Source organism: Peromyscus eremicus, chromosome 4, assembly GCF_949786415.1.
Source record: "Peromyscus eremicus chromosome 4, PerEre_H2_v1, whole genome shotgun sequence".
Classification (NCBI taxonomy): domain Eukaryota; kingdom Metazoa; phylum Chordata; class Mammalia; order Rodentia; family Cricetidae; genus Peromyscus; species Peromyscus eremicus.
In genome coordinates, this window is record NC_081419.1 from 130,940,674 (window position 1) to 131,011,337 (window position 70,664).

The window sequence follows — 70,664 nt, forward strand, 5'->3', positions numbered from 1 at the left end:
AAAACAAAACAAAAAACGAAAAACTAAAGTAACAGGAGTAAAGGTCACCAATGTCTCACAGGAGATGGTTCTGGAAATGGTAAAGACTTCTTCCTTAACTAGTAAATAAACGGGGCACCAGGCCTCAAGGAACATGAACAGTGAAGAACAAGGTCACACGCCAAGTGGTGAGGAATCAAGCCCTGGGCCCTACAATCTTCTGTGTCTCCCTGTCTTTTTTTGGAAGGCTGTCACCACGAGCATGGGACAGGGGAATGGCAGCATGGGCAAGCTGTCCAAGTATGTGCTCTCTACAACTGCCCAGGGCAAGTGAGAGGCCAGAACTACCCAGAGATTTGTCTTTAGGAGGGTCTTGTTCAAGCAGATCCGACAAGGCACCCTCACACATGCCCCTGTACTGGCTGCTCTGAGGAGACAGAGCCTAGTCAGAGACACGGAGTGCCCTCCCACTGACAGAGGGAGTGCCATTGGAGACTACCCTGAGGCTGATGCTAATGGCCTTCACTTTAAGGGGAGGAAACTAAGGCTGGGGGTGGGGGATGTGGACAGGTGCAAGTAACAAAGGCGAGCATAAGACCCAGGGCTCCTTGACTCCTCCTAGCAGGGTTTTTAGTCTTCTAGTCCACTCCTGGCCCTAGTATTTGAGTCCCTTTCTAGATTCCCCAAAGAGACAGGCTGCTATGGACCCTCCAGCTATGTGGCTTGGCCAGACCCAGATGGACAATGCTGACTTCAACATACCCCGTTCACCCAGTACTGCCACGCTGAACTCACCACTGCCACTTGGGAGCCCTTTCTCCTCACTCCCAGTGAGCTACACACCCGACGGGACGAGGCCCACCTCACATACTGCTTACTGTGACAGCTCCTCGTCAGCTGGCAACTGGAGCCCTCAGGACGGTTGGGGGCTTGCTAGCAGCAACTCAGCTTTAAAACCCTCCCTTAGTGCCCCCCAACTGTCAGTGTTCTAGGTTAAAACAGACTGACCTTTTTCCCCAGGAGCTTTCTGGGGTCTGTTTCTAAGGCAGCCAGATACTAGTGGTCCTTCATTTTACTTTGCAGTTCAGTCTCTATCTGTTGGCAAGATGCTAAATAGATGGTGACAAGCAACATCTCATGCATTACTTCACTGCTCAAACAGTCACACTTGATCTCCAGGTCTGAAAGCCAGTCCTCCTAGTCTGCATCAGCTCCTTCCTGAGACCCTTAGAACCCTGCCACAGTGCCTAGCCATAGATCTCTAGGATGACTTGACCAGTAAATACTCTCCCCTTTTTCTTTAGTCCGGAGGACACTGTGACAGTGGAAACTGTCCACTGTGGTCCCAGGGTCTCACCACACGAGACTCTGACAAAAACTGGAGAATAATAGGGCAGGTCTCCTGAGCAGGACTCATGGGCCATGCCCTCCAGGGATTCAGCTGCTAAAGGAACTCTGCCATAGCTCAGCAACAGTATGCATGACAGCTGAATGATGGATGGGCTGTAGACAAGCTCTCAGCACAGAGAAGGAAGAAATGAAGTTCCCCGCCACAGGTAGAGTCTGGGCACACATGGCACACTGATCAAGGCACATGCAGGCAGCTCCCAAGTACTCTGTCGCCAACTCAGTCCAGCCACCTTCCTTGGCTGGGCTCTCCCATCAGCCTAGGATTCGAACAGAAAAGACTCCCAGATCACCAGGGCTGGGGAACTGTATTTGTTCCAAAGATCACATTTTTCTGATCAGGAACTGACAGCAGAAGTGGGACACCTTCTCAAAGAGTCCCAGTGGCAACAGAAGTGCGGTGTGAGGCCCTCGAAGGCCTGGGGGCCTTCTGCACAGGAAGTGTCTTCTTTTTGTTTTCCTGGAAGATAGTTCAGGAAGAGGGATAGCATCCTAGCTGTACAGGTAGGGAACCCTGTGGGCAGACAGAACCCCCAGGTGGCAAGCACCCTGAGAAGGATGGGCTATCAGCACCCTACTGAAAGGACCACCAATCTCTTGGAGGGAAGCCTCTATGGGACTCTTGAGCACATGATCTAAGACAGAAAGCTGCTTTCCAAGGGAGAGCAGAATAAGCAATGATCTTGGCTTCACTTCTGATCCAGGTGCCTCCACAGGAGAGGGACACAAAAGCCTCTGTCTGTTTGTTTTGTTTTTGGAATCTGCAGTTGTCTGTTTTGCTAAGTCTCCCCACTAGGCTGGAATCATGAGGTCCTGGAGTGTCAGGCCTGCTTGTCCTCAAATCCCCAGCAAGCCTTGTACAGGGTCTCTGTGCTTGTTGAACAAACTGGCCTTTCCCTACGCCCAGCTCCTCAGCCTGTCGAGCTCTGCAGAACCCCAAACAGCTACACACAGTAAAGACCTCAAGAGGTAAGAGCAACACCGAAGCAGACAGACATCCCAAGAATGATCACTGCCAATTTTCAAAGAAAACCCTTCTAAAATAGACACATCTTTGGTCATTTTATTTTGTTTTGTATTAGATAGGTTCCCACTCTGTAGCCTAGGCTGGCAATCCTCCTGCCTCAGCTTCCTAAGTGCTAGGATTATAGGTGTGAACCACTACACCTGGCTCTTTGGAAAGTTATAATCAAGAAGAGGAAAGCATGGGCCAGCAATATCAGGAATGCAAAACAAACAAACAAACAAACAAACAAAGGCAGAAGAGCAGAGGTAAATCCAGTTTTCCCACAATAAAGGAGAAGTCTAGGTAGGTCACCGTGAACTTGCCTAACGTCACCAGACCATCCTCAAACACTATCTTAGCAACCCTCACGACAGCTCCCACTTCTCAGGCAGTGCTCCTTCCTATTCTGCTTTGTGAGAGGGAGGAGACTTGGAGGTGAGGCCCAGCACAGGGTCGTGACATGCTGCCACAACTGAGTGTCCCAGGTCACAGCCACAGTTAACACATGTCTACAGCAGAGGACTGTATGCCCTCGTGCTTCTAGCTATCACCTAAGATATGGTGGGTGGATGGCAAGCCTTATTTATTTTTCCAGTTGAAATGCCATGAGGGGTTTCACTTATTTTTACTTCAAAAGCAGCACCATACAAATCCTTGATTAGAGCCCCAGCTGTCTTAAGTTGTTTATCAAGGGATCCATTACTAAAGTCTTCTATGAAGCCAACAGTTTCAGGCGGGAAGCCATGGGAGCTGAGAAGTGCAAATGTCTCATCTCTGAAAACTTTCAGACTCCCTCCTGTTCACCGCCTGGATTGCCCCTTGCCCCTCCCCCAACACCACCATCTGCTCTCCACAGAACAGATCAAATTCTCTAGCTAAGGTGCTCTGGCGCCAAGGACTCAGCCGAGTATTTTACCCTGCCCCCCACCAACTCAGAAATCCAACACCATGACCCAAATGGACTGCAGCCACATAAAATCACGAAGTAAAGTTTATAAAGCTTTATTAAACATTTCAAACAGCTGTAGAACGAACACACCAGGAAAAAAAAAAGCTTTACAACAGCAGTCCAAGTGTTTCCCAAGTGTGGCCTCGAAGTCCCACTCCCCAGATGCTTGCTTCCAGTTCTGTGCCTGGCCCATCACCCTCACTCGTACACAAGAGGACATTTCCGACTGGAAGAACAACCATGCTGATCCCCAGTGGGCAGGGGCCAGGAGAAAGTCTCATTTGCCAACACTTGTTACTGAAGCGCAGAGAAAACAGAACAAGTACCAAGTCACCAAGTCTTCCTGTGTATTCTTCATAGTGTACAGTCTACGTGCACAAACGAAGGAGCTCCTGGCGGGAGGATGATGGCCACTGCTCCCCGAGTCTTGTCTGAACCACCGTGGAGTCCACTGTGCTGGTCACTCTGCAATCCCCATGCTAAATAAAAACTGCAGTGGACCTACTACAGCTAGCTACTACTACTAAACCTCAAAACCAGAACACATTCAGTAAAGCTTCTTCACAAGGAATATACACATGTATTTGTACGTGTACACACACACACACACACACACACATTCTCACACGCATGCGTGCACACATACACAGAGCACATCAAAAAATACCCAAACACCTATCAAGGGAATCATGGCTGCTATGAAACACATAATACTTTCCCGTTCACTCAGCTGGGGACCACTGGGTCTACAACAACACTGCACACCTCTCCCCTGAAAAGCATGCACTGGAGCCCAGAGGCGGCTCCCTTAGGACGGCTGAGAGAGGCAGGAGGAAGAGCAAAGGGAGAGAGGCTGGGTTGGAAAGCCAGAGCCCAGACACCCAAGCCAAAGAACAATGTCTCTCCATTGCTTCTCTCTTAAAAATGAGGCAGAGAAAATACTGGAGGTTTGTGGACAACAAGCAATTGAGACATGATTCCGTCTCACCTGCTCGACAGGGAAAGGATGAAAAAGCGAGGCTCTCGGGCATCAGCAATCTCTTCAAATTTGAGATAAGTGCAAAAACAAGCCCTGTCTTGGACAGGTGTTCCCCTAAAAGGAAAGGGGTGGGAGAGAACCAAGGGGAAATCAGGGAAAGGGACTGAAGAGGGAGGAGGAAGATTCTGATGAGGAAGATCCTGATGAGGAAGGGTCATGGAGGTGACAATGAAACTAGCATTGTCTCTGCCCAGGTCATACCAAGGGCGGTTGACCAGGATGGGTGTAGACTCCCCACAACGATGAGCAAGGGGGTGGGCCAGTCCGTCATCCAGGACCCAGATGGTGACAGAACACACAACCATAAGACCACCCACGACTACAAGACGCTACAACAGAAGCACTGGTCAGTGCCATTATTCACATTGTAAGGATAAAACATCACAGGCCAAAAGGCTCCATCAGGAATGTGGCACCCGCAGGGTTGCGGGATTTGAAACTCCAAATGCTTTATGACCTATGTCAGTACCTCCCCTCCCGTCTTCTGCTTCCTCGGAAAGCTATTTCGGCAGCTGTTAGGTGCCCACAACACCAGGATCATGGGCGGATTCCGGAAGTGGGGAATCGGAGCAGTGGTACAGGAAACAATTTCCCCAGCAGCTATAGCAGATAAGGAAGAGGGCTGCCAGGAAAACCAAGGCACATATTGTGCAAGGTTTCCGTTCCAGAAGGAAGCTGAGCAGGTAGAAGCCCATGAACATGGAGTGGCTGAACCACAGAGCGGGGTTGAGGGGCTTGGGGATGAGGAGGACGGGCAGCAGCCACTGGAGGCAATACATGATCTCTGCCGGGCAGGGCCTTCACCAAGGCTGCCAGGCACCGCTGCAGGAACCGACCTAATGGGAGCCAGCAGGCACAGGTGGCTGCCCTCCGTTTTCTTCGACTCTCTCTCCAGGAGCTGAGCCGCTGTGCTCTCTGGCTGTCAGCCTGGGATCACCAAGGCAGCAAGGATCCTGAAGAGAAAAGTCAACACAACAAACAAAGAACAGACAGACAGACAGACAAAAAACAAAAACAAAAACAAACAAACAAACAAAAAAACAGGAACAAAATGTATACTTATTTGGGAAAATGGATCATGGTTAACAACAGCAAATGTGAATGCCCTTTCCTCCCACCCACCCATGAATGTCTACTCCTATCCAAATTACTAGTTTAAGATAGCCTCCTGGGGTGTGTCTTCCCTGGGCTTCTACTGGAGGCTCCCAGGAGGGCACGGTCCCCACAGTGGACTGGCTTTGCCTGGGCCCTGCCCAGCAGAGATCATGTATCGCCTCCTGGGGCTGCGGCCCGTCCTCAAAGGTCCCAGACCTCACAATACCGCCCTGTGGTTGCCACAGGACACCATGGACTGAGTGTTGTGCCCCCATGTGGTAAGAAATGGTTCTGTATCTAGTCTCACATCTGCAGTTCCAGAGAGAATGTCAAGTTACAGCAGTTATCTGTGAACTGCTAACCTGGAGATGCCAGACAGTAGATCCTCAGATCCTGGCAAGATATGGGAAGACACAGTAAAGTGGTGCCAAATATTTTAAGATGGCAGCCTGGGCCATGCTTGCTTTTTTCAAATAGTCCCAAACCAGCCAACTTCTTTGAAAGTCAATGTTAAAAACAAAACAAAACAAAAAAAACAAAACACCAACCCCCCCCCCCAAAAAAAAAAACAAAACAAAAAAACCCAACACTTGGAACACTGAACCTTCATCTGCTACTGACATTGAACAGAACCGGGTCTCTATAAGTTTTCAATCAAAATTAATATCCTGTCCACATAGGGGCAAATACATTTGGCTTCTGTGCCAAGTAGCTTGGTGGCAATTTGGTCTTTCCACCCAAGCCGCGCTCCACTAGAGATCTGTAAGATCACACTAAGCTAGGGACACTCGCTTTACTTTGAAACTAGGCGATAGTAGCCATATTAAGACATAACCCTTGGCGGCTATAGCAAAATCCTGTTCTGTGCTCCAGCCGAGAAGCAAACTGGTACAAAGAACCACCGTGGCTCAGGCAGACCTACTAGAGATTGGGGGAGGGGAGCACAAGGCAGAGATTGATATCATCTGTCCCACAGAAAACTAGTCCCAAATACATCTGGACCACTTCTTCATAAATCTTGCTCCTTTGGCGCACACAAAGGGCATCACTCCTTCCTACATCCCTCCCAGAGTAGATACAATCGCTTTAGCTACTAAGAGCAGAGCGCTGTTCCAGCTCGGGACCGTAGCCACCACCGCCTGCTGGGCAGAGCGGGGAAGCAACAGCTAGGAAAGAGTACAAGATCAAGGACTCTCACAAAACAGCTGGCATGAGTTTAAAATTCACTGAATATTAGGAGTACTGAGAAAGGGGTATACTTTTTGCCGAGATAGCCAGCCTTCCGTAATTCCGGTTTCCCAACCGCATAGGAGGTATATTTTGGCGCGGCACTGGTTACGCGGCTCGAATTTGCAGACCTGGGTGTGTCATACCAAAAGGCTTGCGCCCCTACCCTCACCCTACACTCTAGAGCCATGACTCCCCTCCATTTTACACCGAATTTCAAAAGCAGGCAGAGCAGAATCTTCTGGAAGGGTGTTACGAGCGGACTCGGGAGGTGGGGGTCGGTGTGGAAAGAACAGACGGATTTTTTTTTCCTCTCCTGGCGAATGAGGAGCGCCCCCCGCCACCCCTCCTCATCAACAGCCCCCTCCAAGTGCGCATGCGCACTTAGGTGGCAGGAGGGTACTTAAGGCACGGCCACCGGGGCTGCGGCAGTGCGCCCAACAGCGGACTCCGAGACCCGCAGACCTCGGCGAACCCTCGCTCGACTCGACCACCCACTCTCGGAACCATGGCCGCAGTGGCAGCAGCTTCGGCAGAACTGCTCATCATTGGCTGGTACATCTTCCGCGTGCTGCTGCAGGTGAGTATATGCCCGGGCTTTGGGTGGGAGAGGGCCCCTGAAGCGCGCCCCGGACCCCTAACCCCCGTCGCGATTGCCGCCTTCCCAACCCATCCTATCCCAATTGCCGCGATTCCTGCCTACCAAAGTGCCGCGGTGGTACTATTTGTCCCTGCCCGTTCCCGTGCCCACATCCTCGCACAGACCCTGTCCCCAGTGCGCCCGCGCCCGGCCGGGAACAAAGACTCAGGGGTGCGGCGGTCGCCCGCTGCGGACGATCCCGACCAACGCGGTAAGAAACACCCGCTACACTCGACCCCAGGAGGGAGGCGGGGCACTTGCGTGCTGTAAGACTTTACAGTTCGCACACGGAAAATTTTTGCCTTAAAAAATTGCGCATTGCGGGAAATTTTCTTTAAAAAAATACACTATATACACATACACTTGTGGGGTGGGATGAAAAATAAGTCAGAAAATGCCACTTTTCAGGAAAAAAAAAAACATCCAACAAAAAGAATCTCAATAAATCAGGAAAAAAGGTAAAGAGGAGGAAATAGACAAAACGTGCATTGCAGGAAAAATAAACCAGACAAAGGCACTTGGAAGGAAAAAAATTCATTTAGATAAAGAGCATTGGAAGAGAGACAAAGGGACAGAAAAAAAGAACTGGATACACACATTTAATAAAACAATTAGAGGAAAATACCCTTCGCAGGAAAAAATAGAAAGAGAGCTTCCAAAAAAAAAAAAAAAAAAAAAAAGGACAAATCATTTTATGGAAAAAGAGCGCGCGCAAAAGTGCTTTTCTTAAAGCCAAATTGGAAGGAGGCGCTTTGTGCATAAAACCATCTACCCCGAGAGCTCCCTTTGCAGGAAGAGTTCCCTGCTAAAGGAATCCTTTGCCAAAGGAATCGCATATTTCCTTCAAGGTGTTCCTGGAATGCTGCATTTACTGGGTAGGATTCGCTTTTCGAAATCCTCCAGGGACACAGCCCATTGCGAGAAGTGAGGTATACCTAAGTTGTGGGTCCAATCAGCTTGCAGCCATGCAGCTCTCAGCACAGTTGGAAAAGCTCCAGCTGCCCTGACTCGTGGACAAGCTGGGCCACGCCCGTCACTCCAGGCTACACTGGACAGACGGGCGGGGCCGGGGGCGGGGCTGGGCGGGCACACAGCAGGATCAGCAAGCAGCAGTAGCAGCAGTACTACACTGAGTCATGGGTGCTTCTCTAAGGGTGGGTCCTGGATCTCTCACCGCAGGTGTTCAGGTACTCCCTGCAGAAGCTGGCGCACACGGTGTCCCGGACCGGGCGGCAGGTGATGGGGGAGCGCAGGCGAGCCCCCAACTGAGGCCCCAAATCCCAGCCCTGGGCGGCCGTGTCATCAGGTGCTCCTGTGCTTCTCGACCCGCACGGGAGCCAGTGCCGCGCAGGAATGGGGGGTCTCCTGTGCTCCCTCGTCAACGGAGCACCTGCCAAGGTCAGTGAGGGGCCGGTAGGCCCCCGGAGAAGCAGCACCGGCAATGATGAAAATATCAGTTCCCTTCCCAGCCCCTTTGCCCCCGTCCCACTACTGGCGGGTGGGAGAGGAGGGGGAAGAGGGGAGCAAACCCTCAAGATCTGGGCGTAGGCACCACATTCTGATCTGGACTAAGTCGGAACAGCACCATCTCAGCCACAGAAGAGATCTGACCACAGAGATCCAACACCCCACCAACCAGCAGAATGGACATTCTGACATCACCAGCTGAAGCCCTGAATCTCGGTGCAGAAGAGAAAACATCAACTGCGTGCCCCATGGCGGGACTGGAGGGCGTGGGTGAGGGAGGAAGAGGGTTAAGAAATTCAGAGGGGCCCTCTCACTGTCCCTTGCCTATGGCACGCACATTTCTGCCTTGCTCCCTCATTCCCCTTCCTTCCAAACACCTCCCCAAAATGTGTCACTTGATTCGGACCCATTTAAACAGTAACTGAATCCCACCTTCACCAAAACGCCTTCTCCGACCCCCGGGCCTTCACTGATCTTGCTATCCCTGATCTCACGCAGCAGTTGTGATTAATATTGTGGTAGTCGCTAATTGTACTGGTTTAAGTGTGCATTAGTTGTGTCTCCCCAGCTAGACTGTAAGCTCCTGGAGATCAGGGACCACCCTCCCCAAAAAATAAAAAATGGACTTCTCCTGTCTTGTACAGTCCTAGGACCGTGCAGGGCAGTGGGGGTGCACCAAAAAGTTCCTTTGTGGCTTCTTTTGCGACATCGTCACATGTCTCTAAAGCCTGGCAATGTACCCTTTGGGGAGGGGCACACCACTTGGGAAAGGGGGGAGGGGGACAAGAAGACAAGAATGAACGAAGACTCTCATGCATACCTGCCTCATTTCAATACCGTCCTGAGATAAAGGACTATTTCTCATTCCCAATCAAAAAAGTGTTATTCATTTGTCCCAGAATAAGGGACATTTCCCCTTCTCCAGGATGATGGTTGCATTTACTTGGTGGTCCTGAGATAAGGCACCATGGCAGGATATCAATTTGGGAAAGATGAGAAAGTAAATGGGAATGGCCCTCTAAATGAGAGCTGATTTGAGAATATAAAGCTATACCCCAGAACTCCACCCAGGAGCCTCAAGAAATAATTGCTGGGCAGGAAGAGGGGGGCTTGGACAAAGATGTGGCTTGGCAACTCCTCCACCCAGCTCAATGCTCCAGGCCCCAGGATCACCCCGAGGTCATCTTGCCTGGCTTTTCCAACCCTCCAGCTGGACCCCCCCACCCCCCCAATTTTCTCGGTACATCTTTAATGGCCTTATCAGGTCACTAGCCTGCACTTTCCCCTCCCATTGATTGCACCAGGGAGGGTGGGCTGGCCGATTAGTTCTCCTCCTTAGTTAGCCATGGCTCTTCTCCCAAGTGTCAGCTGACTGCTTCACTAAATAGTCCTGCCACCTGTTAAGCTGCAGCTTGATTTTATTCATCCCTGTCACTACATACCTGTTCCTATGCTAATACTAAGGGAATGAGTTGGAAGGCCATCAACCTCTCCTGCTACTTCCTTAAATCCCTTAGTCATGGTTGTCACATCACAAATACTCAGGCACACAAAGCACCTTGACCCCCTTGAACCTTGATCATGTCTCTATCCCGAGAAAGCCTGATGTTCAAGCCAATCATTGGCACTTTTGAAGATACTTGTAATTTCATACAGCACCAGGGAATTATAGGGGCAAGTAGTGTAGAACTTGGTGTGGTCTTGGCTTTACCATCAAATCAGCTTAGGCTACCCAGCCAGGTTGCTTTTTGTTCCCTACCAAGATCCAGATGAACCCATGCACATCAGAGGCAGTTGGAATCCACAGGATTTGGATGTGGCATGCATTCTAAGACTCCATCTTCCTCAGCAGGGTGAATACAACTACTGTCAAGGCTTGAAGTTAGGTCAAGTCCTTTGCCTCAGGGTTACTCATCTGCAGTCAGTGCCTACCTCCTTATTGATTGGAAATTTCTGTGGTTTGCCCTACTAAACCCATTGAGCCAGGAGTACATATTAACACAGGTTCCCAATGAAGGCTGACTCTCCCCTTGGAGACTTGGAGGGAGGGAGGGGGACTGTCACTCTACTACTCCATGTGTTCTAATCTCAGCCCAAGTTGGATGCCAGCTGAGTTCACAAAGGCAGGCCAAAGCAGGGAGAAAAAAGTCTGGCTACTCTGGATATAGCACATTTTGTCCCCTCATCCCCAAGACAGGAGGTAATCCCAGAGCTTTCCAGATGATCTTGGCAAAACTTTTTTCCTCCATCTACCCTCCAGTGGTGCTGAGTGTGGTGTAGTTCGGTGGATTTCCAGGCAAGGGTTGCTCTGGTGGCTTTTAGATGGGAAATGTCCACTATCCACTTTTTTCTCCCACCCCACACCCTGCTGTCCTGACAGCAAACTAAACCCACCAGAGAAGACAGAAAGAACGAGTTCATGCCCCATTCTTGTGTTATATCTGCAAGCCTGATCCAAATTTACCTTATTTATAAAATGTTTCCACAAGCTATATACTATTAAAACATTTTATTCTCACATAAAACAATGGGGTGTGTTTTTTTATTGCAAAGCCCTTAGTACACAGAGCTACACATCCCTTTTTCGTAAAGAGGTTGCCACCTCCAAGCAGGGGCAAAAGCAGAGTGGATGAGTAGTGAGGGAAGTGGAACAGCTTTATGGGAATCTAGCAACACATGAAGGTTCCAGGGACTCATAACAAAGAAGGTTATTTTTTGGACTGACCAGTTCAAGTTCAGTAGGGTGGAGATCACTAAGTACCCAAACTATTAGAGATGTGGGTTCTAGGTGACTCTTACCTCTATCTGTATCGTAACTGAATTGTGATTGAAAGAAGGGATTTGTCTGAGGGACAGAACAGGGATTAAGCTTTTTGGCTTGGGTTACGGGGTCAGCCAAAGATAGCCTAATTACACTAGGGCTTTGAGGGAAGCAGGCTTGCTGTTGGTCACTTCCTAGGTATCTACTTTCAAACTTGGATCTCTTTAAGAAGCCAACATTCCAAAGGGAGAGTCTCAGCTGGCAGTTAATCTCCCCCAGGAGATTTAAATGTGTAAATGTGTACACATACATAACACTAGTCTATCAAAGTCTCTTACTCCAGGTGACCAATGACTTCTTCCACATGCCAATTAGACACGTTTGCCAAAATCTTCTCTGGAAATGATCCTGTTCCCCTTCCACAGGGATCATACCGTGGCAGGATACCGATTCCTGACCATTCCCAGGGCAGAGCCGGACAGAGAGGAAGGCACTAATACATGGCTCTTGGTAGACCAGACAGTGACAAGCTTGCAATGGAATGTGTGTGTTTCAAAGATAGAGAACAAGAACAGAGGGCAGCCTAACTCTGGTTCCCCTGAGAAACAACAGGTAAGAAGTTAAACTGTTTTGGCAACAACTTGAAGATGCCCATTTTCAGATACAGAACTGATCCAGTCCCTGGAAACTGACCAAGGTTCCAGAAACCCAATCTTTGAACAGGAATTCTTGACATTAATGAATCGTGATTTAAAAGAAACAAGTAAGCTCGCTCTAACACTCAACATGAACACATAAAATGGAACTTTTTTGGGTCCTGGCTTTGGTGTTGAAGTCCAGAAGGCTGACAGGATGGTTGGACCATGTCAGGCAGGGCAGAGAAGCCGTCCCCAATACATCAGTTCCCTGAAAGGGACAAAAGAGGATCCGAACATATAAACAGAAAGAACCTATAAACCAGAACAGGTCCCAGTTTCCCAACTAAAAAGGGACATGAGACCTAGAAGGAAACTAAAGGTGGTTTGGAAGGAGGAAGGAAAAATCAATTGTCCCCATCCCCCATTCTTCCTTTCCAGGCCAAGGCGAGTGTGACAGGCATTCCATTCCTTCTGCTGCCCTTGAGGGCCACTCCCCACACACTGGAGGAGAGGGAACGGGTGTCCAGAATCCATGAAAAGTTGGTGGGAGAAGGACCCGGGACCTGAAGCAGATGGTCACCCTATTACTCCAGACACCAAAGAGAGGGTTCGGGGCCTGCTTCTCCCTTCTCCCCATACTTCTTCGGATGGAGAGAGAGAGAAAAAAAAAAAAAAAGAAAGAAAAAACAGAGACTGAAGTGGCGAGGAAAAAAGTGGCGGCTTCTTAGAAGCTGAGCCCCTTGCCAAGGGCCGGAGCAGAGGAGGTGGTGGTCGCACCCCGCGCTCCCAGCTCCATCCCGGGAGCTCGCTGACCTTGGAGGCCAGAGCCCTAGCCAGGAGTCCCCGAACCCCCCACCGGGACGGGAAGGGGACCCCGCGCCCCCCAGGCCCAGGTTGGGGCAAAGCGGGGCGGTCGCCTGAAGCCAGACAAGGGTGCGCCCGCCCCCGGCCGCGCGGAAGGAAAGCCCCGGCGAGAGGCCAAGCGGCGCCTAAGGTGACCCTGGAGGGCCAACATGGCGCCGCGGCCGCGCCGAGGACCTCTCACCCCGCCCAGGCGGGCGACGCCACGATACCTGCGAGCCCCTCCATGGTGCTGCCGCCGCTGTCGCCGTCGCTGCCGCAGCCTTCCTCCACCTTAGCTCGCCACCGACGCCGCAGAAGATGGGGAGACGCCCCCTTCGTCTTCTAGTCGAGCGGCCCAAGGACCCCCGTCCGGAGTCAGGCTGTCCGCCGCAGACGCCTGACACACAAGCCCAAAGTGGGGCTACTCTAGGGCACTCTTCCCCTAGTATCCACCACAAAAGATAGTTTATAAACTTTATATGGACTTGAATAAAATTGCGGGGCTCTGAGGTCCTCAAGCCCGAAGAATTTTTAGTCAGGCGCAGCTTGGGCAGCTCCGAACCTCCGGTCTATGGTCCCCCTTATGCATATGCAAGCAGATTGTGATCCTTACTCTTTAAGAGTCGGGCGGGCCCGCGTCGTTTAGTTGCGCTGATTCCCAAGTTCTTGTAGCTTGTTGTTTGTGCACTCCGGGAAGACTTCTCGCGGCCCAGATTTGGCCCTTTCAACCATGGGCAAAGACCTAGGCCCAGAACGTGGTTCCTTCTGAATGATGAAATGGCTTGCCCCAGGCTTGTTAAAGTTTGGATGAGTCAGTGTGTTCACTTACTAGCTAATTAGGCACGTTCCTGGGCGCATACTATGCGCAGGCGCAATGCTAGGGGCTAAGTAGGTAGTATTAGGCTCCTGACCCCAATTTTCTCAATCAAGAGGTGAGAGTGAGTGTTGGAGGACAGGAGGGACTGTCACCCAGTAATCACTATATCTTAATACCTTTAATCATATCAGTACGTAATTAGGCATCGTGGGAAGCACCGTGAGGCTAAGTAAAGAGAGTTATGAGAAATTAATAGGATCCTGGTGTTTGCAGAGGAGTGAGGAGGGTTGGAGCCTTCTTGGGCAGATTGAGTTTGTGCATTGTGAAAGTGAAGGGGTCTTGTTCCAGAAGGGTGTGGGGGTGAACAAGGGATATGACAGGTACCTTGGTCGTAAGTTTGGATTTTTGTCTTGAGAGGCATGGGAAGCTATTTTCTTCGGGGAAATGAAAAGGAATTTGGGTCTCTCCAAGGCCACTGGCTTTCAGGATTAGAAGATGTGGAGGCTCAACTCGGGATGAGAGACCAGCTAAGCAACCTGAACAGCTTTCCAGACACAAAGTTACCGTGACTCAGACAGGGAGCTAGAAGAGATCCTATCAGACTGGATGTGGGTCAACAGTGAGGCACAGGCATTGGTCCTAACTACGAAGGGGTGAGGAGCCCTTGGCCAAGGTAGAAAAGCCTGAAGAAAGACAGACTGCAGGGGACAATCAGGAGTGTGACTGAGAAGTTGTAGCTGAAATACCTGGGTACCCTGTCGGTGGGGAGAACGGAGCTAGACAGACGGGCTGCTGGGGCTTCCTCGGCATGTGGGTCATGGTGTTGATGAGAAGTCAGGGGATGGAAGGAAGAAAGGAAAGTGGGCAATGATGGTCTAGGGAGGAGCCAGGAAAAGAGCTGGAGAAATGGGGATGCAGTGAGCAGACTTTATTGTCTCGACTGCCACAGTCTGGTCTCTAGAGCAGGGATTCAGTTAGGAAGAAATACTCTGTGGGGCTGGCTGCTGCTGACCCCTGTGGGAGACAAAGGACACCTTGGATTTGGGAATGAGATGGGTTTGTAGCCTGTGTTTTTTATGTTGCAAGTTAATATATATATATAGTAAATTACTGTCTTCAAAAGGGAATGGGTGGCAGATGGAGCAGCTCAGCAGTGTCACCGAGGACATGGGTTCATTCCGTCTCTCTGTTGTCCTTCAGGTGGTTTCATGCTCATAAGATGGCTATCGTAGTTCCAAGTGTCACATCGGAGCTAAGACAAAGTTCATTCTTCCCTTAGTTGAGACCACAGCAGGCCTATGACCCTCTTGTTCAGTTGCTTGTGAGCCCATAATGATCAGTGTACCTGTCCCTGGTACTCCTGTCATCAACAGAAGGAAACAGCAAGCCAGGGAGCTCTTGATTGAATGAAGAGAGGACTGCCAGGGGCAGGGCAACTAACATTCTTGTGCACAGCTGGTGGTGGTGCCACCCCTCGAGAAAACTCAGCATCTCCTTGTTCTCATCACACCCCTGTGCTGTGCCAAGATTCTCCACTCCTGTGGCCTGTGCAGTGTCCATCCACAGGAGAATGGACTAATCCATGGTGTGGTGCTCAGTCTGTGGGATACATTTGGCACTTGGTAGCCATAGCTTCTGCATGGGAGGTTCAAAATGTTTCTAAAACATTTGCTATATTCTAACGTATATCCGAAAGCATGGTTATGGAAGGCCTTCTTCAGACCACCCCGGGCACAATGAAAGACTAAATTCCACTCTTTCTTTTTTGTTGGTTGTTTTTCCTGGGTTGTTTGAGACTGGCTTGGAAGTCACTGGATAGCCCAGGTTAGCCTCATACTCATGATCCTCCTGCCTCAGCCTCCTGAGGGCTACCCTACTTAGCTGGTAACTAGAGTCATAGAAATCAGTTAGGGTTGTGTTGCAGGTTTGGGGCCCAGGGACTAATCCTCAGGGAACTTATGTCACAGGTGGGAGACCAGTGTGTAAAATCAGGATGCCCGCCTTCCCATACCAACCCTGCACTGCATCCTTCCTCCCTGGGGCCTGTACTGCCTCTCTCTTCTGACTCCTGTCAAACCCAGCACAGTCCTTGGGACGGCTAGCTTTGTCCACGTGACCTAGAATCGCCTGGAGAGAACCCCAGTGAGGGACTATTTAGATCAGGTTGGCCTATAGTCAGGTCTGTGGAAGATGGTCTCAAACGCCTTAATGAATATGGGAAGACCCGTCTGGGAAGACCCGGCAGCACCATTCCCTGGTTTGGGAGCCTGGACCGTCTAAGTGGAGAAAGCTAGGTAAACACTAGACTTGTGTACATTCATTTCTCTCTGCCTGTGACCGTGGATGTGGTGTGACCCGTTGCTTCAAGCTCTTGTTGCCTTGACTTCCCTGAAACAACAAACCATGACCTGGAATTGTAAGGCACATCTCCTCTGAGTTGCTCTCTGTCGGTTTTTTTTTTTTTTTTTTTTTTTTTGTTATTGTTTTGGTTTGTTTGTTTTAATCACAGCAACAGAAGTGAGATGTGACAGGCGTCCTAAACCCAGCAGCCAGGGGAGTCTTGCTAAGATGACCCTGTCACTTGTCCTCTGGAGGTGGTGTCCCCTAGCGGTCAAAACCCCAAGGCCATTGGTACCTCCCCCGACCAAGCCTTTGCATTCCTTCAGTCAGCTAGTGCTGACCCATTGGGCTCCTACAGGACTCCAAGTACCATAGAGAGAGCAGTGGGGAGGACAGCGCCCCTTGTGGCCCGTTGAGATGTGCCGTAGTGCAAGGCCAAGGCAGACTCACTTCCTATCCCTGGTCACCCCAGTAGTGCATGACCAACAGCAACTTTTAGGAAGAGTTTATTTTGGCTTATAGTTCGGGGGTTGGGGGTTGGCAGGAGATGGTGGTGGTGGCTAGAGTCCATAATGTTGGGGAAGGCATGGTAGCAGGGACAGGAAGCTGAGAGATCACATCTCAACCACACATGGTAACAGAGAGCAAACTGGAAGTGTGGACAGGCTGTAAACTGTCAGCATCCATCCACCCTCAGTGATGCATTTCCTCCAGCAAGGCTCCATGTCCTAAAAGGTCCAAAACTTTCCCCAAACAGTGCCAAGTGTTTAACTACACGAGCCTATGGAGTTCTCTCTCATTAAAATCCAGCAGCAGGGCAGTTTGGAGCTTGCAGAAGGCAGTAGGTGGCGGATGGTGTGTAATATACATTATACTGGTAGACTGTCACATGCTAAGAAGCTGGCTCTGAAAGTGGGTGCCCCCTCCTCGAATTTGGACCCAAGTATGTTTCTGTTGTGTGTCTTCCAAGAGTCCTCGTCTGGAGACGGCCAGGTCCCTCTAACTGACAGAACAGCCGAGCAGCCGGAGTCAAAACACTGTTCTGAGAACCGCTACAAGAGTAACTATTCCCCACAGATGTTACTATGTTTACCCCGTGATGAAGAAAGTTCAGCTCACCAGAGAAATCACAGTTGGAACCCCGGCAGACTGCTTCAGCCTCCAGTCGCTTTCCGCTGGATGTTTTGATGTCTAGCTGGATCTACTGTTTTGTTTTCTTTCTTTTCCTTTTGCTATATTCTAACGTATATCCGAAAGCATGGTTATGGAAGGCCTTCGTCAGACCACCCTGGGCACAATGAAAGACTAAATTCCACTCTTTCTTTTTTGTTGGTTGTTTTTCCTGGGTTGTTTGAGACTGGCTTGGAAGTCACTGGATAGCCCAGGTTAGCCTCATACTCATGATCCTCCTGCCTCAGCCTCCTGAGGGCTACCCTACTTAGCTGGTAACTAGAGTCATAGAAATCAGTTAGGGTTGTGTTGCAGGTTTGGGGCCCAGGGACTAATCCTCAGGGAACTTATGTCGCAGGTGGGAGACCAGTATGTAAAATCAGGATGCCTGCCTTCCCATACCAACCCTGCACTGCACAATTCTGGTTTCTGAAAGTTAGCATGGCTTTCTTCTCAAGAACTAGATCCAGGAAATTGTACCTGTAGTGGAACAATAACATTAAAGGCACCAAAGAAGCTATGAGACATCAACTGATTTAAAATGTAGCTGGAAATTTTACCAAAGTGTTTAAAGAAATACCTAAGTTCCGGAAAGAAAGACTGCCACTCAAATGCTATAGCTTACTTGTGTGGTGTGCTGACCAGCTGTGCACCCTCAAACACACTCATAACACCCGTGTGACTTAATTTCCCGCCTGTAAAGTGGGGAAGGAAACATTAGCCTTAGCTGATACAGCTTTGGTGGGGACTCTGAGTTCATATTACAAAAGTTCTTAGAATAGTGCCTGTCGCTAAGGATCATGGGGCTCGTCCCTACAGTTGGCTGCCCTGTGGAAGCCCAGCAGAGAAGGCCTGTTTTAAGTCTGCTCTCTGCTGCTGTCACTGAGTACCTGGGACTCTGTGACTTATAAAAGAGGTTTATCTGACCCGTGGATCTGGAGGCTGGCAAGTTCCAGAGCATGGTGCTGGCTTCTCTTGGCATGTGGGAAGAGCCTTCTTCCTGGATAATAATGAAGGGGGAAGGCATTATTGGGGGTAAGGGGGAACTTAGTTAGACAGGGTTTCTTTTCCTGTTCTTAGCCAGAAATGGCACAATGAGGGACTTCCTCTTGTAATCTCCTTTGAGTTTAGTGACTTCCCCAAAGCTTGGTCCCATGAATTCACCAGATAACTTTTGAGCATGGCGATTAGGTTTTGTCCACAAGTGACCTTTAGGGACACATATTCAAATGGAGTTGCCCCTCCCAGAGCTGGCCTCTGCTTTCCGGCAGAGAGGCCTCCTTTGCTCAATCTTATGGCTCTCTGCTTGGGAAGCAAGAAAAGTTATTTTAGCCAAGTCTGTGGTGACACCTAGTGGTATAGTGCAGAACTGCCCGACTTTTTAAAACTTCCACCCCCTTTAGCTGTTACTGTGTCCCAGACACATGAAATTTGTAGCTAACTTTCAGCATAACCCTGTAACATATAGACTATTATTATTTATATTACACATGATGAAATGGACTCATGAAGGGGAATCCATTGGCTGGGTCTGCACAGCTACAGGTGATGGTTAGATTTGAATTCAGGCCATATGGGCTTGAAGTCTAAGTCCCCAGACTCTAGTTCCTCTATGCCAGACCCTTTGGAGAACATGGAAGTTCATATTCTTGTAACACAAATTTCAAAAAGTCTTATTAATAGAAAACACTCAGAGCCAGATATTGGGGGTAAATTCTGAAAGACCAGAGAGACAGAACAAGCCACAGCCAACCTCACCTCACCTTGTGGTATTGTATTCCCCCAAATATTGTGCATGCTAATAAACTTATCTGGGGTCAGAGACAGAGCAACCACAATATTAAACGTAAAGGATAGGCAGTGGTAGCACATGCCTTTAATCCTAGCATTCCAGAGGCAAAAATCCATGTGTTCAAGGATACAGCCAAGCATGGTGACTCACCCCTTTAATCCCAGAAAACAAGCCTTTAATCCCAGGGAGTGGTGGTAGAAAGCAGAAAGGTATATAAGGCGTGAGGACCAGAAACTAGAAGCATTTTGGCTGGTTAAGCTTTTAGCTGGTTAAGTTTCAGGCTTTTGAGCAGCAATTCAGCTGAGACCCATTCTGGATGAGGATTCAGAGGCCTCCAGTCTGAGGAAGTAAGAATAGCTGAGGACCCGGCGAGGTGAGGTAGCTGTGGCTTGTTCTGGCTCTCTGATCTTCCAGTGTTCACCCCAATAACTGGCCTCGGGTTTGATTTTATTAATAAGAACTTTTAAGATTCATGCTACAAATCCTGATCTTGTTTCCTCAGACTGAAAACCTCTGAGTCCTCACTGGAATGGATCTCAGCTGAACTGCTGCTAAAAAGCCTCTAGTTCCTGGTCCTCACACCTTATATACCTTTCTGCTTCCTGCCATCACTTCCTGGGATTAAAGGCATGTGTGCTTCCCAAGCAAAGACGTGAGATCTCAAGTGCTGGGATTAAAGGTATGTGCCACCACTGTCTGGCCTCTATGTCTAATCTAGTGGCTGGCTGTCTCTGATCCCCAGATAAGTTTATTAGGGTGCACAATATATTGGGGGACACAATATATCACTACATACCCCTGCCCTCAGGCAGAACATAAATATACAATCTGTGGAAGGAATAGGGAGGTGGGGGAGGAGAGAGCTAAGGACTAATGACCTGCCATGAGCTTGCAAAGATTGTGTTGAGGTGGGAATGCCCGCCCACTGTGAGCGGCACCAGTCTCTGGCTGGGATCCTGGACTGAGTAAACGAAGAAAGGGAGGGGTTGGGGATTTAGTTCAGTGGTAGAGCGCTTGCCTAGCAAGTGCAAGGCCCTGGGTTCGGTCCTCAGCTCCGGGGAGAAAAAAAAGACAAAATGAAGAAAGGGAGCTAGCTGGAGACAGCCTGTGTTCACTCTCATGTGTCCTGATTGTGATGTGATGTGACCTGGTCCTTGCTGCCTTGATTTCCCCATCAGATGGACCTGTGCCCTTAAACTTGAGCCAAAATAAACCTTTCTCCCTTCTGTTGCTTTCGTCAGAGTATTTTGTTCTTTTACAAATATATTACTTGTGTTTGTGTGTGTCGGGGGGGGGGGGGGCGGCGGACATGTTTGTGGGGGATGGACGTGTGTGTGAGTGTGCAAGCTTGTGCACACACTCAGACTGGGGAGAGGGCACCAGATGTCTTCTCTCACTCTCCACCTAGTCTGCTGGTCCCAGGGTTCCCCAGTGGGAACAGACGGGCTTCCTAGGTGTGTCAGGAAGGTGGTCTTAGAAGAAGGGAAGGTGAGAGCCAAGTCTCTGGTGGTCTCTTTTTGTCATTAGTGTCCCTTCAGGGCCCCCACCATAGCCCAGGCTGGCCTCATGCTTACCGTAGCCAAAGATGACCTTGACCTTCTGATTCTCCTACCCATCCCTCCTGAGAACAGGTACGTGCCACCATGGCTGGCACAGTATCATTTCGATTAAGGAATTGATTCTCAGTGTCCTCAGCTATCAGAGAAGAGGGTGCCGGTCTCTCCACAGCTTCAGACTCATGATGACTGTCTTGCGCCTTCCCTTGGTGTCTGCTGGTCTCTCAAAGTTAACAGAGCCGAAGCCAAGAGCAGACCCTTCCCAACCGCCTCACCTAGGCGCCTGCACCGCTCTCCCTCCCTGGTGTCTAGGCCCGTTCAGTCTCTCTATTGGCGTAGGTGACCTTTAGTTGCCCTCGTCCCGCCCCACCCCACCTCCACGTCTTGTCAATGTCTGTGGAAGCCCGCAGCCCACCGCCGACACTCAGCCGAGGAGCCCGTGCAGAGACCTCTCACTGTCTCCGTGTTCCCAGCAGCAGCACCAAGACGTAGAAGCTAGGGTAGTTTGTTAAAAATAAGATCATTGAAATCTTCAGTGTCCCTCTCTTCCAGAGTTCAGTCCTGCATCTTATAAAATAGCCTACAAGCTGGCTCCCAGCCACCGCCACCCCACTTCCGGTACCACCCGGTTCTGTTACTTGCTGGATTCCAGACATGCTTCTCATAGCATTGTGCAGTGGCTGTTCCTTCTGTGGGAATGCTCTTCCCACGGACACGGACACGCCCCCCTACACAGTCTGTGGGGTTTGCTCAAGTATGATCTGTTGAATAAAGTTGACCTTGACCCTCCTTTCTGGCCTCCCCTGACATACACACCCTCTCCCCTTTCTTTATTTCAGCCTGGTAACACTTTATGTAATTAGTTTATTTGTTCTGCTGTTAATCATCTGTCCCCACCCTGGATAAGTTCCGAGTTAGCAGGGACATTTTCCTGTTGTAATCATGGATGTAACTCCTGTTCCTAGCAGAGTGTCTTGTGAAATAACAGGTACTCAGAAAATATTGAATGAATGAATGAATGAATGAATGAATAAAGCAAGGGTCTTGAGTGGATCTACACATGAGGAGCATTTCTCCTTGCTGAAGATTACTTTTTATTTACTGATCTCCTAGGCTTTATTTATTTTTATTTCATGTGTATGGGTGTTTTGCCTACACCAGTACACCATAGAGGCCAGGGTAGGGCATCCAGTCCTCTGGAACCAGAGTTACAGATGGTTATGAGGCACCATGTGAGTCCTGGGAATTAAACCTAGGTTCTTAGGAAGAGCAGCCAACACTCCTAACTGCTAAGCTGGAGTTTAAACAGATTGGAAAGCTATGGCCATCTGTTGACTTCATTGTGTAGAACTTCCTTGGTGTTCAAGGCTAGCAGCGCTGGAGCAGACGCTCATCTGGGCTGATCCTCTGCTCTTCCTTTGTTCTGGAAGCTAATGTTCTAAGACAAGACACAAGAGCCTCCACCTTCCAGCCAGTGAGCACAGCTGAGCCACCCTGCCCTCCCCAGCAGCGCAGGACATCTTTGCATCCTCATAGACTTGGTGTGAGCACTGTTTATTCTAGGCACATCAGCAGAAGCAGCATTGCACCAGGGTCTTAGCTGCATCCTCCCAATGGCCATGAAGCAGGGACCGTCTTCTCATATATTTAATTATCATCTGTTAATTTCTCCATGAAATGTTTAGGTTTTGTCTCTTTCCAAAGAAATAGTTACATTAATAATCTATAAATGAATTAGTTAAAAAAATCATTATTAGTAGTAATTATAACAACAATTGGAGGTTTTTTGTTTGTTTGTTTGTTTGTTTTAAATCTGCTTAGCCAGGCAGTGGTGGCATACACCTTTCATCCCAGCACTCAGGAGGCAGAGGCAGGTGCCAGATCTCTGTAAGTTCGAGACCAGCCTGGTCTATAAAGAGAGTTCCAGACAGCCAGAGCTGTTACACAGAGAAACTCTGTCTTGAAAAACAAACAAAGCCGGGCAGTGGTGGCGCACGCCTTTAATCCCAGCACTCGGGAGGCAGAGCCAGGTGGATCTCTGTGAGTTCAAGGGCAGCCTGGGCTACCAAGTGAGTTCCAGGACAGGCGCAAAGCTGCACAGAGAAACCCTGTCTCGAAAAACCAAAAAAAAACAAAAAAAAAAACAAAAAAAAAACCCAAAACAAACAAAACAAAAAAATTCTGCTTATGTAACTGCAGCAGAACATGAAACACTTAACAATGAATCTATCAAAAGGTATCCTAGGGCTGGCAAGATAGCCTAGAGAGCAAAAGCATTTGCCACAAAAGCCTGATGACCTGGGTTCAATTCCCAGGACCCACAGGTGGAAGGAGAGAACATGACTGCCTCATGTGTGCTATAGTATGTAAGTGACCCACCATGTTCAAGGCCTCTGTATTAAAAATTACAAAACGTTGCTGGGAAAATCTAAACATCTAGATGAATTCAGAAGTATACAATATTCATGGATCGAATGACTCAGCATTCAGAAATTGTTTCTCACCAAAGTGATCTTCAAATTAAGCACAACCTCAGACAAGATTTTAAAAGACTTTTCTACAGAAATTGACAATATGATTACACAATTGTCTGGGATGGACAGAGATGCAAAATACAGGTCAGTGCAAGAGAACCTTCTTTTCACAGTGTCAGTTTCCATGCCACAGGTGTATTATTACAGATGTCTGTGAGTTCGAGGCCAGCCTGGTCTACATGGTGAATTTTAGGACAACCAGAGCTGCAGAGTGAGACCCTGTCTCCAAACAAAAACAAACAAAAATGTATTTATTTCGAGACAAGGTCTCTATTATGTAGCTTCTTCCCTGGAGAAGACTATTTCTCCCACTCTCAGCAAGGTCTGCAGGGTTGAGGCCTCATAAACTCCCTTCCCTTCCGTCCACATTACCGTATCTGTTGGTGCCATCCTTGTTCAGGTCATGTTTGGGCCGCTGCGTTGGTGAGACTTTATAGCCGTGGCTTCTGACATTTCTAGGAGATACAATCTCACAGCCAAATTCCCTGTTCTGGCTCCTAATATCTTTCTGCCCGTTCTTCTGCAATAGGTTGTAGTTTTCCCTTTTTTGGCTTTCGAAACAGAGTTTCTCTGTGCAACAGCCCTGGCTATCCTGGTCTCAAACTCACAGAGATCCACCTTTCTCTGCCTCTCTAGTGCTGGGATTAAAGTCCTGCACCACCCTAGCTGTGGTTTTCTTTAATGGTCTCCATTGATAAGAGCTTTCTTGATAAGGGGTAAGTGTAAGTGTTACAGCTTTGCTCCTGGAAGAGTCCTGGCAGGGGGGAGCCAAGGAATACCACAAAATCACACCGCACAACAAACCTCACACAAGAGATTTATTGGGAGGGAAAAAACCCAAGAGGGTGGCTGCCTCTGCTCAGGTAAGAAGCAGCAGAGAACTGGACAGAAGATAGGGTTATATAGCGTTTCTTGGAGGCAGAGATTTCCAGGGTGGGGATTGGTGGGATTTCAAGTCCTGAGCTTGGGCTTTTTACTCTGTAGGGCCATTAGGGCAGTTAGAGTGTTTTGTTGGTGGAACCTGGTGGTTGGAGGTCCTCAGGGGAGGGGCCTGGCCACTCACATTCCTCAAAGGGCTTACATTCCCCCCTTTTTTGTTTACTATTGATAAACAATCAGGGGTTGGGAAAGAGGGGCAACATTTTCATTAGACTACTTCCTGTTGAATGGGAGTGTTGAAGTCCTTTGACAAACTTGACCTTCACCATCAAGGTATAACCAGGTCTTGTAGGCCTCTGACTCCATAGCTAGGGGTTGGAAATCCTGTATTAACAACTGATTGAAAGTCTGGTTAGAAATCTTTTGAATCTGTTGTTGAAGAAATCTAGACAAGTTTATAAGGCAGGGTGTGACTAGTAGGATTAAGAAAATATAACGAGGGCTGGAGAGATGGCTCAGTGGTTAAGAGCATCGACTGCTTTTCCAAAGGTCCTGAGTTCAATTCCCAGCAACCACATGGTGGCTCACAACCACTTGTAATGAGATCTGGTGCCCTCTTCTGGCCTGCAGGGACACATGCAGGCAGAATACTGTATACATAATAAATAAATAAATCTTTAAAAAAAAAAAAGAAAATATAACGAGAAATCCATGGAGTCTGTTTAAAGGGCAAGGAATTTGCTAAGGGATAAAAACTCACTACAGCATGAGAGATTTATCATAGGGTACTGGAAAGCCAAACTATGGTCCACACTGTTCTTCCAAGCCTGGTCCATCTCAGCATCCAAAAGCACGAGAGGAGAGAGTGATGCCTACATGCATCCAAGGTCTTAAGGGTCCACAAGGCTGTGCCCCAGGGACATGTACTTCAAGGTCATAGGCAGGTGGAGCAGTTACCTGCTGCATCTCTAGGGGTGGTGCTTCAAGGTCATAGACAGAACAGCTGCCCACTACAAGAAAAGGAGGAGAAAGGGGGTTAAGAAGGGTAGTATCCAATTGCATATTGGACTGTCAGTGAGCCACTGGCCAGAGGCATTGAGCTGTTTCTTGTTTTTAGAGATGCATCTAGAGTTGTCAGATCTTGTCTTTTACTCTACCTGACTTGTTGACATAGAAGCAACATTCCTTCCTGAGACCACCTCTCTCTGCTGTTAGTAAATCTAATCCTCACTGATTTTGTAGCACTATGGTGGCCAGTGAGTCTATTTGGCCCTGGAGAGTAAGGATGGTCTGAGCCACCTGTTTGAGATCCTAGATGAACTTAGATGAAAAATGAAGGTAAATACCTAGGGAAGTAGTCAGTCCTGCCACTCCAGTGGTGACATCAGTGGTTATGCCTAGGACTGTGAAAAAGGGTTGGATCTGAACTGCTCATTTGTCATGATATGCCATTACAAAGTCTGTGATGGGAATCAGCAAGAGTTCTTTACCAGGTGCCCCTTCTAGTTTTGGAAAAGGGAATACCAGGGCACAAGTCCCAGACCACCCCAGTGGGTGCCACAGAGAATCAAGGCATTGTGAATGTTTGGCCATAGGGGCTGGGTGGTAGTACTAGAGTTAAGGTATTGTTGCAGTCCAAGGAATTCAATGTACCCACAAAGCATGTTCCTGAGGAGTTAAAGCAGTCTGAGATAACAGAGAGATGTGGGAGAGATAAGGGATGGTAATAATATTTGTCTTAGAGCAATTAACAAGTGATGAGGTGAGAGAGAGAGTCAAGACAGTGGATGAGGCCACGAATGGTGGTCTTGAGTTTGACCTAGAAGGGACAAATAAGCAGCACTCTCCAAAGCCACCAGGCAGAGTGTTATTCAGTCACTGATATGCAGTTAGGACAGCCCAGATTTGTCCCATGGTATTTGCAGGACCAATATGGGGGACCTCTTTAAGTTTCTGGCCACTTTTTACAGTAATCTTTCTTTTGGTCACAGAAGAAATAGGCATAAGGGGTAAGCCCCGATGAGGGAGAGCTGGATAAGGGAGTTGTAGGGGACTGAGTCAGTCTTTGACAGCCTGATATAGAGCAGCTTCCTGACCCTATTAGGATGGGCTGTTGCTTCATGGTTCAGGCTGGAAGGGCCTGTGCTTCAATCACTATAGTGTCTAGAATCACTATAGTGTCTGAAACAATTGCATACCCTGCTTTTCATACTCCTTCATGTAGGAAGGAGCTGCTGTGTACCAAGTATAGCTGTCTTGAGGTAGCATTCTCTGGTGTGTATGTGTAGGATGATATAATGCTGTAGGATGGTCTGTATGTTAAATTGCTCTGATTGGTCAATAAATAAAACACTGATTGGCCAGTGGCCAGGCAGGAAGTATAGACGGGACTAACAGTGAGGAGAAAAGAAAGAACAGGAAGGCGGAAGGAGTCACTGCCGGCCGCAGCCAGGACAAGCAGCATGTGAAGATGCCGGTAAGCCACGAGCCACGTGGCAAGGTATAGATTTATAGAAATGGATTAGTTTAAGATATGAGAACAGTTAGCAAGAAGCCTGCCATGGCCATACAGTTTGTAAGCAATGTAAGTCTCTGTGTTTACTTGGTTGGGTCTGAGCGGCTGCGGGACTGGCGGGTGATAGAGATTTGTCCTGACTGTGGGCCAGGCAGGAAAACTCTAGCTACAATATAATAACTCTTTTAGAGTCTCAGTACAGGAATGAGGTGGGAAGCATTCCAGGATGGGTTGATGGGGAGCTTTGAAATGTTAAGAGGTGGACATGGCTGGAGGGTAAGCATAGTGTCATCTAACAGTGATACCGATAGAGAGAGAACTTGGGAAGGGACTAGTGTTTGGAGACCCTTATATGTTAGTGCTGTGGAATAATCCTCTTATAGACTGTAAAGATTTGTCACATGAATTGATTTAATAAAACACTGATTGGTCAGTAGCTGGGCAGGAAGATAGGTGAGAAAGCCAAACTAAGAATGTTGGGAAGTGTGGGATAACACATCCTTAACAGGCTTGAGGGCCATCTGGCCCAAACCAGTAATAAGATACTTTCTGAGAGCCAACCTGGGTCTGCCTAAGGGCCTTAGCAACAGCAGCTGAGGCATGATCTGAGATGACCTGGACCAATGATAGGCATCCATGTCACACCAGCAGATGCATATTTATCAGACCTTTCCCCAGGGCAGGGTAGAGGGTATATAAGGCTTGCCTCTTCCTGAATAAACTGAGCTTGTTGTTTCAACATTCTCCTGGAGTCTGTGTCATTGACTCTGTACCTACTTGGTCCCCTCCCAGAAAAGGAACAACAGCACAGGACTCTGCTACAGAGAAGGAGAAAGGTAGAGTCAGGAAATGCCAGCCAGATGCAGAAGAAGCAAGATGAGAATGTCATACTGAGAAAAGGTACCAATCTATGTAGCTAAACATAAATAGGAATTATGGGTTAATTTAAATGTAAGAGCTAGTTAGTAATAAGCCTGAGCTACTGGCTGAGCATTTATAATTAATATTAAGCCTCTGAGTGGTTATTTGGGAACTGGTGGGCAGGAGAGAACCATCTGTTTACATATGGCTCCCAACATGGGGCAAGAATTTCCATATAAAACCTGAGAAAGCTTAAAAAAGATTCTAAACACACAAAAGAACGGAGTTAAACTCAGCTTCTTGATAACTACTTTTTCTTGCTAGCAGCAAGCAGAGGCATGGCTCCTTTAAGAGACAGCTTCCTGACTCAGTGCTAGCAGCAAAAACAGAGCAGCTCTTTTAAGAGGCCCTGATACCAAATACTTAAATGGGGTTTATGAGCAGCAGATGACACACTACTTGGTAGCAGCATGGACTCAGAAACTTCCCAGAGTTGGCTCCTGCCAATACCTCTGCCATGAACTAATCTCTCACAGACCAAGGAATCGGGTGGATCCAGCTGCCAAAGCCACCGCTTTGGTCCTAGTTATACCTGCTTAGCAGTTTAAAGACTCATTTTTTTTTTTTTTTGGTTTTTTGAGACAGGGTTTCTCTGTGTAGCTTTTTGACTTTCCTGGATCTCACTCTGTAGACCAGGCTGGCCTCGAACTCACAGAGATCCACCTGGCTCTGCCTCCCGAGTGCTGGTATTAAAGGCGTGTGCCACCAACACCCGGCTTCAGTTTAAAGACTCATGTGGTCAGCAAAAGATAGAAATATGCAGTAAAGATATCATCAGATGAAAAAACCTCTAAACAGTTTACAGTGTGTTTAAAAATATACATAGGCTTAGGAGAGTAAAGAGAAGGTATAGACAGTCATAAAAAAGAATTATATAGTTTTAAAATAATAAAGTCCTTTAAAAGGGAATAAAGTAATATAAAAAAGGCACATAAAGATGAAGAATACACAGAGTCTAGATTATGTATGTGGTTATGTTTTTTTTGGATTTTTTTGACTGTTAACAAGCTAACTTCTGAGAGACATTTGATTGTGGGGACTGCTAGGTTAAATCAACCTATATATTTTAAAAATATCTTGATTTTAAATTTTGAGTCTGGGGATGTGTTGCTTTGGGAAGGAGGTTCTGCGTTTGTTTCCACAGAAGGTGAGAGTCTATGGATTCATTCTGGGTTGGAACAGATCAGGTTTGATTGAGGAAGACCCCCTGAAAATCCTGACTACAGACATGGAAGAATAAGCCTAAAGTGATTGCAAGTAATGTATATTTTACCTGCTCAAACATAAAACAAAGAATTGTCTTTGGCTGGATTATGAACAATACACAGTTTATATTTATATTAATATAGATATATATGCTGTTCCTTGGTTCTAACGGCTACCTCAGGGGAGGGGGTGAAAAGGCGCAGAGTCAATGACAGACCCCAGGAGTCAGGTGAAGGCAAACAGCAGACTCGTTTGTCAGTAATGGGGAAGGCTTTATATACCCTCCTCCCAGCATCCAGGCTGTGTCCTGATCTGGTTACATTGTGTGGTTGTCCTTCATTGCTGGGCACAATCAGGAGCTCTGACAGCACCTGTTGCTAGGCCCTCAGCTAATTTCCTCGACCCTATGGGCCTGTCCTACTACAATATGTTACCTTTAAAAGTTTATGTATTTCAGAACAAGGGGACCAATAAAAACTGACGGCCAGATGATCCAACATTTCAATATACCTCTGTTACAGTTTCTTCTGAGTTCTGCATCCAAAACAGCTTCAAGACTGCTGGCTGAGATGGACCAGCTGCACAAAATACCCCAGTCAGGACTTGACCATAATTCTAAATTTTTTCAGAGTCCCCATAAGATTACCAGTGCTCCCAATCAACAGGAAGTAGTCTAGAGAACTATGCTCAAATTCCCAAAATATTGTTTATAAATGTTTGTTTTCATTTAAGGGAGTTTGTTATAAATTGTTAATGGTCATAGTCAACCTCTTTCTAAAGAAGAAAGGGGGATATGATATAGAAATGATGGGGAAAAGGTAGATTATTATGAAAAAAAGGGTAGATTATTGAATCTAATTTAATCCAAAAAACAACTGTTAACCTCAAAATATTTTACATTGGCATGGATTTTAGTTTATTGATATAAATTTAAAGTCAATTTTGTTATACTGTATGTATATTTCTACTCTTGTTTAAAGGTATTATGTTTATGCAGCTCATTCAAAAATGTAATGTATAATTAAAAAATACAGATTAATAATCATCTGTAATAGTCAAACGTATAGCCATATTAGTTAGGTTTTCTAGGTATACAAAGATATATTTCAATTAGATAGGTAATCTTCAAATACTTAAAAGACCTACAGAATATGGCATTTAAAATGTTTTAAGAACTTAGACTTTTCCAGACAGTGAGACATGTCTATTCTGGCACACCAATTACTTCAAAGAGAATGACGGGCACTGAAGACACTCCATATGGAGTTTGTTATCTTTTTGGCAAAAAGTGGCCTATTGGGAAAGAAACTGCCTTTGCTTCAACTGTTGACAGTAAATATGCTGTCCAATCTGGATGAGCAGGACACAAAGAAAAATGACTGCCAAACTTTGTCAAAACAGGGTAGGACAATTCCTCAAATTTTCCTGCTTCTGAAAAAGGTCTGTCAGATAATTTAGGCCTATAAGCCAAAGTTGAAAGTCCCAACATTGAAGAGAAAACCTCAGGTGACTGTCGGCTGTCTCTGTCATTTCTTACATTTTTTGGAAGTTGTTAGCTTGCACTTCCTGATTACTCTGGTAATATTATTTCCTTCTCAGGTCTTTGATGAAGTTGAAGACTAGATAGTTATAATTATAGTTTCCTTAAATATGATAAAGGATAAATTAGATATAAAACTTTACAGTCACTAAGAAAAGATAAATAAGTATTTTCTCTAGTTTTGCCAAATGCAAATGGATTAGATGTTGTTACTGTAATTCTTACTCAATAAATGTTTACTATATTAAAGTTAAAACCTTCCTTTTTAATTAGACAAAGGGGGAAATGCTGTGGAATAATCCTCTTGTACACTGTAAAGATTTGTCACATGAATTGATTTAATAAAATGCTAATTGGCTGGCAGCTGGACAGGAAGTTAGGTGGGAAAGGCAAACTAAGAATAATGGGAAGGAGAAGGGCAGAGTCAGGAGGTATCAGCCAGACGCGGAGGAAGCAAGATGAGAATGCCATACTGAGAAAAGGTAACCAAGCCACATGGCTAAACAGAGGTAAGAATTATGGGTTAATTTAAGTGTAAGAGCTAGTCAGCAATAAGTCTGAGCTACTGGCTGAGCACGTATAATTAATATTAAGCCTCTGAGTAGTTATTTGGGAACTGGCAGATGGGAGAGAACCATCCATTTACATGTTAGGAGGTGGGACAGATGGAGAGGAGAGAAGACAGTAACAGGTGGCCCAAAGGTTAACTTCTTTGATTTGCATATAAGAACTTTGGCTGTAACCAGAGGTACATTCTTGTATATGAATGCATGGAGGTGTAGCTTTAATACCTTATTTAAAAAGTATTGTTTTTAAATGGCATCTTTTTGTAAACTGAATCAAGAAAGCCCAGAGATAAATTCTGAGCTCTGGCCATCAAAGCAGCCATGTGAAATGGCATTAGTCGTGGTGGCCAGTGGCCACATCATCACATTTAGCTTACACACTAAAAGAAGATCTGTGTGGAAGCCCACAGAGGCTATCTAGTGAGACCTTACTCAGGGTCAGAGAATCTGATCTTGCTTTACCCAGCAGGGCTGCATAATGAGATGATTTGGCCATGGGCATGGTTACCAGGTGTTTGGAAGGGTCTACACTTGGCTGTATGGTATGCTTTGATCTTGCAAGGGGGAGGTCTTTTGCCTCTCCCCTTGGCATGTTATAAAAAGCCCTTTTCAATAAAGGACTAGGCTGTTGGCTATTGACCCAGGTCCTCCCGAAGCTTTCCTGTGTTTTTTTGTCTTTCTTCTTGTCGGCTAGGTCTAGCTTTCCATTTATCATTTCTTCATTCCTCTCTCCACCGCCTAAGAACCTTTCAAAAGGTGGGAGCTGGACTCCCACAGATGGTGCCCTGAGCGTGGGACTTAGGTACCGAGGATAAAGAGAAGGAACACCGCGGAGCAGGGGGCATGCTCAGTAATTAATTAAAGGAGGCAGTGATATCCTAATCTTCGGGAGTAAAATTGTAAATATAAAGCAGAATAGTTAAAATGATGCTGCAGCAAGTATCTGTCTCTGTCTATGTTTCCCTCTCTCTCTTTATCTATTTAGTAAGTTAGGTTTAAAGCAGTAAAGTTTTGGTGAAGGTTTAACTTAGGGTAACAGCAGATTTTCACGAGCGGGACCTGGGGCGCACAAAGTGGCATCCGGGACTGAGCAGACACTGCAAACAAACCTGGTAGTCCAAGAACGAAAAGCTGCTTCAGAGACTGCCAGCTTCAGAAGTCCCCACTGCAAGCAGCAGCAGCAGCCAGGCATCGGCCGCTGAGAACCATGGGGTATCATCAAGTTCACAGGCAGCAGAGTCTAAGAGCCAGCACTAACAGTGGGCTTCTGCATGATTTCTGCCATGGTGGAGCTGTGGTGAGCAGAGTGCGGTCAGCCAGCCGGAGGGACATGGCTTGAGGCTACGCGCAACCTTGACAAGTTGAGACCTCTTGGATTTTTTTTCAAAATTCACTGGTTTAGTGGCCTTGCAGAGACTAGCCAGGAGGCAAGTTATAAATTGATCCCTAGCTGTGGCACCTTGCACAGCTTTGGTGCAGTGGAAGGGGCTTGGACCTGCCTAGGCTCAGTGTGCTGGGCTTTGCCGACTCCCCATGGGAGACCTTGATTTGGGGGAAGTGGGGATGTGGGGTGGCTTGGGAAAGAGGGCTGGGGGAATGGGAGGAGGGAGGAGGGGGGGCGTCTGTGGATAGCATGTGGAGTGAGTAGAAAATTTCTTAATAAAGAAAAATGAAAAAAATATTGATCCCTAGCAAGGATATCCCCTGGAGTATTGTAATTCCATTTAGGGTCCCGGTCAGGGACTGTCTCAGCCCTGGCTGGGTGGGTGACATTAGTTTGATGGATTTGTCTACATACACCCTAGCATATTCCCAAACTTGCCAGCACTCCTCAGGCAGAAGGCTATTGGTGAGAATCATATAAACATCATGGAAGGTGAGGTTGTAAGATTGGGTAATACACTGGAATTCTTTAATAAAGGTGGAAGAATTAGCAGTGTAGGACCCAAATCTTTTTTCTATTTGAGAGAGTTTGCTTAATGTATCCTGACCAAGCTGTCCACCCCAGCATCCTTCTCAAAAGAGAAAATTGTGGCTGGTTTGGGCCTGGCAGCAGGAGGTAAAGGGGGTCCCATGGTGGAGTGGGAGGAATAAGGGATTCCAGGGGGCTGAAAGTGGCCACCTGAAAGGATTGATTTGGATGGCCTGTCACTGAGGAGGGAGAAGGGAAGACCAAAAAGGCTAGAGAGGGAAAGAAGGGACCGTGGATGGAGGCCAATAAGGGAGGCTCATCAGCATGATCAAAAATAGTGGAGGAATCATCTGGTTTGGGCTTCATAGATAGGAGGAGTGGTTTTTCCTTGATTGGCTTATGCCATGTGGTCACTTTTAATCAAGATGGGAGTGAAGTCACATGACAAAATCCATCCTTTCCTGCCTTAGCAAAGATGGCTGTCAGCCATGTAGCTGTCTCCATGCCTGAAAGGGCTGCAGCTAAGATGGTGTGAGCCACATATTTCCTTTAAGATTACCTATGTGTAGATTTTAACTATCAACTCCCTTGTTATGAGTTTTAAGTTAGCCCTTTTGCTTTAGATATTACATGGTTTTAATTATACCCAATATGCTTACAAATCCTGAGGTAATATTTATTATAACTCATTAAAAGTCTTAGAAAGTTAAACCAGAACCAAAGGTGCCGGGGTCCAACCTCAGCTGGGGTTCAGATCCTGAGGCACAGAAGGGACATCGGCACAAGGAAAACTTCTGACCACCAAATGGATCACACTCAAGTGGCCCCGAATAGCTCAGGCCATCTTTATTTATCCTTAAACAGATTTTTTTTAAATCAGGGTTACATGAACAGTTTTATTATTGGCTCTTATTTTTGACTTTTAAGAAATACATTATATTTTAAGAAATACATCGTAATCATTATGAAAGCCCCTATTGGTCCCCTTTATGCTTCCCCAAATACACCTTCCCACCCCTATATAACCTTATCCTAGACATAGAGCTCAGCATTTTTGTAGGCTTAACTAAATAGCCAGACACATCCTGCTCTCACAGCACTTAAGGCTGGCAGCTACTGTGGTTACAAAGTTAAAAAGTAATAGACATGGATACAATACTTTAAGGACAACAATATTCAAACCCAGACAATTCTTTCATGTCTGCAAGATATACTTTTATACATTTCCCTTTTCTAAGAGGGCCCCATGTCTCAAACTCTCTGTAAAAGGCAGACTTTGTCAACGCACTCTTTTCCCATCTCACTATAACACACTTCTTCCATCAATATAAGCTCCTATGTATGGTAAGGATAAGCCTATCCATCCCACATTTTGCATTGTATTTTTTCCTCTTGGATCATACCAGATCCTACCAATAATTTTATGCTTGGTATCTAGGGAACTTACTCTCAACAGTTGGCACTATATACGTATTCCTGAGGCTGCTTCCCTATTTTGTGTATGCATGTCTTACTCTCCTTTTCAGAACTGTGAGACATGGTTAATGTTCCAAGTGTTGTTTTCTCATATGTACCTAACTGTGTCTATTGAGTCAGAAAAGTTCCCAGGGTTGGGAGCTGTAGTTAGTAATTCCAGATAAGAGATTTAAAAAACATTAGCCCCCTGCTGAATCTTAGGGAAAAATATGTGAGAAAGAGCAGACTTTCCAGGGAAAATTACAGCTATTGCATGTGTGACTGACAAAGTAAAACTAAAAACCACCCAAAAGAATCACCAATATAATGAGAGAGAAAAGAGTCTGCAAGCTGCACAAATTTTGCAAATTCCTGTGCTATCCCATAGACTGCTGGTCCTTGCCAAGTGAGAGTCCGTTTTCACAGGTGACTTGTCCTGAGGAAACCTGTCGGACAGGTAGTCAGTCATTTGTTGATCTGAGACTAGACTGTACTGCTCCCAACACAAAGGAGAATGAGATGAGTAGCAATAGTCCCCATTAGGAATAGTCTGTCCCTTTATTTATTTATGTTTTGAAGCATTTATCTAATTATTCTTTATCAATGAAAAACTCAGGAGTCAGATATTGGGGTAAGAACCTGAATGATCAGAGAAACAGCCGAGAAGCAACCAGTGACTTCTTCTCTCTCTAGTTCCTCAACACAAAAAGGGCCGAGACTCTAAGCCCTGCTCTATTACTTCTTATGTCTCTCTATCTGTCCTCAGTCCTCCAAAGCCTCTATGGTTAATTTTGGCCAGTTAGTAGCTAGCTCTGCTCTCTGATTCAAAGCAAATTTTATTGGCAGTCTCAGGAGCATCAGAATGTGATCAAAATGTCACACATTTCCCCCTTTTTGTATAAATAAAAAAGTTTAACTCTGATGCAGAAAAACTACATACAATAAAAACAATTGGTAAAAATTACATTCATGATGTCCAGTCCACTTGCATTTGGCAAATTCAGAGAAAATGCTCCATTATCTATCCTATCTTGGTGAGTTCAAAATTTTGTTCCTAATTCACTTTCTATCCTAACTTACGTTATCAACCCAAAACTATTTTTTGACCTCAAAACATTTTCTTAGATAAACAATTTAAGATTTTATGTCTCCCAAGCTTATAAACTTTACATCTCTTATGTAACTTTCTTTTCTAAATTTGGTAACAAGGAAAACTATAACTACCTAGTCTTCAATTCCATCAGAGACCCAAGAAGGATATAATATTACCTGAGTAAACAGGAAGTTCAGAGCAAACAACTTCCAAAACTATAGAAATGACAGAAACAGCTAGCTGTCTGGATAGTCACCCAAGGTTCTTTTGTAGTGTTGGGGCATCTGTCCTCAGCCTATAGGCCTAGAATATCTGACAGATTTTCTGTGAAGCAGGAATTTTGAAGGTAAGGTCTTGACAAAATTTGGCAGTCATTTTCTTTTGTGCCCTGCTTGTCCAATTTGGACAGCATACTGTTAGTGGTTGAGGCAAGGGTAGTTTCTTGCCCAGTGGCTAGCTTTTGCCACAATGAAAGCAAACTCCATATGGAGGTTCTTATATGACCATCATCTTCTCTGAAGTAGATTGGTGCTGCCAGGAGCAGACATGTCTCATTGTGATGAAAAGCTCTATGTTATTAAAACATCTTAAATGCTAACAGGGACTATTGGGGTCCAGCCCCTTGATAGTCCTCTCCTAGGGTCCAGGAAGAATCTACAACCAGCTGATAATCTAATCTTAGATGATATGAAATGAATTTACATACAGGATACTCTTAGTCCATACACTTTATTCTTCTGAGTCAGTTCTCTCTCTACACAGCTTCTACTTCTCTCATGCCTAGCTCCTTTCTTGCCTGATTTCTCTCTACATTTATCTATTGTCCCATCTAAGTTCTATCTTAATTCTCTCATCTGAGTTCTGCCCCATCTAGGTTCTCACCCATCTAGTTCTTTCCCATCTTAGCTCCTCTCCCATCTCCTTCTTTCTCATCTTATTCTTCCTCATCTTGTTCTTCCCCACCTGGCTCTTCCTCATCTTCCATCTCGTTCCTCTAGTACTCTCTTCTAGTCCTCCAATCTGGTTCTTCCCCATCTCAGTTCGTTCCTCTCCAGTTCTTACCCACCTAGTCCTTCCATTCTCTTCTCTCTTCTCTGTCTCCTCTGCTCTGAAAATAAAACTGCCTTTTTTATCCCTTTGACCCTTATCTCACCAAGCTATCTCCTCTCCCACAGTTTCTGGCAGGGGAGGGGGGAGTGTGTTCAGTCGCTAGGTAACTTGGCTAAGCAACTTCCGTCATAGCTAGATGCATCTGTAAGTTAATTGTTACGGGTGGATCTAAAACTAGAGATAAGACTTTGGAAAGGAGAAAGTTAAGCTTAATTAGCCCATTATCCAGGCCTTCTCAGATAGTCTGGATGCTTATGTCTGTTCTTAGAGAGTACAGAGGTATCTCTGATAAGACACTTTCATCCAGCCTGGAGAGATGGCTCAGAGGTTAAAAGCACTGACTGCTCTTCCAGAGGTCCTGAGTTCAATTCCCAGCAACCACATGGTGGCTCACAACCATCTGTAATGAGATCTGGTGCCCTCTTCTGGACTGCTGTCATACATGCTTTATACATAATAAATAAATAAATCTTAAAAAAAAAAAAGATACTTTCATTCATCCAAGGATGGTCCTGGCTGGAGTCTGCCAATGATGATAATTATAGAAAGGTCTGAAATTAGGGATCCTGGCTGAGTTACTGCACAGAAGGTTATCTAAATATTCCTTTAGTAGAGGGGAATAGTGCCCAATAAATGATGGACAAGCTACAATAGCACATGAGAAATTTGTAGCAGGAAATGGCTAATAATCAAAAACCAATATCACTAAGACTCCTTGAACCTCGGCTTGACCTCTGGAAGGCCCTTGGCTTCTTCCAGGTATTAGCTTGTCATAATCAGCTGAAATTCTACTTCATATATTTTTGTGGCTTGCAGCAAAAATGCTATATTCTGTAGATCTCTGAAGTGTTTGAAGACTACCTGTCTATCTAAAATATATCTCTGTTTGACCTTGAAAACATAACTAACATGGCAACAAATTTGATTGTTATAGATAACTATCTACTAACCTACATTTAATAGCCTTTAAGGACTAGAACTATACATTACATTTTCAAATGAGCTGCATAGATACAAATACCTTAAATAAGAGTAGAAACATTGGGCTGGAGAGATGAATCAGAGGTTAAGAGCACTGGCTGTTCTTCCAAAGGTCCTGAGTTCAAGTTCCAGCAACCACATGGTGGCTCACAACCATCTATAATGAGATCTGGCGCCCTCTTCTGGCAAGCAGGCATACACTCACCAGCAGAACACTGTATGCATAATAAGCAAATAAATCTAAAAAAAAGTAGAAACATATGTACAGTATATTCTAACAAAAATAACCTTAAATTTGTATCAATATACAAAAACGCCTTAAACAAGGGTAGAAACTTATATACAATATAACAAAAATAACCTTAAAATTGTATTAATATACAAAAATCTATACCAGTGTAAAATATTTGAGACTAATAGTGGCTTTTCTAGTTTAAAAGTAGGTTCAATAACCGAGGTGGCTAACCTTGTGGCAGCAGCCTGAGGAGGGGGTCCAGGGGAAGCCATGGGGGAAAGGGGCCAGGGAGCCAGCCCTCTCAAGAGCAGACGCAGGGGAACGTGTGGGAACAGCGTGTGTGACAGTGAGAAGAGAGAGCACAGAGCTGCCTGAAGACAGAGCTGGCCCGTGGTGCCCAGGCACCTGTGGAGGAGTTTGGGTGGCAGCCGGAGGCTTTTGTAGAGAGGCTGCAACAGAAAAATCCCAGACGTGCGCAGAGGGCTTGGAGCAAGGGAGGAAAAGCCAGCCAACTCTGGTGGCTGCAGTGGCTGCAAAGCCAGGGACTAGTGCCTATCTCGTGCTTCCGTGCCCTGTGTTGGTGCCAGGTGATGCGTTTATCTAATTATTCCTTATCAATAAAAAATTGGGAGTCAGGTATGGGGTAAGAACCTGAATGATCAGAGAAGTGGAGAAGCCACCAGTCACCTCCTGTCCCTTCTGTTTGTCAATCCAAAAGGCTTGAGATCCCCTTTCAGCCCTGCCTTACTATTTTCTGTCTCCTATCTGTCCTCAACCTAAGATCTCTATGGTTAATTGTGGTCAACTAGTGGCTAGCTCAGCCCTCTGACTCCAAGCAAGCTTCATTGTCAGAATACAATCAAAATATCATACAAAAGTGTCTCTTCACAGCAACTGAAGCCCTAATTAAGACAACTAGCCATAGCCTTGAAGATTGTGGCAGGGGTACCTCTGCCTCCAAGAGTACTAGAGGGGTGCCAGACACTCAACAGTCACTTCCTTGGACTCAGGGAAATATTTACAGTGATCAAATGGGAAATTTACCTAGTTGCCACTGGTGGATGGGGTGCTGAGCAATCAGTGAGCCAGAAGGTGAATGTTGTGGGTGGCCTGGAGATAAAGGACAGGGTCCCCATGCAGCTTAGACCCCAAAGGGGAATGCAGGCACCAGGAGAGCCTATCTGAGTCATAGCACCAATGTAAGTGTTACAGCTTGGATGGAAATGTATCCCGGCAGTGGGGTGTAGCAGGATTTTTCTTTTGGCTGCCAGCTCACAAAAAATGACATGAAGACTTACCATTAATTGTGAAAGCTTGGTCTATAGCTTAGGCTTGTCCCACTAGATCTTATAACTTAAATTAACCCATTTATATTAATCTATGTTTTGCTCATGGCTTTTTACCTCTCTTCCATCTTTTACCTCCTGTTCCTCTCTGTGTCCTCTGGTGTCTCTTCTGCAAGCCTAGATTAATCTCCTCTTCTCTCTCTGTCTGGAAGTCCTGCCTAACCTCTTCCTGCCTAGCTATTGACCATTCAGCTCTTTATTAAAACAACCAGAAGGCACCTTGACAAAGACACATCTTCACAGTTGACAAAAGGATTATTCTACAACAGTGGGGAGCCAAGGAATACCACAAAGTCACACAGCACAGCAAACCTCACACAAGAGATTTATTGGGAGGGGAAAAAACCCAGGAGGGTGGTTGCCACTGCTTGGGCAAGAAGCAGAAGACAACTGAGCAGAAGACAAGATTTTATAGCATTTCTTGGGGGGTGAGGCTTTCCAGGGTGGAGCTTTCCAGGGTTGGGATTGGTAGGATTTCAAGTCCTGAGCTTGGGCTTTTTATTTTGTAGAGCAGAGTCTCAGTCTGGTCATTAGAGCAGTTAAGAGTGTTCTGTGGGTGGAACCTGGCAGTTGGAGGTCCCCAGCGAAGGGGCCTGGCCACTAGCTCTCCTCAAGGGGCTTACAGTGAGGACTACTGTGGAATATTCCTTTACACTATGTGAATATATGTCACAGTGATTGGTTTAATAAAGAAGCTGACTGGCTAATAGCTGAACAGTATAAAGATAGGCAGAAGAGCTAAACTGAAAATGCTGGGAGGAAGAAGGGCGGAGTCAGAGGATATGCCAGCAGATGCAAAGGAAGCAGGAGATAAACATGCCATGCTGAAAGAAGGTACTGCCACGTGGCAGAGGGTAGATAAGAAATATGGGTTAATTTATGTAGAGACCCACAGAGGTTTCCTAGTGAGAACTTACTCAGGGTCCAAGAATCTGAGCTTGCTTTACCCAACAGGGCTGTATAAAGGGATGATTTGACTATGGGTATGGTTACCAGGTGATTGGAAGGGTCTACACTTGGCTGTGTGGTATGCTTTGATCTAGCAAGGGGGACGTCTTTTGCCCTGCCCCTTGGCATTGCTATAAAAAGTCCTTTTGAAGAGACACAAGGGGCCATTGGATTTTGATCCAGGTCCTCCCGAAGCTATCCTGTGTTTCTGTCTTTCTTCTCTTCATTATCTTTCTATCTAAAAGTTTTTTATCCCCCTCTCCTCCTCATAGGAACCATTTAAAAGATGGGGGCTGGCCTCCCACAAATTTAAAATGTAAGATTTAGCTAGTAACAAGCCTGAGCTATCAATCGAGCATTTTTTAAAGACTTATTTATTTATTATGTATATGGTGTTCTGTCTGCATGTATCCCTGCAGGCCAGAAGAGGGTGCCAGATCTTATTTACAGATGGTTGTGAGCCATCATGTGGTTGCTGGGAATTGAACTCAGGATCTCTGGAAGAGCAGCCAGTGCTCTTAACTGCTGAGACATCTCTCCAGGCCCTGACTGAGCATTTATAATTAATACAAGCCTCAATGTGTTTATTTGGGAGCTGCTGATGGGACAGAAGCTTCCACCGACAGACTACGCTTGTCTTACGGGGATGAGCACCAACATTAAGAATGTAGTTAGGGATTATTCTGGTTTAGTAAAGTGGTTGTTGTTTATTTTCCTCCAAAATCCATGACTTCACTAGCCCTGGATAGTTGGTTAGGTTTCCAGTACCAGGCATGATTTCCCTCTTGTTAAGCAGGTCTTAAGTGTAATTAGAGAGCTGTTGGTTACCACTAAGGTATGCATGCCACTACCGCACCCTTAGGTTGTTGGGCCATGCTGGTTGTTGTGTGGTTCATAGGCATCATAGCTAGGTAGGACTGTTGGTTACCTTCCTTCTTTGGAAGCTTGAATGATACTTTCTGGTACCATGAAAGCTAGGCCTCAGGGAGGATTTATTGATATGTGTATTTATTTATTATTTACTTGGAGATGAGATCTGTCTACATAGCCCTGGCTTCCCTAGAACTCACTATGCAGATCAGGCTGCCCTCAGACTCAGAGATCCGCCTGCCTCTGCCTCCTGAGTCCTCTGATTAAAGGCATGCACCACCATGCCCAGCTACTGTTACTTTTAAAAACCAACTTCTAGGGCTGGGGCTGTAGCTAGTGATAGAAAGCTTGTCTGGTATCCAAGAGGCTCTTGGTTCAGTTTCTAGTACTGTCAATACACAAAAATAAATGACTTCAGAGCTGGGGAGATGGTTCAGTGGGTGAAATGCCTCACCAGTGTGAGTGCCTGATTTTTGAATCCCTATGTAGAGCTGGCCATGGTAGTGCCTGCTGGAATCCTGTTGCTCCTACTGTGAGATGGGGGGCAGGGATGGGGAATGTACAGGAGCTCAGAGACAGCTGGTCTGGGATACCGCCAGCAAGCAAGGTAAAAGGTGTGACCCAACATCCTCTGCCTTCCATGTACTATAACATGGACATCCACACACACACACACACACACACACACACACACACACACACACACAGAGCTTCATTGATGGAGGCTCATGTCTACAGTTCCAGCACCTGAGAGGTTGAGGCAGGATGACCCAAAGCCTGCCTGAGCTGCAGAGAGAGTCAACTTCGTTGAGGCATATTTTACATAAAGTAAAGTGAATAATAAAACTAAATGCAGACCTACCCAGAGAGACTGGAGTTACGGGCCTGAACTACCACACCTGGCTAATTGTATATATATTTTTTAACATCTTTGTGTAGCTTTATCTGCAGGTGACCTAGAAAGAGTAGAGTGGGCTGGGCCATATTCCTTTCTGGGTTTTCTGGAGAAGCAACGATCTTGTTCCAAGTTATTTTAAATGGATAGAAATTTAACCTTGATCATACAGATATAAAAGAAGACACACACACACACACACACACACACACACACACACACAAAAAAAAAAAAAAAAAAACCAAGAAAAATTCAGTCTGTTTGCCCCGTTTAAATTTATTTATATAACTTTTTGGTGCTAGGACTTGAACCTCATGTGTGCTAGGCAGTGATTCTACCACCAAGTGGTCCCTTGTCCCCCCTATTTTGAATTATGATGTCTTCATTTTACATCCTTTTAAACTGTCAATCTCTTAATAAATTAGTGTAGTTATCCTTCATGGTAAACACACAGCAACCTATGCCCCATGCTCTTATTGATGTATTAACATCTCTTTCTTCTGGTGGTGATGACTTTGCTCGGCTTTTGGGGGGTGTATTTTTCTCTTTTCTTCATTTCTGGTAGCCATTTGGCTGGGCCTGGCACTGTTGGTGGGCAGAGCCTTCCCCTCAGCACACCGTATACACCATCCTCCTCCTTTCTGGCCCCAGAATGTTCCTGTTGAGAAATCTACTGGTGGGTGAATTACAAGCCAGTGTGTGCTATTCATTCCCTTTTTCTTCTCCCTTGGGGATCCTCTCTCTGTTTTTGATCCCCGAGAGCTTGAATCCTGCTGCCTTGGGGTCCATTTCCTCGGAGCTGAAAGACCAGTGACTTTTAACCTCTGTATGGTTGGAGGATCCTTGGCCTCTCCCTGGCAGGACTCATACTTCCTCTTTTATGAGGGCCAGCTCCTCTGGAGGTCAATGGCCTTTCTTCTGTTTTTTTCCCCACAAACAGCAGGTCTTTGATCAAGAGATGGGAACTAGGGTTTCTTGTATCTCCTCCAGGAGTGTCTTGTTTTTGCACAATAAAGGAAAGACTGAGGATTCATGTCCTGGAGGCCCAGGTGACTGAGGGGAAGAGCATGGTGATGACTGTGGCCTCCAAATATCACCGGGGCCTACCCTCGGCCTTTAGAAACATGCTGAAATTCCAGCCACTTATTTTTTTCAGTTTGCTCTTTACATTTGTTAGCAAAATACTATAGACTGGGCTATCGTGTAAATAACAAAAACTTGATTTCCACATTACTCTGGGGCTGAGGATGTTCAAGGTGAAGTAACCAGCAGTGCTGGGGTTGAGGAGGGCTTTCAGGCTCATGCTCGGTTAGCTTTCTTATACAGCCCAGGACCACCTGCCTAGGGATGGTGCCACCCACAATGGGCTGGGCCCTCCTAGTTAATTAACAAGCAAGACCGTCCTCTACAGATATGCCTATAGGACAATCCCCCAAATGAGACTTCCCAGGTAACTCTAGCCTCTGTCAGGCTGACAGAGCTAACTAGACAGTGTTTTATAGCCAAGTCCCCACACAGTGAAAGGAGGGAGCTAGTTCTCTGGCATCTCTGCTCTGAGGGCACAAACCCTACTCATGAAGGCTTCGGTCATCTTCCAAAGGCCCCACTTTGCAATACCATCACATTGGCGTTTGGGTATCAACAGATGGATTGGGTGGGAGACCTGCTGCCCTCCAAGACAGACGCCTTCTCTTCAGTGGTGGGTCCCTCCCATGGGATGAGACTTTCCTCCTCCTCCCCAGAACCACATCACTCTTGTGTCTGTGTTTCCCCAGAAGTAGTGGAGCCCAGAAATGAAGGTTTCTTGTCTATCTTCCAAGAATGTCTTGTTTTTGTGCTATAGGATAGAAGATTCTGGAAAGCAACTGGAATGAAGCTGTTTATGTGAGGACAGTTTCCTGGGTGGCCTTGGACTGAGCCAATCCCCTGGCTTTCCTGCTTGTATTTGTCACAATAACAAGAATGTCTAGTGACCAGGACATCCTGTGATAAGGAAGAGCTGGCTGAGACTCTGTACTCTGTCCCTGTCCCACCCAGGGACAGACTGCCTTACTACACCTACATGCAGCCCGTTACATTGTCCCAAGGGTCTGAGAGCTGAGAGGGCCGATTTCTGGGGCTCCTCAACTGCACTGTATGTGGGACCTGTATCTGAAATGCCGTCTGCCTCAGGTCACTGTGGAAGACCCACTAGTCATGACCTCTGGGCTTTTGGTGACCTTTGCTGAGTTCATGTAATGTGTATATGTGTGAGAGACGAAATGTGTGTGTGTGTGTGTGTGTGTGTGTGTGTGTGTGTGTGTGTAAGTTATTCCACAGAGTACAGGCTCCCAGCAGGGGCGGGGCTAGTCCCTGGAGCACCTTGCATGGATCCTGCAGTGGGATCTGATGCCTCTTCAAGCAGGTAGTCACACTTCAGAATCTGATGCGCTTGGTGACCACGTGACCTCAGTATGGTGATATTTTATTTGTATTAAAATGTTATTTATATGTTAATAAATAAAGTTGCCCGGGGGTCAGAGCTATTAGCAAGCCATAGGAAAGCAGGGCAGTGGTGGCGGACACTTGTAATCCCAGCACTTGGTAGGCAGAGCTGGGTAAGTCTCTGTGTGTTCAGGGATACAGCCATTATTGGACACACATGCCTTTAATCTCAATACAAAGCAAGGAAAACCTGGAGGCCTATACAGACAGGCCGTGACGAGGCAGTCATGTGGTTGGGTTTACAACCAATGAGAAGGCAGAACAGGAACACTATATAAAGACTTTAACACAGGGGTAGCTAGTTCGGAGAGGTAGGACCACTGCAGGAGGAAGGGTAAGGTTTTAGCTCTTAGCTCTGACCTCTTGGCTTTCTTCTTTGCATTGGTTCTGTGTTTCTTATTTAATAAGAAGGTTGGTTACATCTACATTTGGCACCCAACGTAGGGCAAGAGTTTCCACCTAAAAACTGAGAAAAAAGATTCTAAAACGGAGCTAAAAACAGTTCCTAATTGTCTCTCTCAAATGAGCGGCAGTTGCCGGTTTGAGCTACTTGTGGGTTTCTGGTGTGCGCGCTCGATCTGCAGTTTGGTGGGAATGAGGCCTCTGCAAGTGGCACATTAAGTTGCACGGTGGATTTAGACTTTGCTAGTACAAAACAAAAAAAAGAGGTTTCTGGGCTACACGCTGCTTGGATAAAAGCATAGACCCATGATAGCTCCCAGAGCTGGTGGTAACATGCCACTGCCATGTTGGGAAGCTGAGGTGGGTGGAGCCAGCAGCCACAGCTGCTGCAGTTTAAAGCAATAAATTCACAATAAGACAGATTCAGATGTAATAGTTTACAATGTGTGTAAAATATACGTAGGCTTGAAAGAGACAAAAAAGGTGATATATAAAGTTATATAAAGAAATAAATAGTTTTTAAAAATAAAGTCTTTAAAGAGACAGTAAAGGTAGTATAAAAAATAAGCCACGTAAAAATGGATATTACACAGAGAATCTGGATTGTGTTGTCTTTGGGATTTTTAACTGCAGAAAAACATTTGATTGTAAAAGCTGTTGAGTTATGCCAAAATGTATATTTTAAAGGTACCTTGACTTCAAAATTTGGAATATAAGGATATGTTGCTTTGGAAAAGAGTCTCTTTTGTTCCCACAGAAAGCCAAAGGCTATGGATTTGTTCCAGATTAAGATATATCAGGTTTCACCAGCCAAGACCCCCTGAAAGGTCTCCAATGACACCATGGCCCAGATGATCCAACATCCAGAATCCTTTCAAGGCAACTGGCTCAGACAATACAGCCTCATGGACTATTCCATAATCCTAAAATTTTCTTTGTGTCCCCATAAGATACAGCACCCCCTCCAGCAGGAAGTAGTAAGAGAAGCTACGCCCAAATTCCCAAATTATATGTAATTTTACCTTGTTAAGGTTAAAACATTCCTTTTTGGAAAAACAGAAAAAAAAAGAAAAGGAGAAGTGCTGTGGGATGTTCTGTATGGCAAATGTGTTGCTGATTAGTCAATAAAACACTGATTGGCCATTGGCTAGGCAGGAAGTGTAGGCGGGACAAGGAGGAGAATAAAGCTGGGAAGTGGAAGGCTGAGTCAGAGAGACACTGCCAGCCACCACGATGAGAAACAGCTTGTGAAGATGCCGGTAAGCCACGAGCCACGTGGCAAGGTATAGATTTATAGAAATGGATTAATTTAAGCTATAAGAACAGTTAGCAAGAAGCCTGCCATGGCCATACAGTTTGTAACCAATATAAGTCTCTGTGTTTACTTGGTCGGGTCTGAGGCTGTGGGACTGGCAGGTGAGAGAGATTTGTCCTGATTGTGGGCCAGGCAGGAAAACTCTAGCTACACCTCAGTTCTCTGATGGATTCAAGATGAGTCACAAGTCACTCTTCTGCTGATAAATTTGTTGTTTCCTCCTGGCTGGGAGGGGGCATGCTCTCCCTCCCACAGCTTTCTGTTCTCCAGGGAAATGGAACCCCGAGTGAATCAGTCTCTTAAGATCAAGGAACTTTAACTTGTTTCAAATAAAACAAGCGCATGGGGCCTCAGATGAGAACAATACCATATACAATGTTTCCAGGGAGGGAGAAGTCCCCACACCTGCAGAATCTGTCTTTAGAAAATTACAGAATTCTGAAGAATGAAACCAGAGAAGATCTAAATGGCTGACCGTGCTCGTGGATCAGAAGAATTAACATAGTAAAAAGTCAATTCTCTCCAAATGATCTACATTTTTAGTGCAATTCCCATAAAAATCCCAGAAAAGCTTTCTGTAGGCATAGGCAAGCCTATTTTAAAGCTTATATAGAAAGGCACAAGCCCCAGCTAATAAAGCCCAGGAGAACAAAGAGGAGGAATTACCTGAATTGATACATGGGAATTTAAACAGTGCTGCGCTGGCAGAGGGGTAGACATGGAACAGACAGGCATGCAGCCCAGAGGCAGAGCGCTTGCCTGGTGTGGGAGGCTCTGGCTTCCACCCCCAGCAATCCCATCCCAGGAGAGGAACCCAAAGCAGCAGGGTGTGGTGGTCGCTCACTTGCAATCCCAGCACTCAGGAAGCAGAAGCAGGAGGATGTTCAAGGTCAACTTCAGCTGCAGCCTGGGCTCACGAGACTCTGTCTGAGCTCCCTATCCCCGTGTGTGTGTGTGTGTGTGTGTGTGTGTGTGTGTGTGTGTTTAGAGCAGTGACTCTCAGCCTTCAGGTCTCCACCCCTTTGGGGCTGCATATCAGATATTTACATTACAATTCATAACAGTAGAAAAATTACAGTTATGAAGAAGCAACAAGACAATGTTATGGTCGGGGGTCATCACAACCTGAGGAACTGTATTAAAGGGTCGCAGCGTCAGGGAGGTTGAGACCCACTGCCGTAGAGTGGGTCTGTTGATACTGTGAATCATCCTCCATCACTCTTCTACCGTCTTCACCGAGGCAGTCTCTCAATCAATCCTAGAGCGTGCTGGTATGGCATGTACAAGCCCTCATCTTGTGCTGGCTAGTCTTATGTCAACTTGACACAAACGAGAGTCATTTTGGAAGAAGGGACTGCCGCAGAGGAAATAACCCTACCAGACTGGCCTGTGGGCAAGTTTGTGATGCATTTTCTTGATGAATCACGGGGGAGGGCCCCACTGCCTGGGGCGATGTCCCCCCTGGGCTGGTGGTTCTGGGTGCTATAAGAAAGCAGGCTGAGCTAGCCATGAGTGAGCAAGCCAGTAAAAATACTCCTCATGGCTTCTGTGTCAATCCTGCCTCCAGGTTCCTGCCCTGACTTCCTCAGAGTTGTAAGCTGAAATAAAACCCTTTCCTCCCCAAGTTGTTTTTGGTCATGGTGTTTTATCACAGCAACAGAAACCCTAATATATATACATATATACCCACACATGAAAATATTAACAATAAAACACACACACACACACACACACACACACACACACACACATGCACGCACACACAAATGGTAAGCTATGAGGGAAAGGTTTCTGTTAGCTCCCGGCTCTGGCCCTAGGAGGAGGGGATGGCTTTGTCGACGGCTTTGTGGATGGCTTTGCCGATACAGTCCCGGTGTGGTATGGGGAAGACACAGGGGGCAGCTGGCAGACCTGGCCACACTGGCTCTTACAGCAAGCCCACTCTCCAGAGAGACCATTAACCCCTTCGTCCTCCAATCTTACGAAGGAGTCCAGCTACCCAGTGAAGGTGGAGCCCCAGCCACCTCCTTGATGGTCCCATAATGGTTCCTCATAATAGATCACCAGGCGGATTAAATTCAACGGGAGTTTCAGGGGTAAGCCATACTGACCCCGACCCACGCAGGCATGTGTGGTTGTATTTCTTTCTCATATTAGTAGTAATCGCTGGGTTATTGACTAGCTTTGCTTTATCTTGTAGTTGTTTACCTCCCCCACACCTGTGTGTGTGTGTGTGTGTGTGTGTGTATGTGCACGAGCATGTAGTCAAATGCATTCCTTCACTATTCTCCTCTCTATTTATTGAGGCAGGCTCTCTAGCTGAACCCAGAGCTCTCTAATTCCATCTAGTCTATACAGCCAGCTTGCTCCAGGGATCCCCTGCTTCTGCCTCCAGAGTACTGGGATTACAAGTGGCCGTCTCGTTTTAGCTACCTGGCTTTTAGTTTCTTTTTTGTCAATACCGTACCCCCCACCCCCACCCCCTACCCCGGAGGTCAGCACCAGGGTTGGGAGTGCTCTGCCGGGAAGCAGTGCTCAGCAAACAGGAGGCACTGTCTACATAGCGAAAAGCCAGCAGCTCTAATTTCAAATCTAAGGGCTTGCACCCAGGATACTGAGTCCCGGTTTTCTTCTTTCTTCCCTGCAGGCTGAAGTCCCTGAGCGGGAGAGCATGCATACAAGGCCTGAAACCACAGCCTGAGTGAGGGCTGGTGAGACGCTGAGATGGGCAGAGCCCTTGCCTCATGGCTTCTTCCTGGAGAGGCCTGGCTCCATCTCTACCCTCCCACCCCTTGGGAACTCAGGACACAAGCCTGTGGACACCACAAGCAGTGCATTCTAGCCCTGTCTACACTTCCACTAACAACAGTATCATTTTGCTTTATTGAGTGTCATCTGCCCAAGTAAAGGAGGACTAACATCGTGCATAAGTTTAGAGTGGTCTGGACCTTTGAGACTGGTGGGTGTTTATGTATGTGTCTGCTCCTCTCTCGACACACGAGGTTCCGGAGGACTTGCGGCGCTACACAGGGGTTGGAACTTGCGCCCCATCTCAAGTTAAGTCGAGTCTTGGGCCGGTGGAGAGCCCGGCCTGCGTGTTCGCAGCTTTCCAGTAGGGGGCGCCCACGCTCCGCGGAGAGGCCGCCGTGGGCGGAGAGGCCCCGCTTAGGCTGGCTGAGACTACCATTCCTCTGCTCAGAAAAAGAAAGTGAGATTGTGGAAGGAGATTGCTTAATCTTTTAAAATCCCGGTTCCATAACACCAAGCCTCTCTTTAGAGTTTATGAGCACAGAGGGGGTGCTTTTCCCTAGCTGAGCTGCCTAGAGCCACTCAGAGGCAAGGACTTGGACTCAGTGCCTTTTGTCCCTTCAGACATCCGAAGCTGCCAGGAAGTGTGTGAGCCAAGGTACTGGGCAAGGCTGAAGTTTCAAACCCTCCACCTGTCCCCACCCCCACCCTCTTGGCATGCTGAGAAACAGAAACCTCCTTTCCTGCCTTTCCACTTCATCCTCTCTCAGCCCAGAGGCTTCAGAGGTGGCTGGGTGCACGGGAGGACTCCCTGCGTACTGTCCAATCACACCACATCTAGGCCCTGCCCATTCCCGGATTTGTGTATCTGGACAGCCGGACAGTGGGACAGTGATCTGAGCCAAAGGTAAGGTCTTCCTTCCTTGGCAGCCTGAGTCTCAGGATGTGTCCGGCCATCGGACGCTGCCTCTACTCTTTGGGCCCTCACTGTGGGCCAGGCCTTCTGCTGCTTGCTGGGAGTGAGGCAGGAAACAGGGAAGCCAGGCTTTGTCCCAGGGACTGTGCTTTCCGGGGAGAGGGGGACGGTCTAACTAGTAAGCACCCAACAGTTACAGGTGGAGATGACAGAAGCCACAAGGGCCTTGGGTGAAGAATTACGGGGAGCTAGGCAAAGCCATGGACATCTGCTCTCCCAGTGTGTGGGAAGCTGGGACTGAAAAATCACAAGTCTGAGGCCAGCCTGGGCTATATAGAAAGATCCTGTTTTAAAAATGAATTGATCGATGATCGATTGATTGTGTGAGAAAAGGCTAACGAATTAATATTTAAGCCATGAGCTGGCAGGTGAAATGGAGTCAGCCGCACAGAGGCCAGGCAGGCGGAAAGAGTGACATAGGAAAGATCACAGCCATTTTCATGAAAGCTTCTGTGGCTCCTGGGTGGGGGTCTGACAGGAGCCGGAACCCCAGAGGAAACTGATGGCATAGTTCAGCGGGGTCTCTGTGTGGATGCTACCGCAGGGTTGAGAGGGTGGGGACAGGCGGGGATTCTGGCTGTGTGCAGAGGTGCCCTTGACCAAGGTGGCAGGGGACTGGCATGAACTGCGGGCAGGAATGAAGGTAGCCTACAACAGGAGCTCGGACCCCACGCTTCCTCTTTTTGCCCTGCCCTTGGGGTGGGTGGACCGGTGGGCTGTGGTTCTACCAGCAAGCATCGGGCTCCAGACCTCAGCCTGGCCTCAGGGCACCCTCACACTGTGGCAGACCCATCCTTGAGTCCAGGTGAAGCTGAGAAGTCCTCAGCTGCGCTAACTCGTGGAAACCCCTGCCCCTGAGCTTAGCATTTGTACCCACTAGGACTCTGGTGACCTCTGTCCTCCTCTTCCAGACCTAGGTGAGCGTGAAGCAGTGGTGGTAGTTGGGGGAGGTGGAGCCTCACAACAACAAAGCACCTTTATCTTTTGACCTCCTTTCTAAATTAGCCCTCGCTGCAGAGAACAACGTGATTCTTTAGTCCCCTGGAAAGTGGCTGAGGGGCACCACCCAGGCACAGCAAACAGAGCAGAACCCATCCTTGGAGGTGGAGGGGGATGCTGCAGCCGAGTCTGTAACCAAGGACCTAGCCTACATGGGGTTCACATGGCCAAGATGACCCTTGCTCAGGCAGGCTGGGGAGACCTGAGGGACGTTCTCTTTCCTTGGTCTTTGTGGGACTCGTCCTTCAGATCTCGTCTCTCTGGATGCAAGTGAGCCTGGCTCAGCCCCGCTTCCACTCTAGGGGTGTCCATAGCTGAGCTCTACTCATTCTGCAAGGCAGGCCGGCTGACTCCACCTATAAACGAAGCCTTGCACTTCAGATAGTGCGTGCAGCTTGCCCAAGGTCGCACAGCAAGCGCATGTCCTTAAACTCCCACTGGCATGCACTGTGGTGGCTGCAGACATGTTGCCCTGCAACGCAAACCTATTGTTAGACCAGAACACCCCTCAATGGCAGGAAGCGATGGGTACTCAGGATCATACAAACCTCCTTAAAGGACCAAGAAAACACCAAGGTGGGGCCCAGGCACAAGACTGGGGTTACATTTGAGACACCACGGCAGAGTCCTGAGATCCACCTTAGCTGATGGGACCCCCTCCCTTTCCCCAAAGTCAGCTGTTTCTCTTTCCTTGGAAATGCCTGGGAAATGTCAATGGTGGGCCCTCCCTCCTCCCTCGAGTCGAGTAGCAGCTCAAATATATTATACATATTAAAAGAATATATTCTCTGGCAGCCCTGAAGGGGATAATGAAACCTATATATATATATCTATATATTTATACACAATGGATTGGCTGGGAATGCTCCGAATATCCCTCCAGCTGTGGCATTCCTTTGATATATGGCACAGGACCGATGCCTCCCCACCAGCGCCTGGCGGGAGACATTAAAGATTTAAAAAAAAAAAAAAAAAAAAAAAGGAAGGAAGGAAGCAGAAGAAGGAGAAGAAAAAGGACGCAGCTGCTTTCGCCTGTGGCTGTACAGCGGGAAGCTGTGTTTAAATATTAAAACCACCCATCACCCAGCCCAGCTGTCCGCCCCCTCCAGTGGCCTGCGATTGCATTGGGTCTCCTGGAGCTCTGAGAGGCTGGAGCTAAGTCCAGACAGTTGTGGCTAGACCTAGTAATGGAGCGAGGGTGAGGGAGGGTATGGGGGGTGTGGACAGGTGGGCTTCAAGTCGGACTTTTAGTCTTTGGCTTATCTTGTCTGGGGAAGGGGCTGATGTGGGAGTGAGAAAGGATGTGGGCAATTTGAGGCAGATGATTAGGCTTCATCCTGAGTGTTGCTTTGGCACGACATGACCTTGACCTTGTCCTTACACCATGAGAGATTTGGACTGGCTCTGGGAATTTTAGGGTGTCTAGGAATCCTCAGACGTTACTTGCCACCTAAGGGCAGCTCTGAGGAGTTGGGGGTCCTCTGAATGGGCAGAGAATTCCTTTCCCTCACTGCTGACTCTTCAGGGTCCCCGGCAGGTCTGACTTCCTCTATGTCCCAATGTACGCAGGAGAGGCACTCTGTAGGTGTCTGTTAGTGATCAGGGGCACAGAAAGGCTCACTGTGCTCAATGACATGGTTAGAGGTGCTCAGAAGTGACCTTCAGGAAGGGTCTTGCAGGGACAAGAGCTGGACACTGAAGGAATCCAAACAGAGGTCAAGTGAATGAAGACACCAGAGAGAAGTGTCAGCATTTGACGGGGGCTGGCTGTGACATCCCTTCCAGTCCCACATTTCTATGACTTTAATTTCTAATGATTATATAGAACTTCAGCAATGGCTGGGGAGAGGTGAGAGCAAGCAGTTTGGAGGTTCTCCATGCCTGTGGAAAGTCTCTGTGCATGGCTTTGCTCCCTGAGTGCCTCTTAGGGTGAGCACATTCCAGGGTTAAAAGACTCATAGTGAGCCATCACTTTGGACTCACACCAAATATTTTATCTCCTCGCCTGGAAGGGCAGAGTTCCTCCTCCAAAGGAAAAACAGGCAGGCCCACCACACCCAGACAAGTGAGAGCTCTGTATAGACTCCAGCATGGATCTCTCAGAAGGGTTCACCAGTGCTGTGTAGATGATGTTAAGACATTTGCTCACACTGTCTCTCTTGAACAAACCTCTAAATAGGAGGTTTTTTCAGACCAGGACACTCCATATAGGATTCCAAAATCTCAAACTTCCATAACTGGACTTTCTTAAGTGCCTATGAGTCAAGAAAACTTTCTGGTGGGTGTGGTGGGCACATCCTTTCTTTAATTTCAGCACTCCAGAGGCAGAGGCAGGTGGATCTTCGTGAGTTTGAGGACAGGTTGGTCCACATAGTGAGTTCCAAGTCAGCCAGGGCTGCACAGTGAGACCCAGTTTCGATAAAATAAGATAAAGGAGAGAGAGAGAGAGAGAGAGAGAGACACAGAGAGACAGAGACAGAGACAGAGACAGAGACAGAGAGAAAAGAAAGAAAGGAAGGAAGGAAAGAAGGAAGGAAGGAAGGAAGGAAGGAAGGAAGGAAGGAAGGAAGGAAGGACTGATCTAGGGTCTCGTGTATGATAGCTAAGCACCGTATACCATCTCTTTTTTCTCCATGCTTTGTATTTGGAGCGCTGTCTTGCCACATTGCCCAGGCAGACTGAAAATCCAATTCTCTTGTCTCAGCCTCCTGAGTAGGCTGGGATTGCAAACTTGTGCCGCCAAGTTTAGCAGCAAACCAAGAAGTCTTCGGAAGGATGGTCCAGTTAGGAGTTTCCCCGGCATGCGAACGGCTGTGGCGCTCAGCCACACCTGGAAAGCCTGCTGGTTGTTCCTCGGGTGCCACTCATGCTCCAGGAGGATGCTTCTTTTTTAACTTAGAAAAAGACAAAAGTGCTTGCTGCACCCATGATGGACTGAGGCTCGGGTAGGAGTTTGGGAAGGAGATACATCCATCCATGCTGCACTTACTAAATCCCTTAAAAAAAAATGCCGCCAATAACACCCTCTGGTTTTGGGGTGTGAATACCCCACAGGGCTGGTGTCAAGTGCCAGCAACTTAGCAACTGGATCCCAGGGACTCTTTATCATTTTCCCACCTCCCTTCATGGCCCAGTAAAAGCCAGGTCCAAGCCGGCTGTGGTAGCAGACACCTTTCATCCCAGACCTTCAGTGGCCAAGGCAGGAAGATTGTTACAAGTCTGAGGCCAGTCTGGGCTATAGGATAAGACCTAATTGGAGATAAAATGCAAGGTCTAGTACATTGGCAGACCCAAAAGAGTCACAAGGTTGTAGCAATGAGGACAACTGTTCACGTAGGAAAAGAAAGGCCTGTGCTGATCCAATATGACATGTGGATCACATTGGAAGCTCTGCTACTTCTGGGGGAGGAAGGCACTGAATGGCAGAGCAGGACAGGAAGTAGGGTCGCAGGGTGACCAGGAAGGGTGGCCACTGTCTTGGGTCTACACACTGCTAAGCTTGCACAGGCAGCCATTATCCCAACCCTTGTTGTTACTTACCAGTGCTCATCCCGTAGATGAGCAAATTAGCCCAAGAGGCAGAGGACAGCTGATTGTCTATCTATCCACACCATTAGAGTTAGAAACCACCACCAGCAAATCCACAAAGACCACAGTGCATTGGGCTAAGGCTGTGGCTCAGTTGGTAGAGTGCTAGCGGAGCATGCACGAAGCCCTGGGTTCCAATCCCAGCACTGCATAAACAGGGTGTGGTGGTGCAAGGCTGTGATCTCAGCACTGGGGAGGCAGGAGTGGGAGGATCACAAGTCCAAGGCTATTCTCGGCTAAATAGTGCATTAGAAGGCAGCCTGAACAACATATGGATAGTGTGTGTGTGTGTGTGTGTGTGTGTGTGTGTGTGTGTGTGTGTGTGTAATACAGCTCCGGGCAGCACTTACACTGCACTGCACTAGACAAAAATCATCTATAAATGATGTAAATGACCAGGAGGATGTGCAACAGTTTTATGCAGAATATCACATCATTTTACATAAGGGGCATGAGCGTCCTCAGATTTTAATACAGGAGTGGAGTTTGTAACCAACACCCCGTGGCTGCTGAGGGACGCCTGTGTTTGCTCGTGGCCACCCTGGTAGTGGCTGGAGATAGACTGGTAGTGGCTGGAGTGTGCTGAGCATCTGCCTGGAGCTTGAACCATGCTCGGGAGCCTGCCTTGCTGCTTAGGTTGGGGTCTGAGGAGCAGACCTGGACACAAACATTTACTCTGAAGGTGGCCACGAACGAGCAAGAGGCCCGGGAAGGCTGCAGGGCTGCCCAGCGAAGGTGGGGACCCGAGCAAGGGGAGGACTTCAGGAAGTGCCCTACCTGGTCCCACGTGGGGTCAGCCTGTGTGGAGTAGAGTCTGGTGAGGGCGGACCTTTCAAACTCTTGCACCTGTCAGTCACTGGCTAAGGCTCACTGCAGTGTCTGATGTCACAGGGACTCCGAGTGTGCCACAGTCCCAGGTGAGGCCCCTGAGTGGGGGCTGCTTGTGAGCATAAAAACAGAGAGACTGGGGACATAAGGAGCACAGAGCGGGCCTGAAGTGTGCAGGGAAGGCGTGGCCCCTCACGGGCTAGGTCCTGTCCTTAGAGCAGCCCTAGGTGGTATTATTTGGATTTTTCCGATGGGAAATACAAGGTACAGAGGTACAACTTGCCCAGCACCACACAGCCAGAGGGTGTCACAGCAGGGCAGAGCCCTGGCCAGCTGGGTCCTGAACTCTCAGATCCTGCCACCTTCCTCTGCAGGGAAGGGGGACGTGGCTGGAGCGGGAGGGAAAGGTGCCAGGTGTTGGAGGAACTGCCAGTAGCAGCGAAGGTGCCTGATGAGCTGGGGGTGGGGGTAACACTGGGTGTGGCAGAGAGAGGGGGTCCACACAAATTCCCTTGCCCACCCGGCGTCCTCAGCCCAGCTCTCTGCAAACCAGAGCAACAAGTACCTGTCCTCTCTGCTGTTTAAGAAGTAAGGTGCCAGCCTGGCACTCGGCCAGCCCAGCCCCTGGGGGCCGAAAGCAGCGGCAAGGGTGCCAGCTGGGAGCCGGGCGTTGGCCTAGGGGAGGAGAGGCTGTGCTAGACTGCCGGGCTAAGTCTGGAGTGTTTGGTGGGCGGTGTCCTTGGGAGGGGCCGGATCTGGTGTACTTCCCATCCACTGAGCCATTGCAACCCCAAGGCACTCTAGCGGTTGTTATTTATCCCAACAAGTGCTGGAGAATTCCAGAACAGCCAAGCCATTTCTCTGGGTCATTCAATCAGAGAAGAGTAAGTAGGGTTTGACTCCAGGTCTCCTGTCCTCTCTCATCTCTGTCTCTGTCTCTGTCTCTGTCTCTGTCTCTGTCTCTCCCCCCCCCCCGCCCCGTGTGTGTGTGTGTGTGTGTGTGTGTGTGTGTGTGTGTGTGTGTGTGTAAAATGACACTAGCCCCTGGCTCACTTATTGTGTTAGCATATATGAAGTTCCACTGACCTGCCCTGTGCCAGGCAGAGTGTATGTCAGGGTGGGGTGGTGGGAATGGTAGGGAATAGAGCAGGCCCTGGCCTCAGAATGCTCACTACCCTGGAAGGAGAGGGCACTCATATGGCTTGTTCTTGCAACCTCTTTCTGTTCCCAGAGTGTCCAGCTGGGCTGGGGTCGGGGAGGACACCAGAGCTGAGTAGGGTCAGCCGGCAGGCACAGAAGACGGTGGGAGGGACTTGTGATTCAGCCATGGGTCAGCACGTGCCAAGGCCCAAGGGGCTGGAAAAGTGGGGCCCCAGGAGCTGCATGAGAAGACTAAGTGGCCGGAGAGAAGAGCTGAGGTTAGAGGCTTTGCCTAAGAACCCAGGGCAACATGAATGTGCTTTCAGCGGGGACCATCTTTACTGCAGTGTGGGCTGTGGACAGAAGGTCGGAGGGGCAGCCGGGCACCAGGAGAGGCTGCCCGTATCCAGAAGTGAGGGAAATGTGTGGCTGTGTCAACACTGTGGCTTGGACGGCTTGTGACCTGAAGCCGGGGTTCCTCTTCTCTCTCGTACTAGCTGATTCCTAGCCATGGCCAAGGCTTGTGGGTGCTGAGTTCTCCTAGTCATTGGCATTGTGCCGGGATCAAAGGAATCGGCTGGGAATGAAGTTGGTGGTGTCCAGTGGTCTCAGTCCAGAACTGCCTCCTCAAGCCAGAGAGTGGAGCCAGGCCCCAGACTTCCTGGCTACCTGGACAGGGATTCTGGACTGTAGCAATGGACTCCCAATGGGATACTTTAGCCAGGGATTGGGGTGCAAGCGGGAAGGGCAATATTCATAGTTGAAAGCCTCTGGAGTCCCGACAGGTCCCCAAGCCTGCCTTCAAAGCCTGAAGTAACAAGGGCTCCTGCCACCAGCAACCACAGATCTTCCATTCTCAGGATTTCAGGGCCAAGAAACAGCTTTGGCACCTGCCTGTCACTCCAGTACTATCCGCAGTCCTTTGGCTATGCAAATCTTCCAGATGCCCTTTTTAAAGATGTAAGTCTTCAGGAAGTACTCCAGGTCCATAATGACGGACAGTTGAGATTGGAATTGTTAGTATGCTGGGACTCTGTGGGGCCAATACTTAGAGGAAGATTGTCAATCCAGGTCACCATACTCTGGCCAAGGGGTCCTCTTAGAGGAAGGAAGTACTGCAAAATTACTAGGGAGAGAGGAAAGTGAGATAAGGTAGACTGAGGAAGCAAGCAGGCCAGAGTAAACACCCTATTATTAATAAACACATTAGTCCGTGGTGGTGCTCCTGGCAGCCGTCTCCAGAAAGTGGTATCAGTGCAGTTAAACCAGAGTGTTGCTTTGCAAGCATCTTTACTGTGAACACCGGGTAAACCGCAAGCTGCTTGATGAACACCTTAGTGGGCAGCCACGCTGGAGTCAACAGTGTACGCACGCACGGCTCACAGGGATCCTTCCATCCGCAGCTAATGCCTTATTCCACAGCAGCACCTGCTCTGCCAGCCCTCCAGTTGGCAGGAGGCAGGAGCAAGGGCCCAGCCTCAGTTAGGACCGGACTGGCATTAAAGAGCCTGGGGAGAAAGGCAGTTTGCCCCACCATCCTGCCTGGTGGGGTAGCCACGGTCCCAGCCAGGTCTTCCCCGGCAGCAGGCTGGGTCACCCCTCCAGCTCTGTGCACACCAGCCTGCCTCACTAGCTGCAGTTGCTCAGCTCAGGACCCTGGCGAGCATGTGAGAAGAAGATGAAAACCGCCAGGACGTGAAATGCATTATGCAGCTCGGCCTGCCCACCCCTGCCTCTCCCAGGGGCCTCGCTTCCTCTTCTGTGTCAGAGATGAAAGTCCAGACAGAAGTGTGTGGGAGCTGAGAGTGACTGGCAGCCCCTCTCTCCCCTCCCCCTTCCTCCCAGCTGCCCCCCCCCCCCCAGTCTGTCTCTAGCTCTCTGTACTGCTGCCTGCCTGGCTGGCTGAGTCTGCTGGCTTCTCTCCTCTACCTGGCATTCCTGCCGCCTCTCATTTCTGGGTCCTTCTGCTGGCCCGCCATCTTTTTTCTGCCTCTCCCTCCACCTCACCTACCTCATCTCGATGTGTCCTTTCTTACGCTTCTCTTTCCTAGTTTTGCATCGCCTATCATTCTCCAGATCTTAACCCAATACCTCTTCCTCCAGGAAGGCTTCCTTGACGCCCAGCCTAGCTGTCCCTGAATCCTCTTCCCTCCTGGAAGTGTGTCCTTGCTTTGAGCACTGCTACTAGGAAGAGATGAATACCAACTGTAGCCTGGGTTCCTGGTACATAGTAGGTGCTTAATAGATGGTTGCCTCTCTCTCTCTGATTTGTCCTAGCTCCCTGGGTTCCCCCACTTTTTCCCAGTCCCAACATCTCCTGGTGGCCCTGGGTGGGCCTTGGCTCACAGCCTCCTGTTCCCACGACTCTCAGAGTGGGGACTGGTGCCAGCATGAGGCTCTAAGTGATAGGTGCCAGGCCAGGAGGCACCCATCACTCCTTTGTTGAAGAAATGACAGGACCAAAGAGAAAGGGACTTAGCACTTCAATCCAACGACTGGACCAACCTGCCTGTGACCCTGGGCAAGTCACGACATCCATTCTCCATCTGTGGGGGTGACAAGGAGCAGGAAGGACAATGGGCGAATGTGGGCTCTGAATGGTAAAAGGCTTCTCGGTGGCTGTGACCTCCCATACCTGACCTAAGAGAGCGAGAGGTCAGTCTGCAGCTCCCAGCGAGCCCAGACCTGGGGCCTTGAAATGCTAGGGCTCCTTAGTGAGTGGAATCAGTGGAAGGGAAGGAAGTCAATGCTGTGTGATTATTGAGCACCTACTGTGTACAGACACCAGGCTCTTGGGCTCCACCACAAGGAGAGCAAGATTCTATCTGACTTTCCAGAAGGTTGCACCACATTGCAGGCCCTAGAGCTGGCATCAAGCACTTGGGCATTAGGGACATCAGGATGGGACAGCCATCATACCACCCTAATGTGTGCAGGCAGTGGGGACATCCAAATGGGACAGGTATTAGGATCACCCTACTGTGTGCAGGCAACAGGAATGCCAGGGGGGTACAGCCATCAGGACCACCCTGGCCAGCTTGAATGCAGGCACCTTGATTTGACTTGTGAGAAATTTCCCAGTAGTTCTGTCACCAGAGGTCACATGTGCTGGAAACTGAAGGGTCAGAGCCAAGATCCTCCTGACTCCTGGGCCCTTGTTCCCTAGGGCCCTTGGCTCCACCCACCCTCTATCAAGTCTCAGTCTTGCTGTCTATGTTTTCACTGACCTTGAAGACACCCCAGGGTTGTTTGAATTTCTAAAGGTCTTTTAATAAAAAACCCGCAGCCAGATATTGTGATAAATGCTGAAAGATCAGGAGACAAAGGAACAAGCCACTGCCATGTCTTACCTCTAGGACTCCTCAGCCTGAAAAGCCTTTAGTTCCTGTCTCCTCACGCCTTATATACCTTTCTCCACCCAGCCATTAAAGACATGTGTGCTTCCCAAGTACTGGGATTAAAGGTGTGTGCCACCACTGCCTGGCTCTGTTTCTCTCCTAGACTGAATCAATCTCATGTAGTCCAGGGTGGCTTTGAACTCACAGAGATCCAGATGGATCTCTGCCTCCTGAGTGCTAGGATTAAAAGTGTGTGCCACCACTGCCTGGCATCTGTGTTTAATCTAGTGGCTTATTCTGTTCTCTGATCTTCAGGCAAATTTTATTAGGGTAAATATATCACCACATTTCCTCTTTTTTGTCTAAAATAATAAAAGAAGGTTATAATTAATATAAGAAAAACTATATACAATAAGTACAATAAGTATATACAATATATACAGTCAAGAATTACATTAAAAATGTCTAGCCCATTAACATTTCACAAATCAGAGAAAATACTCCATCACCTATCCTATTTTGGTGAGTCCAAAATGTAATACCTAATTCACGTTCTATCCTAACTTATATTACCAACCCAAAACTATTTTTGATGTCTTTCAAACTTATGTACTTTACACCTCTTTAGTGAGTTTCTTTTCTGAATTTGTTATCAAGAAAAACTATAACTATAATTATCTAGTCTTCAACTCTGTCAGAGACCCAAGAAGGAAATAATATTACCTAAGTAAGCAGGAAGTGCAGGTAAGCAACTTCCAAAAAATGTGAGAAATGATAGAAACAGCTGGCTGCCTGGACAGTCACCCAAGTTTCCTCTGCAATGTTGAGGTATCCATCTTCAGCCTATAGGCTTAGCATATGTGACAGACTTTTCTGTGAAGCAGGATATTCTGAAGGGCCTTCCTACCTTGTCTTGGCAAGGTTTGGCAGTCCTTTCTTTTATATCCTGCTTGTTCATTTTGGACAGCATACTGTCAGCAGTCAAGGCAAGGGCATTCTCTTGCCCAGTGGCTAACTTTTGCCACAAAGAAAGTAAACTCCATATGAAGTTTCTTCGATGCCCATTATCTTTTCTGAAGTAGATTGGTGCTACCAGAAGCAGACATGTCTCATAGTCATAAAAAAAATCTATGTTATTAAAACATCTTAAATGCCATATTCTGTAGATCTCTGAAGTGTTTGAAGATGACTTGTCTATCTAAAATATATCTGTTTGACCTTGAAAACGTGAGTAACATGACTACAAGTTTGATTGTAATGACTAATGCTGTGGGATGTTCTGTATGTCACATGTGTTGCTGATTAGTCAATAAATAAAACACTGATTGGCCATTGGCTAGGCAGGAAGTGTAGGCGGGACAAGGAGGAGAATAAAGCTGGGAAGTGGAAGGCTGAGTCAGAGAGACACTGCCAGCCACCACGATGACAAACAGCATGTGAAGATGCTGGTAAGCCACGAGCCATGTGGCAAGGTATAGATTAATAGAAATGGATTAATTTAAGCTATAAGAACAGTTAGCAAGAAGCCTGCCATGGCCATACAGTTTGTAACCAATATAAGTCTCTGTGTTTACTTGGTCGGGTCTGAGCGGTTGTGGGACTGGCAGGTGGGAGAGATTTATCCTGACTGTGGGCCAGGCAGGAAAACTCAAGCTACAGACTAACTATTAACTTGTATTTCTTTATATCCTTTTTTTTTTTTAAAGATTTATTTATTTATTATGAATACAGTATTCTGCCTGCATGTATGACTGCAGGCCAGAAGAGGGCACCAGATCTCGTTACAGATGGTTGTGAGCCACCATGTGGTTGCTGAGAATAGAACTCAGGACCTCTGGAAGAGCAGTCGGAGCTCTTAACCACTGAGCCATCTCTCCAGCCCGTATTTCTTTATATCCTAATTAGTTAGTAGTAAAAACTTTCAAGGACTAGAAAATTGCATTACATTGTTAAATGAGTTGTATAAGTACAATACCTTGAACAAGATTAGAAATGTATGTACAGTATGTTCTAACAAAAAAATCTCAAATTTGTATCCATATATGAAATTTGTATACAATATACAAAAATCCAATCTAATGTAAAATATTTAAAACTAGTAGTTGCTTTGTAAAAGTAGATTCAATCTACCTTTTTATCTTATCATATCTATACCCTCCTCTTTTTCTTTTCAGAGTAGATTCAATAATCTACCCTTTTATCCTATTGTTTCTATATAATACATCTCTGTATCATATCCTACTTTTTTCTTTTAGAAAGAGATTGACTATGACAAATAACAGTTTTTAACCAATCCCTAAACAAAGACAAACATCCACAATCCATTTTTTGGGAATATGGGCATAGTTTTCTAGGCTACTTCCTGTTGATTGGGGGCACTGGTAGTCTTGTGGGGACCCAAAGAAAATTTAGGATTATGGTCAGGTCCTGGCTAGAGTAGTCTGTGTGGCTGTACCATCTCAGCTAGCCATCTCGATATTGTCCTGAACAGTTTGTAGTACAAAGCCAATCTTTGGGTGGTGTTTGTTAGCTTAATGATGTTATCATTATCCTGATGGAATCATCCTTTTGGAGACTTCAAAGGTCGCTGTTAGGCATGGTCATGGTTCACTGCAGAAAATCTTTTTTTTTTTTTTTTTTTTTGGTTTTTCGAGACAGGGTTTCTCTGTGTAGCTTTGCACCTTTTCCTGGAACTCACTTGGTAGCCCAGGCTGGCCTCGAACTCACAGAGATCTGCCTGGCTCTGCCTCCCGAGTGCTGGGATTAAAGGTGTGCGCTACCACCGCCCGGCCAGAAAATCTTTTTTGTGGGACATTTTTTCTGGATGATTTGTCTTTTTTCTTTAGATGTCTCATTTGTTCAGTGTTCTTCAGATTCCTCAGCCTTCATTCTCATGAAAGACAAAAACAAAACCCTTCCCCAAAAGGGAGGTTCCCTTTTGGCAAGCTATATCTGATCAAATGAAAAGCTTTTGTTAGTTGTATAAGTTAATTTAAATTGAATGGTCATGTTGGCTGATGAACTATCACCTCTTCTAATTAAGAGGTCGCTCTTGTTCAAATCGAACCTTTATCAATTTTGAGGGTATCCATAGCTTTTCTTCTCCTGTGGGAACAAAAGTAAAATCTCATCCCCAACGTAACACATATCCTGGTTTCCATTCTGAGGTCAGCACATCTTTAAAGTATACACACTGATTTAACTCTATAGTTTTTTCTATTATCCAGTGTCTCTCCATAGCTGTTGCTCCTTTCTCATTAGCATTGAGAAAATTCAAAGTTAATAAAGCATTACATAATCTATTTCTGGGGGTCTTTGTTACCTCTTTGTTTATTTAGCATATCCTTTAGATTTGATTTGATCTTTCTATGATTGCTTGGCCTGTAGGAGTGTGTGTTATACCTGTAATATATTTATATTGTAATAAGCAAAAAACTGTTTCATTTTACCAGAGACATATGCTGGAGCATTGTCAGTCTTAATTTGTATAGGTATACCCATGATGGCCATAACTTCTAACAAATGTATGATTACAGAATCAGCCTTTTTGGAACTCAAAGCAGTTGCCCATTGAAATCCTGAATAGGTATCAATGGTGTACATATCTCAATTCTCCAAATTCTACAAAATGAAACACATCCATCTGCCAGATTTTATTCCTCTGAGTACCCTTTGGGTTACATCCTGCTGGTAGTGGAGTTTGATTGTATAAAGAACAAGTAGAACATTTCCTTATAATTTCCTTGGCTTGTTGCCAGGTTATGGAAAAGTCCTTTTTCAAACCCTTACTATTGTCATGATGTTTTTTATGAAATTCTGAGGCCTCCAGCACATTTCCTATCAGTAGTTGATCAATCTCATCATTACCTTGTACTAGAGGGCCTGGCAGACCCATATGGGATCTGATGTGAGTTATATATAAGGGATAATTCCTATTCTTGATTATTTCTTGTAACTGAATAAATAGTGAAATTGATTATGACTCATTAGGGATAAATTCAGCAGTTTCAATGTGTAAGACCATTCTATCTGCATATTGAGAGTCAGTAACTATGTTGAGAGTTAAATTTGAAAAATTCATTAATACCATCAGAATGGCATATAATTCCGATTTTTGAACAGAATTATAAGGACTTTGAACCACTTTACTTAAATCTTCTGATTTGTAACATGCTTTTCCCTTTTGGGAAAAATGTAGGGACTCTGGATATTGGTGTTTCCCATACAATTCAGGGCAGGATCCAGTTAGTTCTCTTTATAAGTTTAATTCTGTTGCTTTTGGGATATTTGTTGTTAATCTCTCCCAAAAAATTACTGCAAATTCTGCCCATAATTTGTCAATTTCATCATTAGTTAAAGGTACTACAATTTCTGCTGGGTCTATTCCTGCTAATTGATGAAGTCTCAATTTTCCTTTTAAAATCAACTCAGTGATCTTTTCCACGTAAGTTTTTAATTTTTTACTGTTTATTTGGTAGAAATATCCATTCCAGTATAATATCTTCCCTCTGCATTAAAATTAAAATAGGAGAATGCTTAGAGGGTAAAATAACCAAAATGCAATCAAGCTTTGGATCCAAATGATCCACATGTGCATCCTGTATTTTCTTTTCCACCAAAGCCAATTTTCTCTCAGCTTCAGCTGATATTTCTCTTGGACTGTTTAAGTCCTTGTCACCCTCCAAGGTTTTGAACAAATTACTCAGTTCATCATTTTTTACTACAATAGTGGTCCATAGATTGGAAATGTCTCTTAATAATCTTTGAAAGCCATTAAGAGTCTATAATCCATCTCTTCTAATTTGTACCTTTTGGGGTCTAATTTTTTTGTAGACCTATTTTACATCCTAAATAATTAATAGAATCTCCTCTTTGTATCTTTTCAGGAGCAATTTGTAATCTTCAACAAGGCAAAATTTTCTTTACTTCTTCAAACACTCTTTCTAAAGTATCTACATTTGAATCAGCTAGTAAAATGTCATCCACATAATGGTAAACTATAGACTGAGGAAATTGTTTACATATTACTTCAATGGTTGTTGTACAAAATATTGGCACAGGGTTGGGCTATTTAACATTCCCTGTGGGAGAATCTCCCATTGATATCTCTTAACAGGCTGAGGATTATTATAAGCAGGCACCATGAAGGCAAATTTTTCTCTCTCTTTTTCTTGTAAGGGTATTGAAAAGAAACAGTCTTTTAAATTGGTAACTATAAGAGGCCATCCTTTAGGTAACAGAGAAGGCAAAGGAATTACAGATTGTTGAGAATCCATTCACTGAATTACCTTGTTAATAGCTCTTAGATCTGTTACCATTCTCCACTTACCAGATTTCTTTTTAATAACAAATACAGGAGAATTCCAAAGACTAGTTGTGGTGGTATTGTATTCCCCAAAATACTGTGCACTCTAATAAACTTATCTGGGGCCAGAGACAGAACAGCCACAATATTAAACATAGAGGTTAGGCAGTGGTAGCACACGCCTTTAATCCTAGCATTCCAGAGGCAGAAATCCATCTGTTCAAGGATACAGCCAAGCATGGTGACTCACACCTTTAATCCCAGGGAGTGGTGGTAGAAAGCAGAAAGGTATAGAAGGCATGAGGACCAGAAACTAGAAGCATTTGGCCTGGTTAAGCATTCAGGCATTTGAGCAGCAATTCAGCTGAGACCCATTCTGGATGAGAACTCAAGGGCCTCCAGTCTGAGGAAGCAAGACCAGCTGAGGATCCGGCGAGGTGAGGTAGCTGTAGCTTGTTCTGGCTCTCTGATCTTCCAGTGTTCACCCCAATACCGGGTTCAGGTTTGATCTTATTAATAAGACTCTCTAAGATTCCTGTTACAACTAGTTGATTCTTCAATATGCTGAGCATTTAACCGCTCTTGCACCAGCTGTTCTAAGGCCTGTAGTTTTTCTGTTGTTAAAGTCCGTTGCTAAATCCATACAGGATTGTCTGTTAAACATTTTAAAGGTAGGGCTGTTGGTGTCTTTGAAAGATCAGCAGCTGTTGTGTCCTGTTCTTGTACAATCTGGATGGTCGGTGACTCTTCTTTATAATACCTTCTAATATTTTTCCCAGAAACATATGTTACTTTATGATGTGTTTCTGAGATTGGAGGAATGTTAATCTGGGTATTCTATTGTTGTAATAAATCACATAATTCATAGCCCAGTTAGCTCAGTTGGTAGAACATGAGACTCTTAATCTCAAGATCCTGGGTTCGAGCCCCACATCGGGCACCATATGTTGTTCGAATTTCTTTCTTTCTTTCTTTTTTTTTTTTTTTTGGTTTTTTTCAAGACAGGGTTTCTCTGTGTAGCTTTGCGCCTTTTCGAGACCAGGCTGGCCTCCAACTCACAGAGATCCGCCTGCCTCTGCCTCCTGAGTGCTTGGATTAAAGGCGTGTGCCACCATGGTCCGGCTTGAATTTCTAAAGGTCTTTTTAAATAAAAAACTTGCAGCCAGATATTATGGTAAATGCTGAAAGATCAGAGAGACAAAGGAACAAGCCACTGCCATGTCTTACCTCTAGGACTCCTCAGCCTGAAAAGCCTTTAGTTCCTGTCTCCTCACGCCTTATATACCTTTCTCCACCTAGCCATTAAAGACATGTGTGCTTCCCAAGTACTGGGATAAAGGTGTGTGCCACCACTGCCTGGCTCTGTTTCTTTCCTAGACTGAACCAATCTCGTGTAGTCCAGGGTGGCTTTGAGCTCACAGAGATCCAGATGGATCTCTGCCTCCTGAGTGCTAGGATTAAAAGTGTGTGCCACCACTGCCTGGCATCTGTGTTTAATCTAGTGGCTTTTTCTGTTCTCTGATCTTCAAGTAAATTTTATTAGGGTACACAATATATCACCACACCCCAGCAAGGTAGGTAGGTGGAGGACAGGGCACACAGCAAAGGCACCAGCCTCGTGTCCCCTCCTGGGTCAGCCTGCAGCCTCTGCAGAACTTCCTTTCTCGGTCCAGAGGGGGTTCTTATTATTGCCTCCAAATGACTTTTGCATCCATTTATTTGTTGCATTTTGATTTTGCATTCAATTTCCGGTCCATTCATGTGTCCGCGCTACCTGGGGGATGTGAAATTGAGGCAGTTTGGCTATGCCTGACAGCTCCCGCTCCTGAGAGTAAAGCACTTTCCTGACAGGCCTCAGCAGGGGGCTGGGCACTGGGACTGCTTCCCCTACCAGGCTCCAGCCAGATTAAATCAGAGGAGCCCCCTGCTCTGAAGCAGGACGCCCACCTCACTGACCTAGTTCATATGTATGGGTAGGGGAACCTAGCCAGAACTGGGAAGAGGCTTAGGTATGTGGGGCCTGGATTTCAAGACTTGCCAGCTTGAATGTGCAGGATATGCCCAGGGAGACCAGGGTTCAAGTCTCAAATGGACCTTTCTGACCCCTCTGTAACCGCTGTCTATGGCCTGTTCAAGCATGTAGTCTGACTTGGCCACTTTTCTGCGAAACCTTTCCATGGCTCCCCATTGCCTTCAGTCTCAAGTCCTCCCTAGTGCCTTTCCTACTGACCAGACCAGCTCCACACCAGCCTCCTCCCTCCCAAACCCCAGCATCTCCCACAGGCTCCTATTTCCCCTTCCTCTAGGAGGCATCATGTGGAGTAGGTCCTACACCTTACTTGATCCTCAATCAATAAAGTGGGAAGGCTCAGAGAAGGTAAGCAAGTTGCCCATAGCTACACAGCAGGATGTCCGTCAGACTGTCTAACTTTAGAATCCATGCCTCTGATCCTGGAGTCTCAGAATCCAGCTGAGACTGCCTCCTGATAGTCCCCAGACACACCTCACCCACACTCACCAACTCCCACTCTCTATTCCACCATACCCACCACTTTGGTGTCCAGCAGAGGATCCTGTCCTCTTAGGAGTTCCTGAAGCTGTGGCTGCATCTGCACGCTCTCACTCTATTTATTTATTTATGTTGAAGTTTTTAGCACACCCAGCTCTGCCGTGAGGAAGACAGCTCTGTGCTGAACACCAGGAGTGAATGCGAATCAAGATTATTCTCCCCTCAGACACCTCTTAGGCAAGAATAGAAGAAGAGTTGTGAGTTCCTGCGTGTGTGTGTGTGTGTGTGTGTGTGTGTGTGTGTGTGTGCACGTGCACATGCATGCATCACACCACTCCATCCCCTACCCCATCCTTGGGGAGTCTAGGGAGATGGAAGGTGTTATCTGGAGGAAGGGCCTAACAGACACCATGAATCACATCTGGGGAGAGACACGGGAATGATTTTTTCCCCTCCTTGGTTTGTTTAATGGGGTGGACATAAAATGGCTGGCAAGCTGGGGAGCCAGGCATAGTTGCTTGGGCAGTAGGGAGCATGAACATCCATCAAAATCCCCTCCACTTCCCACCCCAGATACTCTCCTCAGCTAAGGGCAGAGTAGGGATGGTGCAGACTACCCCCGGGTGATGCTAGGGTAGCAGGAGGAAGGAGGACATGCATGAGACCCCTTCTGAGTCTGTTTCCCGTCTGGTTCAGCTGTCTGGGATCCTGAGCCCTGAAATGGCAACATTTCTCAGAAATTCTTTCCAAAAGCAGTCTTGTAGGACCTGGAACAGCAGCAAGTGGCCCCAGGAGCCCCGAACCAGACTTTGTTTTATTTCCAAACTGCCCTTGTACCTTGGGTTTAGGGAATTCGGTGTTCTAGAGTCTGGAAAACTGGCCTTCCTAGAAGCCCAGGGTCCCCTCTGAGTGGGGTCACTGTCCATGCACACTCAGGTTTAGAAAGCACAACTTTCTAAATTCTTAAAGACACAGCAAGGTTTCCATCTTGAGGCCCTGCGGGGTGGAGGAAACACAGGCTGTCCTGTCTCTTCTTTGCCATGGGCTTGGATGACACCTTGGAGAACTGCAACTGGCCATGGCTGGTCCCCAGTTGTCCTTTGCCCATGGTGACTTACTGCCCAGCATGGCCCTCTGTGGTGGATCACCATGGTGCATTACTGTCCACGAGGTACTTCCAGCCTGTCAATCTCCCCGGTGTTCCCACACCACACAGGGCCTCAGGGGCTACAGCCATGTGGGATCAGACCTAGTAAATCTAGACTTCTCTGAGGTCTAGCCTGGAGTAGTCTGGGCCATTCCTGCCTTCAGGTCCTCCAGCCTTGGCTATGAATCTCATCAGTCCTGAAGGTTGGGTAGGTTCCTGCAACAAAGAGTATAGCGGCTTCTTCCTCCTCCTCCTCCTCCTCCTCCTCCTCCTCCTCCTCTTCCTCCTCCTCCTCTTCTTCCTCCTCCTCCTCTTCCTCCTCCTCCTCTTCTTCCTCCTCTTCTTCTTCTTCCTCCTCCTCCTCTTCCTCCTCCTCCTCTTCTTCCTCCTCCTCCTCCTCTTCTTCTTCTTTCTCTTCTTCTTCCCCCTCTTCCTCCTCCTCCTCCTCCTCCTCCTTTTCTTCTTCTGAGCAAAGAGTGTAGCAGCTACTTCTCCTCCGAGTCTCAAGTAGCTCAGGAGAAAACCTGCCCCCTTCTCTCTCTCTTCCTTCCTCTCTCACCATGAGGTAGTGCTCACCTCCTCCCTTCCTTTTCTTTCCTTTTCTCTCCTTTTCTTCTCCTCTCCTCAGACCCCGCCCATTTTCTCTTTCTTCCCCCTCCCTTCCCCCTTAATAAAACTTTCCATGTGTGTGCCGCGTCTGCATGGTGTGAGTGCCTTTCCGTTGTGCCCCTTTGGCCACTGCCCGCCATGTCTGCATGGCGTGTCTCCCTCACCCGCCGTGGGCCACCTTGGCTTCTCCCGACAAGGCCTCTCTCGTGTATTTTTACAAAACTTGCTAACTTGACTTCCTAGAACTGGATTTTCCTAGACTATGCACAAATGGGGCCAGGAGAAAGTTCCGGATCCTAACTCAAGTTTCATCAAGCAAGGAGCCTTTGTTAAGACTGGGGAGGCATGGACTGAAGAAACAGAACAGACTCCTGCTTCTTAAATATCATGGCATATTGGGGGCCTTCGAATGTCAAAACTGGACTCAGCACCCCTCAAGGCCTGACTGGAGGAGCTGAGAAATCAGAGAATAGCAAGAGAACTGAGCACTGGTGAGAAGCTGTGAACTTCAGCCACACCCATGGTGCAGAGCGGTCTGGAAGCTTCCACTAGTGGATGGAGAAAAGAAGGAAGTCGTGGAGGGATCCGACAATTTGACACCATTGACATAAATATAAAAAACCCAACAACTATGCTTAGTGTCTCATGCCTTTAATCCCAGCACTCAAGAGGCAGAGGCAAACAGCTCTCTGTGACTCCAAGGCTAGCCTGGTCTACATTTGGAGTTCCAGGCCAGCCAGAGCTACAAAGTGGGGTCCTGTTTAAAACCAAAACCAAAACCACTGACAGTGTGGTGTATCACAGATGCAGTTATAAAATACAATAGTGCCTATCCTGTCTCCTGAGACCATGTCATTGGCAGGGGGTGAGGAGGTGTGTGTGTGTGGGGGGCAGGTAGAGGAGAGAAAGAACACAGTTGAGGGAGAGAAAAAGAGGAATTGGGTTAGTGGATTGATCTACAGAAGGCTTTCCATTGCATCTGTAACATCTTAGTTCCTTAAGGAACTAAGTAACAAAAGATAATCACAGGACACAGTGTGGATACCCTCCGGGTGTGTCGGGTGAGTTGCTATGGTGTTGGCTAAGAGCGGCTCAAGGGCACTGCGGGGGCAGCGTCTACCCCTTGCTGTTGTCCGGCTGTAGTTTAAGTTCACTGCTGCCGGGTGCTGCTGTCTATTGCTTTGCTGCTGGGTAGCCTCCTACCGTGTGAAGACAAAAGGACGCAGGTCCGGAAGAGCTCTTGCAGGCTCCTGGTAGAGGCAAAATTGATACAGGCTGCTGCTAGAGGCAAATTTGATACAATTACGTTGTGTCCAAGCTCATCCCAAGAGCCTGCCCGACTGCATGTGTATATGCTCCAGCAGACAGGACCAGAATTCACATACCAGCTCTGGCCGTGTCATGAAAACCTGGAACCAACTGAAGAGTGGGCAAATGCATTGGCATGCTGACACAATAAAAATTTTAAAATAAATAAAGGCAAGAGCTGAAGAAGATCAGACATGATTTCAATGTAAGTTCAAACAAGGTAGTGGGGAGCTAGG

The 70,664-nt window shown here is 46.9% G+C and overlaps 2 protein-coding genes, 1 long non-coding RNA gene and 1 other non-coding gene across 7 annotated transcripts; 3 read left to right on the plus strand and 1 right to left on the minus strand.

Moving 5' to 3' along the window:
• Window positions 1-4,721: 4,721 nt before the first annotated feature.
• Blcap (BLCAP apoptosis inducing factor) lies at window positions 4,722-13,434 on the minus strand. The gene is made up of 2 exons (XM_059261812.1): window positions 13,282-13,434; window positions 4,722-5,333 (listed from the first exon to the last, which is right to left on the minus strand). The coding sequence occupies exon 2, from the start codon at window positions 5,157-5,159 to the stop codon at window positions 4,896-4,898; it is 264 nt and encodes an 87-aa protein (XP_059117795.1). The 5' UTR covers window positions 5,160-5,333; window positions 13,282-13,434; the 3' UTR covers window positions 4,722-4,895.
• Nnat (neuronatin) lies at window positions 7,119-9,491 on the plus strand. Of its 4 annotated transcripts, none has more exons than XM_059261811.1 (3): window positions 7,119-7,282; window positions 7,466-7,553; window positions 8,522-9,491. In XM_059261811.1, exons 1-3 carry the CDS (start codon window positions 7,211-7,213, stop codon window positions 8,746-8,748), a joined length of 387 nt encoding a protein of 128 aa, XP_059117794.1. In that variant the 5' UTR covers window positions 7,119-7,210; the 3' UTR covers window positions 8,749-9,491. The 4 variants fall into 4 exon arrangements, with proteins under 4 accessions (XP_059117794.1, XP_059117791.1, XP_059117792.1 ...); XM_059261808.1 differs by lacking the exon at window positions 7,466-7,553 and adding an exon at window positions 8,191-8,266; XM_059261809.1 differs by lacking the exon at window positions 7,466-7,553 and adding an exon at window positions 8,191-8,271 and having other exon boundaries at window positions 8,522-8,736.
• Window positions 13,435-13,587: 153 nt separating the features above from the next.
• Window positions 13,588-17,523, plus strand: LOC131909895 (uncharacterized). Its single transcript, XR_009378950.1, has 2 exons — window positions 13,588-13,983; window positions 17,179-17,523. It is a non-coding gene; the product is annotated as an uncharacterized LOC131909895 (long non-coding RNA).
• A 48,199-nt stretch (window positions 17,524-65,722) lies between these two features.
• Trnak-cuu (transfer RNA lysine (anticodon CUU)) lies at window positions 65,723-65,795 on the plus strand. The gene has a single exon. It is a non-coding gene; the product is annotated as a tRNA-Lys (tRNA).
• Window positions 65,796-70,664: the final 4,869 nt, after the last annotated feature.

What these genes read in the sequence shown, in the direction of transcription:
- Blcap (XM_059261812.1), bottom strand. Translation starts at nt 5,159, where the DNA reads ATGTATTGCCTCCAGTGGCTGCTGCCCGTCCTCCTCATCCCCAAGCCC.
- Nnat (XM_059261811.1), top strand. Translation starts at nt 7,211, where the DNA reads ATGGCCGCAGTGGCAGCAGCTTCGGCAGAACTGCTCATCATTGGCTGG. An exon ending in TCTTCCGCGTGCTGCTGCAG is followed by an intron (nt 7,283 to 7,465) that starts GTGAGTATATGC and finishes ATCCTCGCACAG; the next exon opens with ACCCTGTCCCCAGTGCGCCC. An exon ending in GGACGATCCCGACCAACGCG is followed by an intron (nt 7,554 to 8,521) that starts GTAAGAAACACC and finishes CTCTCACCGCAG; the next exon opens with GTGTTCAGGTACTCCCTGCA.